The 52,744-nt window shown below is 49.7% G+C and overlaps 1 protein-coding gene and 1 non-coding gene across 2 annotated transcripts; one reads left to right on the top strand and one right to left on the bottom strand.

Annotated features, from left to right (window-relative positions):
- Positions 1–1,823: 1,823 nt before the first annotated feature.
- OPRD1 (opioid receptor delta 1) lies at positions 1,824–37,959 on the top strand. Its single transcript, XM_060003250.1, has 3 exons — positions 1,824–2,038; positions 34,422–34,771; positions 37,418–37,959. The coding sequence occupies exons 1-3, from the start codon at positions 1,824–1,826 to the stop codon at positions 37,957–37,959; spliced, it is 1,107 nt and encodes a 368-aa protein (XP_059859233.1).
- On the bottom strand, positions 23,784–23,855 carry TRNAE-UUC (transfer RNA glutamic acid (anticodon UUC)). The gene has a single exon. It is a non-coding gene; the product is annotated as a tRNA-Glu (tRNA).
- Positions 37,960–52,744: the final 14,785 nt, after the last annotated feature.

Below are 52,744 nucleotides of genomic sequence, written 5' to 3' on the forward strand. Positions count from 1 at the left end.
ATAGCAGCCCCTTTGGGACAAGGGAGAGAGTTCTGGCAGCATATGTGACCACAGAGCAAAAATCCCCAGTCTGACGAGTCCTTAGATGATTGGGTGGGACAGCCTTGGGGTGGGGAGTCTGCTGTAGCTTGTAGAGGGGCTTGGACAGCAGCTGGGAGGGGCAAAGAGAATGGACAGAGGGTGAACTTGGGAATTCTGTCTTTGTTCTCTCTGGGAAAGGGTAAGCGCCTTGCACATAGACACATGACTCAAGCCAGAGAGTGATGTGAATGAGGGGTCCTTGCCCAGCCACTCACAGGGCCAAGAGTGTCACCCTAAATCCCAGGAGCCCCAATATTGTCCCATTCCATTCCCCTTGGGACTTTTATTCAACCAACAAGTATTTCCTGAGCACCCACTACGACCCCAGCCTTCCACTGGGTCCAGGGATCAATCAGGTCTGGTCTTCCGAAGGAGAAAACAAACTTGGATAGAAATAATTACCATATGGGATAATTTAGTCTAGTCTTCTCGTCTGTAAACTGGGGACACTAATAATAGAATCTACGCCAAAGTGTTGCTGCATGGATAAAGGGCTCAGCACAGTGCTGGAACAGTAGGGAGAATGTTCTGGGAAGGACAGGAGTCCCAAGAAGGAGGATGGCTCTGGGTCTGGGCTGGTCAGGTTAGGGAGAAGGTGTCAGAAATAGTCCCCTTCCGTCTGCACCTACAGCAGCCAGAGTGATCTGTAAGGTGGTCTTTGAGACCCTGCCCACCACCTCATCCCCTTCTCCCCACACTCCCTTTCTGCCTTCTCCTCTTCCTGGCCTTTAAATCCCTCTGACCACAGGGTCTTTGCACATGTGGCTTCTTTGTCTGACATGCTCTTCCCTAGTTTTTCCCTAAGTCAGTCCCTCCTCACACTTCACATCTTACCTTAGGTGTCATTTCCTCAGGGAAGCTGTCCTGACCCCTGGGTTTTGTAGGTCCTGCCACAGGAATGCCTTGCTTTCTTTCACTTTTCCTCCGTGTGTAACTGTATCTTCATCAGTCTGGTCCTGGGATTGATGTCTGTCTCCTCCACTGGGCTGTAAGGAGGCAGGGGCCGCATCTGGTTTTATGCACTAGTGGCTGCCCAGTAGTAGTACCTGGTTCTTATATTCGGCACCCAAAAAAGATCTGTTGAGCAAATGAATGGAGTAAAAGAAAGCCATGGATAGTAATGGTTATTTACGAAGCATTTACTGTGTACCCGGCACTGAGCTAAGTTCTTTACCCGCATCATCTTACTAATCTCCCCAACAACCCTCTGAAGGAGGTGGTGCGATTATCCTCATTTTTCAGAAGAGAAAAATGAAGGTGAGAGAGGTTAAGTGACTTGCTCAAGGTCACTCTGTTAGTGCAGGAGTGGGAGGTGGGATTCATATAGAGGTCCTTCCAATCCGCAAGCGGCAGAGGATGCAGAAGTGAGTCCCGACTGGGGTGGGGGCGCAACCGAGCCGGCAGAACATCCCTAGGGAGAGAGTGGGTAGCTTCCCTGGCTCCACTCCAAGTTGGTGGTGCAATGCCCGGCCCCCGGTAGCGGGCGCAGACTGGCTGCCGCCTACGGGCCACGTGGTGCGCGCGGCGGGCGCGTCCGAGGAGCCCGCAGCGGCTCCTGTCTCAGAGCGGTCTGGGCTCGGAGAGCGGGCGGGAGCTGGGGGCCGGGCCGGTGCGGGGCGGCGAGGCGGGCGGAGGGGGCGCGGAGATAGCCGGGCTGTCGGGGCGCAGCAGCCGGCGGCGTCGGGGCCGCGGCCTCGTCCCTTGGCGCGCCGCTCGCACCAGGTCTCTGCGCCCAGGGCGCCATGGAACCGGCCCCCTCCCCCGACGCCGAGCTGCGGTCCTTGCTCCTCGCCAACGCGTCGGACGCCTTCCCCAGCGCGGGCGCCAATGCGTCGGGGCCGCCGGCAGCACGGAGCGCCTCGTCCCTCGCCCTGGCTATCGCCATCACCGCGCTCTACTCGGCAGTGTGCGCCGTGGGGCTGCTGGGCAACGTGCTCGTCATGTTCGGCATCGTCCGGTGAGTGCGCTGCGGGCTGGTGCGTCGGGCTATGCCCCGGGGTGGGGTGGGGACTATGGACCTGGGACCCTGACCTCAGACCCCGCACTCCCGGGGCCTCTGCACTTCCTGAAGGAGGCGCCCGGGGCTCAGCGGAAAGACCACTTCCATCTCGAGGGGGACGCTGGCGCGCGCGCGCGTGCGCGTGCGTGTGTGTGTGTGCGCTCCCGCGTTTAACTAATAACATTTGATCATCTGTTGGCATCCCCTATTTCTCTATCAATCTATGTGGGACAGTTTGGCGACAGTTGTGTGTCTGTCACAGTTTGTCAGTGCGTGATTTTGTTTGTGACAGTACAGATGTGTGTTTGGACCTCCAAAAACCTGGTAGGGGTGGGCGGAGATGCCGGAAGTGCCGTGGGCCTCTGGGGAGATGGCAGTGTGTGGGCTGACTGCACAGGTGAGGGCACAGGAGCGCTTGTGTGACCGCATCATGCGGAGGTGGCACTTACCAAGTCACACTCGGGGATCTTCTGCTGGGGTCCCAGTGTTGGTGTGTGTGCTTGTCTCACACTGTCAGTTTGTGATTCTCTCTGTAGGAGCACGTGACAGTGTGACTTGTTTCTTGTCAGACCCCTGAAACCCTCGGAGGAGGAGAGCATCCAGAGTGGCTTTGGACACTTGTGTTTGTGCACCTGTGTGTGCGTTTGTTAAGGGGTAGCCATGGTTCCTGGGTACAGTGGGCCAGCTAGTCGCTCTCTGCTTCCTTCCCCAGTGGCCCTCTAGTCCATGGCTCTGGACTGGCTCTGGACGTGATTCAGAGAGACCTCAGATCCTCCTCACAAATGCTCCCTCTCACCTTCTCCTCCTCTCCTCTAACAGTCTTTTGTTTTATGGAAAAGACAAAAGTGATTTCTTTGGGCTGGAGTGGAGTTTGTACTTTCATCTGAGGAAGTGAAGTTCGCTTCTTGGTATCTATGTTCAGTGCGGGGACCTTCTCAGAGAGTCTAAAACATCATTGGCTTGTCCAAAAGGAGCCTTCCTGACCCAGCTCTGTCAGTGCAGACACTGGCAAAAAGAATTGAAAGGAAACGCCTATCCTTATAACAACAAAGATGCCCGGGTATTTACTGTTAGTTGGAAATGGGTCATCCACGGTGGTTGACCAAGAGTACAACCCTGAACATCTCTGGGCTCTGGTGTCACCAAGCCGGGCAGAAGGCACAGGGCAGATTGTGGATTCTGAGGTGGGAGATGTGAACTGTGGTCTTGGTGCAGTCGCTGATGCCTATCACATTGGGGGCCCATTCCCCCTGCCCCACCATCTGCCCCATCTGCCCCTGTCTGAGGGATAGAGACCCAACCTCCTCAGTTGGGAGTATGAATTCCAGAGTATGGGGTCTCTGCCGGGCAGGGTGCAGCATACAGGAGAGTTACGTTGGTGTGTGGGTGTTGAGGGAGCTTTGGCGTCGATGACTCCAGGGGAAACTTTGCTCCCCCAGGAAGAGTGGAGGGCACAAGAACGTCCTGTGCTTTCAGTGACGCATCACGAGCCACAGTGGGAAAATTCCCCCAAGCACAGGCAGGATTGAGCTTTGCTTTGCATTTTTGTCGGGGATGCTCCCCCCTTTACCTTCGGAAGTAGCGTGGCATGTAGACTTGGGTCAACCTGAGTGTTAATCCCAGCCACGAACTGGCTCTGTGACTTGGGTAAAACACTTAGTCTCTTTGAGCCTCAGTTTCTTCATCTATAGAATGGGGGAATAATAGAAGCTTCCTCGACAGGGTTTTTGTGAGGTGTCACTGAGCGAGCACATATAGTGCAGCTGGCGTGGTGCCTGGACCCAATAAGTGGAAGCTGTGTGTACGATGCGGATGAGTAACTTTCCAGATTCTTCAGAATCCAGTGCCTACGACAGAGGAGAGTGAGGGGGCGCTTGTCCTAAGGTGGGCCTGGGAGTAGCTCTGATTCAGGGAGTCCCAGGTTCCTGGCACTTGCGCTCTCTAGGGGGGCTCTAAGTGCTCTGATCTGGGGAAAGCTGAGTGTCAGTGTGTTCGGTTCCATCTCCGGTCTCTTTCCTGGGGCCTCTGGCTGGTGGGCTGATGAGCACGGCTCCCGCACTACCACTGAGCCAGGGGAGGGCCTCTCACTTCTGAGGGTCCACTCAGGGCAGGCCCTGGGCTCTGCCTGCTAGGGTACTCCAACCAAGCTTCCCAAAATCACATTGTCAAATGCATCTTGGAAGCAGCAGAGCTGGCCCCTCAGGTCCCTGTGTTGCTAAGACATTTCCTGGGCCAACCATCTATGTGATCACTGTATCTCTGGGCCCGACTGATTTAATCCTCACCTGCAACCCTGTGGGATAGGCATTGGCATCCCCTTCATTGTCACCTCCATTCTACGGGTGAGGAATCTGCAGTTCAGAGGGAGGCAAGGTGGCCTGTCCCCCTGAGGTCCCACAGCTGGCTCCAGACCCAGAGTAGAACCCTGGTCTTGTCCAGAACTTTTTCCAGAGCTGCCTGGGATAGGGGACAAAGAATTGCATGGAAGGCGGGGGCAGGATCCTGTTCCTCCTCTTGTCCTAGGATTCTCAGAGAATGATGGAGACAAAAGGACGATGAACCTGCACATTATTCAGCACACGTATTTTAGGCTGCCGTCCTTGGGGAGGGGAATGACAGGCCCCTGCACTTAGTCCTTCCCCACTGAAAGGGAGGCTAGGGACGGGGCAGCTGCCTGGGGCTTGGCTTCTGCTGGCAAAGTCCCAAGAGCAGTGCAGGGAGGGGAGCCAGGATGGAGAAAAGCCTCTGGTGTATCTGTGGTTCCCTGACACCCCATGCAGAGCTCAGCCCCACCAATAAGTTACTCAGTTGACTGGTTGAATGAATGAGTGATTGAATGAATGAATTCTGCCTGTCAGTCCTGAGCTGAACCTATCTGGGGAGCAGGGGAAGGTTTGCAAAGGAAGATCCAGAGGACCATTGAGGCAGGAAAGCAGGAGATGTAGTGGCAGAGCTGGCGCTCTGAAGTCAGATGCATCAACGGGCAAATCCTGACTCAAAGCCACTTACTTGCTGTGTATTTGGACGAGTGACTTCACCTTTCGGAAGTTCATTTCTTCACCCGTAAAGTGGAAGTAACAGCGATGCATCTGGGCTTGTGGCGAGGATTAAATAACACGTTGTGTCTGAGCCTTTTAAGCCCTTTGAGAACAGGGAGGGTCTCTATGTGAAGGAATGAAAAGAATTAACTCATTCAAGATATATCCTACGGATGCGCTCTGCTAGATGCTGAGATGATGGTGAGGAAGAAAATCCCCCGTCCCTGCCCTCATGGAGCTCAGGTCTGGGAGAAATAGACATTCATCAGCCAGCCAGCCAATGGATTTAAGTCTGTAGCCGTGGTGAGGGCCGTGGAAGAGTATGAAGGAGCTGTGGGAGCCCCCGAAGCGGGGAGGGTCTCACCTGGTCTGGAAGTTCAGGAAAGGCCTCTGAGGAGCTGAAGGATGAGGAGGGGGTAACTAAGTAAAAAGGTGAGGGAAGAGCCTGTGATGGGAAGCCTGACATGGATGAGGGGCTGAACAAACAGAGCACGGGTATCTCAGAATCCCAGAGAACAAAGCACTCTCCGTTCCCTCCTCCACCCCGCAACTCTGACCCTCTCCTTGATCCACGGACCCGCCTGAGAAGCCCACTCATCCTTCTGGATACATGAGAGGGGCCTCTGGAAATTGCACTCTGAGCGAACAGCCTGTGGTTCCTGAGCGTTCCGTGAAGTGTGAGCAGGAGTTCTGGGGATGTGTGTCCCCAGGCAGACACTCCCTACCCCTGCAGGCCGAGTTCAGCCGGGGTGCTGACTTGTTGGGTCTTTAGAGCAGACACCCAACAACCCCTCCTCCTGGGTGCAGTCGTACCCTGAGCAGCGCTGGCATCTCAGAGTCCCCATTGGCGGCCCTCTAGGCAGGGTGGAGCGTGAAGGGCTTAAGGACCCCCGCATCTCTGATGGGTGACCCCATCTTCCCTCTACGTGCCTCAGGGCTTCCCAGTTTGCCTGTCCTGAATCCAGTAGCAGATTGGAGTCAATGCTTCTCCACCTGGTCTCTTGTCCGCCTGCCCTGTCCCCGGCCTCCACCTCTCCCTGACCCTGATTTCGGCAGGTTTGCACCTTGCTGTGTCTCTCACCACCCCCATCAGCCCCGCCGGGCCTCCCTGCCTCTTACCAGCCCGGCCTGCCTCTTCATGACTGTTTCAGACTATGCGTTTCTCTGCCCCTTGAGCTCTTCCTGGGCCGGCGTCTCTTCTGACTCTTGTATCAAATGTCAGCTCTGCCACCTGCTAAGATCCTTAGCAGGGTGGATGGCCACTCTGCACCGCAGTTTCTCTATTTATAAAATGTGGATCGTAGCACCTGCCTCAGAGGCACCTTCATCTTAAAGATGACAAGATGACGTTGGTAGAGCGTCGTGCGTTCCCTCCCGTCCCAGGTGACTGCGGCACAGAGCAGGGAGGGGAGGTTGGGCCTGGCAGCCTAGTGTGGGGCAGGGCCGTGACAGGTGAGTAAGGCTTCTGGGTGTCCCCTCTGTCTACTACCGAGGTGCCAGGGGTTGCTGGGACAAGTGCTCAGGGTGAGAGCTCTGAGTCCCCGTCCTGCTCTTGGGGACGCAGCGTGAAGCCCTTGCCTTCTTGTCTCCCTCCCCTCTCTTGTCCTGATTGGGGTCTGCGGATGCAGGGCTCCTGGGCCAGGAGAGATCCCAGTGAGGTGACACAGTGCAGTGGTGAAGGTTCATGGCTGGGGGTCAGGTCATGCTGGTCTCCATCCCCGCTCGACCATGTCCCAGTGTTGTGGCTTTGGGCAAACAGCTTAACTCCCCTGAGCCCCATTTCTGCATTTGCAAATTTGGGGTGATCAGGATACATTATTGGGAGCATTAAGTGAGATCATGCATGTGAAGGTCATAGCACAGCACCTGGCACATAGTAGGCCTTCAGTATGTGTCAAATGCCGAGATTAACAGGCACCCCTGCAGCTGCTCCAGGCAGGCAGAGCTGGTGGCTATGAGACCTGACTGTCTACACTTTCCACCTTGGGTCCTTTCCTGTTTCCTGCATCGTCTGCATGTTTACTCATTCAACAAGCCTTTGCTGATGCTGACCCGTGGCAGGCCCGTCCAACCTCAGCTCCCACTGACCAGACTCTCAGCTTAAGCTTCAGCATGGTCTCTGGCCTCTGATGTACCCCCAGGACCCCCTAGTTAGTTACAGCTCCAGGGACAATTGCAGCTTCCTGGAGCTGAGGGAGGCCAGGGGGGCACCTGACCCAGCCAGAGCAGGTGTCTGTGCTGAGTCGTGAAGGAGGAGCAGTAGTTGGCTCCACGGAGAGGGGGGTAGAACATTCCAGGCAGAGGGAACAGCACGAGCAAAGAAAGCTTCAGCAGATGATCGCGTGGCAGAGCTGCAGAGGCCAGGAAGGTTCACCGTGGCAGAATGGAGAGAGCCAGGGGCTGGGCTGGCTGTGAGGCTGCAGAGGCCATAAGGACCAAAGCAGGGAAGGCCTTGCAGACAGGTGTCCTCCTCACCGTGGTTGTCAGCAGTGCCTGCTGTGTGTTGAGCTGCGGCCAGGCCCTGGGGCCAGTGATGCACCCACCGACCTTCCAGAATTCCTGGGGGAGGGTGCAAATATTAGAGGAACTCCATGGACCAGCCCCAGGGGATTGGAGGGAGTCATTCTGGTGAGGGGGGGTGGGGAGGGAGGGTGGAGGAGGGGCCTGGACTCCGGCCGAGCGTGGCTGTGTTAGGGGCCAGAGGCCGTGCTGTGGCTCGAGTTGTGCTAGACAGGTTCTTGGGGCCCATGGTAAGGCAGCCGTGCTGGGAAATGAAGGAGCTTTTGGTCACAGGCCATGGGGAAGAGGACTTTGGAGCAGTCTGTGCAGAATGGAGTTCAAGAAGATTAATTTGCTGTGGGTGGGCTTGGGGTGGATTGGAAGGGGTCAGCTCAGGGTGATGGAAGAGAGCTGGGTGACCTGGGACAGGCCCCAGAGACCCTGGCCTTGGTTGTTCCTTTCTAAGCCGGAGCGCTGTGGGACCTCCAGAAGGCAGGAGGCTGGGCCAGATGAGCTCTGGCGAGGCGAGTGGGAAGGGCAGCAGCCCTGGATGGTGTCCCCGAGCCTCCTGGCCCTGCCCCAGGGCCTAGCTTCCCAGGTCTTGGGTTCATTCCCTGGGGAACATGTGTGACTCACAGACACACCGGGGAGAATCCAGAGGAGTCAGTCCCGCGCTCCTGCCACATGCCAGAGGCTCCTCCAAGCTGCATGACAGGCCTGCGAGGGTATGAGAGGTGAGGGCGGGAAGGCTCCGAGGGAGCCTCTCACAGCCAGAAGGAGGCACACCCAGGTCTTTCTGACTCCCAAACCCCTCCACGTCCACTCTGCCACTGCCGTCCATGGGACACATGGGGAATGGAGGCGAGAGCTGCGGCTGTCTAGTTAGAGGAGGGAGGACCAGGGCTGGGGAGGAGGGCAGATTGCTGTCTGCAAACCTCTGAGGCCTCTGTGTGGGGTGACAGCACTTGGGAGTCTGGACGTCATAGCCAGACTGACCTGGGATCACATTTACCAAGAGAGTGAGCTTGGGAGATACATGCATAACCTCTCTGAGCCTCAGTTTTCTCATCTGTGAAATGGGAGTAGCAATAGACCCTCATAGGGTGGTTATGAGAAGTTCATGAGAAGTTCATGAAGTTCATGTGAAGGACTTCAGCACAGAGTCAGGAACTTGGTAAATATTCTATAAACATTTTCTATTATTGTGTCTGTTTAGAAGAGGAGTGAGACTTGCTTCTCACTCATTTGATCGACATTTATCGAGCCCCAGAGGAGCTAGAATTATTGGGTGGATGCTACAGGGAAACTTTGTCAGCTCAATACTAGACATTTTTTTTTATAATAAACACAGTATCATAAATCACCACAAGTAACACTGTAGTTATTTCAGAAAATACTGAGACGATTAGGCAGCGACAAACATTACCCATAATCCTACCATAAAGAGAAAAGCTTTGTCGTTTTGGTGTATTTCCTTCCCATCTCTTTCTGTGTCTCTCGCTCTGTGTTTGTGTGTGTGTGTGTGTGTGTGTGTGTGTGTGTGTGTGTGTGTTTTAATGACATCTATATCATACTACATTGAAATAATGATCACATCATATATAATATTTTGTAAGCTGCCTTTTCACATACCATTATGAGTGTATTCTCATGTTATCAAACATTCTTTGAAGACATGATTTTTGACGGCTGCGTTGTATGAATGTTTTCTATATGGGGGGACTTACATCGTTTCTCATATCATGCCAGTCTAAATAATGTGTCTGTGAACGTTCTTGAACCCATATGTTTGTGCACATCTCATATTATTTCTAGAAGAAAGTTTCTAACAGTCAGAGCTCTTCAGGAAGGTACGGGCTGCTGTGTAATATAGGGAGTTTCCTGTCCCTGAAGCTATGCAAGAGGGCACTGGCAAACCACTGTGTGGAGGTTTGGGTGGAGAAAAGGTAGACATACGTAATTTCAGGCTCCTTTCCCCACAGCTGAGACTGGAGGAAGAATGCTTCTCAGATTCTGTGATCTCAGATTTCCCTTCTCCCCTTCCTGGCGGATGATGCCTGAACTTTAGAGGACGGGGGCTGTGCAAGGGCAAGGCATGATTTCATTAACCTCGGAGTCCTGGGACCTCGAAATCTAATTGGCTACCCAGACATCATAACATGCACAGGAAGAGGGATAATCGTGGCGTAGAGCAGAAAGCCCGGCTTAAATTAGCGATTTATCATCTTGCAGGCTGCAGAGGCCCCAGTACCATCTGGGCGGCATCGGGTGGGGTGGGGTGTCTGCGTTGTGTTCTATTGATTTAGAGCTCCCAGTTCAGCTGCAGAAATCAGCAGCTTTGTCTCTGGCCGGGGTGGGTGTGTGCAGCAAGAATTTTTTCTTCTGTAGCTTCCCAAGTCTTTCTTGATAAGTGGAAGGAACTCAAACTTCAGAGTCCTGTGAGGTCAAAGAGTCCCATTCAATAAACATGACACAGGGAGAGGTAGAAATGGCCTCACTCCCCTCCCCTGCCGAAGTAGCCTTTTCACTAGGGTGTAGAATTTTGAATCACGGATGATTATTCTCTTTATTGCACATTTATTTTGTGCCAGGCACTCTGCTTAGAGATGTATGTATATTATCCTATTTAATCCTCACAGACCTCTATTAGGTGAGTGCAGTTGCCCCCATTTTCTAGATGAGGAAACTCGAGGCTCAGAGAATGTTTGATATAACATGCTCAAAGTCCTGGAGTCGGATTGAAGTCAGGTTATTCTGATCGCAGAGCCTGCACTTTTTTTTTTTTTAATTGAAGTATAGTCGATTTAAAATGTTGTGTTAATTTCTGCTGTCCAGCAAAGTGATTCAGTTATACATATATATACATTCTTTTTAATATTCTTTTCCATTATGGTTTATCTCAGGATATTGAATGTAGTTCCTGGTACTATACAGTAGGACCTTGTTGTTTATCCATTCTATATATAATAGTTTGCATCTGCTAATCCCAAACTCCCAATCCATCCGTCCCCCACCCCCCCTCCTCCTTGGCAACCACAAGTCTGTTCTTTATGTCTGTGAGTCTGTTCTTTTTTTTCGGCGGGGGGGTGGTATAGTTGTTTTACAATGTTGTGTTAGTTTCTACTGTACAGCAAAGTGGAGTTCCCTGTGCTATACAGCATGTTCTTATTAGTTCTCTATTTTATACACATCAGTGTATACTTGTCAATCCCAATCTCCCAGTTCATCGCACCCCCCCCACCCCCACCCCCACTTTCCTCCCTTGGTATCCATATGTTTGTTCTTTATATCTGTGTCTCTATTTCTGCCTTGTAAACTGGTTCGTCTGTACCATTTTTCTAGATTCCACATATATGCATTAATATACGATATTTGTTTTTCTCTTTCTGACTTACTTCACTCTGTATGGCAGTTTCTAGATGCATCCACATCTCAACAAATGACCCAATTTTGTTCCTTTTTGTGGCTGAGTAATATTCCATTGTATATATGTACCACATCTTTATCCATTCGTCTGTCGATGGGCATTTAGGTTGCTTCCATGACCTGGCGATTGTAAATAGTGCTGCAGTGAACTTTGGGGTGCATGTGTCTTTTTGAATTATGGTTTTCTCTGGGTAAATGCCCAGTAGTGGGATTGCTGGGTCATATGGTAATTCTATTTTTAGTTTTTTAAGGAACCTCCATACTGTTCTCCATAGTGGCTATATCAATTTACATTCCCACCAACAGTGCAAGAGGGTTCCCTTTTCTCCACACTCTCTCCAGCATTTATTGTTTGTAGATCTTCTGATGATGCCCATTCTAACTGATGTGAGGTGATACCTCATTGTAGTTTTGATTTGCATTTCTCTAATAATTAGTGATGTTGAGCAGCTTTTCATGTGCTTCTTGGCCATCTGTATGTCTTCTTTGGAGAAATGTCTATTTAGGTCTTCTGCCCATTTTTTGATTAGGTTGTTTTGTTTTTTTTAATATTGAGCTGCATGAGCTGTTTATATATTTTGGAGATTAATCCTTTGTCCTTTGATTCATTTGCAGATATTTTCTCCCATTCTGAGGGTTGTCTTTTCATCTTGTTTATGGTTTCCTTTGCTGTGCAAAAGCTTTTAAGTTTCCTTAGGTCCCATTTGTTTATTTTTGTTTTTATTTCCATTACTCTAGGAGGTGGATCAAAAAAGATCTTGCTGTGGTTTATGTCAAAGAGTCCTCTTCCTATGTTTTCCTCTAAGTGTTTTATAGTGTTTGGTCTTACATTTAGGTCTTTAATCCATTTTGAGTTTATTTTTGTGTATTGTGTTAGGGACTGTTCTAATTTCATTCTTTTACATGTAGCTGTCCAGTTTTCTCAGCGCCACTTATTGAAGAGACTCTTTTCTCCATTGTATATACTTGCCTCCTTTGTCATAGATTGGTTGACCATAGGTGCATGATCCATTCATCTGTCGATGGATGTTTAGGTTGTTTCTGGGCTTTCTATCCTGTTCCATTGATCTATATTTCTGTTTTTGTGCCAGTACCATACTGTCTTGATTAGTATAGTCTGAAGTTTGTAGTATAGTCTGAAGTTTGTAGTATAGTCTGAAGTCTGTAGTATAGTCTGAAGTTAGGGAGTCTGATTCCTCCAGCTCCGTTTATTTTTCTCAAGATTGCTTTGGCTATTTGGGGTCTTTTGTGTCTCCATACAAATTTTAAGATTTTTTGTTCTAGTTTTGTAAAAAATGCCATGGTAATTTGATAGGGAGTGTATTAAATCTGTAGATTGCTTGGGGTAGTATAGTCATTTTCACAATATTGATTCTTCCAATCCATGAACATGGTATATCTCTCCATCTGTTTGTGTCATCTTTGATTTCTTTTATCAGTGTTTTTTTTTTTTTTTTTTTTTTTGCGGTACGCGGGCCTCTCACTGTTGTGGCCTCTCCCATTGTGGAGCACAGGCTCCGGACGCGCAGGCTCAGTGGCCATGGCTCACGGGCCCAGCCGCTCTGCGGCATGTGGGATCTTCCTGGACTGGGGCACGAACCCATGTCCCCTGCATCGGCAGGCGGACTCTCAACCACTGCACCACCAGGGAAGCCCTTATCAGTGTCTTATAGTTTTCTGAGTACAGGTCTTCTACCTCCTTAGGTAGATTTATTCCTAGATATTTTATTCTTTTTGTTGCAGTGGTGAATGGGATTGTTTCTTTAATTTCTCTTTCTGTTCTTTCATTGTTAGTGTATAGGAATGCAAGAGATTTCTGTGCATTAATTTTATATCCTGCAACTTTACCAAATTCATTGATTAGCTCTAGTAGTTTTCTGGTGGCATCTTCAGGATTTTTTATGTATAGTATCATGTGAGTCTGTTTCATAGATGGGTTCATTTGTGTCATATTTTATTTTTGTTTTTTTTTTGCGGTACGTGGGCCTCTCACTGTTGTGACCTCTCCCCTTGTGGAGCACAGGCTCCGGACACGCAGGCTCAGTGGCCATGGCTCATGGGCCCAGCCACTCCGCAGCATGTGGGATCTTCCCGGACCGGGGCATGAACCCGTGTCCCCTGCATCTGCAGGCGGACTCTCAACCACTGCGCCACCAGGGGAGCCCTGTGTCATATTTTAGATTCTACATATAAGTGATATCATATAGTATTTATCTTTCTCTCTCTGATTTACTTCACTTAGTATGATAATCTCTAGTTGCACCCATGTTTCTGCAAGTGGCATTATTTCATTCTTTTTTATGGCTGAGTAGTATTCCATTGTATTTATGTACCATGTCTTCTTTATCCATTCATCTGTCGATGGACGTTTAGGTTGTTTCTGTGTCTTGGCTGGCTATTGTAAATAGTAGAGCTCGCACTTTTAACCATTGCCCTGACCTCTGCCATCTTGTATATCAAGTTTAGCCCCTCTGATTTACAAATGAGTAAACTGAGGCCTGGAGAAATTCTGTGTCTTTTGAGTCAGTGGCCAAGGCAGGACTGGAACTTGCCTTTCCTAACCCCTTGCCTTCTCTTGCATCTGTTTCCATGCTTGGGATTACCTGGGCTAAGGGAGAGCCAAAGGGTGGCTGGGAATAGGAGTAGCTGGGAGCATGAGACGTTAGTTCCTACACAAGGCAGTCCAGCTTGGGGGCCACTGACAACACCTAAGAGGCCCAACGAACCCGAGTTCCCTGGGGCAAGGCCAGCATCTAGTGAAGCAGCCATATCCTTCAGAGATTGGATTCCAATCCAGGTCTGCTTCTTGCTGGCTTTCCACCCTTAGGCTCACCTCACAGAGCCTGTTTTCTTATCTGTGAAATAGAGATGATAGAAAAACACCTACATTGCAGGTAAACATACATTCAGCAACTCTTCCTAAGTATCAGGCAGAGTTCTAGGTGCTAGGTATGCAACAATGATCAAGACACAGTCCCTGTCCTCATGGAGCTGACATTCTAGTGGGGAAAAGATAGACAATAAAGAAATAGATGTAAGGCCTATAGGCAATGAAGTCAACTGAAACAGGCATGGTGACAGAGTGGCGGGGCTGCAGATGTAGATGGGGAGGTTGGGGAGGAGGAGACAATTGAGCAGAGGTCAGTTGCTAGGAGGAAGTGTTTTAGCAGGGGGAACAGTGAGGGCAAAAGTTAAGGGAGATGATGTATAGCCTTAGCACAGGGCCTGGCCCATAACAGGAAATTGTTGGTGATAATGATGCCTTTTGGCTGGTTGCCTAGGACTTGGGAACAGGGGCAAGGATTAAGCCAAGGGAAAGAAACTGCTTCTGCTGGCCAGGCCAGATGCCCCTGCAGGACAGATGGAGGTAATTTGTTTCCCTTGGTTACAAAAACTCATCTTCCTGAAGTGCTAGGAAATGCCCCACATCTAGTGATTTTCCATTCCTCCCAGTGAAGAGGGAGCAGAGCCCACACGTGGTCAGAGGGCTGTCCTGCTGGGAGGGGCAGGTGGCCACAAGACGCTTCCTCCACAGGCTCAGGCGTGGTCATCCCAGGTACGAGAGAGGTCAACAGCAAAGAATGGCATATTGACTTGTCGGACTTAACACCAAAAATAGCACTGCTGACCTTTCTTGAGGGCTGACAAGGTGGGCAGCTCTGTGCCGAGCGCCTCACATAAATGATCTCATTTAATTCTCCCAATTCTTTGAGCTTGGTACCATGTTTCTCTCCATTTGACAGATGAGGCCACTGAGGCTCAGAGGTGATAATTCACTTGCTGAGGGCAGAATCAGCCTTGGGTAAATGGCAGAATCAGCCTTGAACTGAGGCGCCTTGATTCCCGGAGCCCACTCATGCAGTGTCCAAGAAGGAACGTCCGTGAAGAAGGTCAAACTCATGATACCCTCTGATCCCAAATGTGGAAAAATGACTTTGTCACACACGCAGGGATTGGGAGAGGCCATGGAGCAGGACTGATTTATCGTTATTAAAATACTGAATTATTGGGCTTCCCTGGTGGCGCAGTGGTTGAGAGTCCACCTGCCGAGGCGACGGGTTCGTGCCCCAGTCCGGGAAGATCCCACATGCCGCGGAGCAGCTGGGCCCGTGAGCCATGGCCGCTGAGCCTGTGCTCCGCAGCGGGAGAGGCCACAACAGTGAGAGGCCCGCGTACTGCAAAAAATAAAAAAATAAATAAAATAAAATACTGAATTATTAATTAATAAAACAAAAGTGAAACTCTATTGTGTGTCAGGCAGAAGGAAGTATAAGTGATGCCCAGCATGGCCAAAGGCCTAGAGGTGGGAAGCCTGGGCTTTTCAGAACACATGACTTTAGACCGTGGTTCTGTCCACCCTGCGCTTCTTCTCTTTGGGCTATAGGTTTCTTCTGTGAACGAAATGGGAATGTATTGATACCCACTTTTCCCGGTGGGTGTGAGTCAAAGGAGAGAATGTGTGTGAAGCGGTCTGCATGGAGCCTGCCTTGCCCATTGTCCTCAAGGAGTGGCCCTGGTGGGTGAGGCGTGGGGCGGGGTGGGAGGGTACAGATTAGGCAAACTGTAGCATCCATATGAGGCCACTAAGAATGCAAAACTTGAGGGCAATTTTTTACATGGAATTATGGGATTGGAACATTTACTTGGCAATGGTAAGTACTCAAAGTAATTAAGAATTCACCCATTACAACTGTGGCAAAAATGAGCGTGCGTTTTTTCTTTTTTTAATACATTTATTTATTTATGTATTTATTTTTGGCTGCATTGGGTCTTCGTTGCTGCATGTGGGCTTTCTCTAGTTGAGGAGAGCAGGGGCTACTCTTCGTTGCGGTGTGAGGGCTTCTCATCGCGGTGGCTTCTCTTATTGAGGAGCACGGGCTCTAGGCACATGGGCTTCGGTAGGTTTTATTATTTTTTTTACCTTTTTTAAATATAAAAGTTTTATTGAGATATAATTCACATACCATACAATTCACCCATTTAAAGTATAGCAACAGAGTTGCGTAACCATCATCACAACCAATTTTAGTACATTTTCATCACCTCAAAAAGAAACCCCATAACCACAAATAGTCACTCCCTTACCACGCCCTGCCCCAGACCTGGGTAACCACCAATCTACTTTCTGTCTCTGTAGATTTGCCAAATCTGGACATTTACTATAAATGAAATCATACAATATGTTGGGCTTCAGTAGTTGTGGCACGTGGGCTCAGTAGCTGTGGCTCGCAGGCTCTGGAGCGCAGGCTCAGTAGTTGTGGTGCACGGGCTTAGTTGCTCCGTGGCATGTGGGATCTTCCCGAACCAGGGCTCGAACCTGTGTCCCCTGCACTGGCAGGCGGATTCTTAACCACTGCGCCACCAGGGAAGTCCCAAGCATCCGTTTTGGCCCTATTACCATGCTCCATACAGGAGACCGTCCATGCAAAATCTCACTTAATCTTCACGACACTTCTGTGAGGTAGGAACCATCTGCCTACCTCAGATGAAGAAGCTGAGGCTCAGGGATATAAGACTTTTGCCCAAGGACCCCAAGGTTAGCAAGTGATTGCAGGGCCTGCCCTCTCCATTGGATCACGCTGCCTCTCATCACACTGGACCCCTGAAACAACCCAGCGTGGTGGCAGTTGTCATTGTCCTTTTCCGAGTGAGGAGATGGTGCGGCTTCCTGGCGCCATCCTTAGCCTAGAGCATGGCTTTCGGGTCTGTATCCGTCAAGGTCCTACCAGAAGAGAAAAAAGACCAGTAAGATAGATTTTGAGGAACTGGCTGATGTGATTGTGGGGTCTGGCTAGGCAAGTCTGAAATTTGTAGGGTGGGCTGGCAGGCTGGCAACTCTCAGGCAGGAGGAGTTTCTTCTTCTTCTGGGAAACCCCAGTTTTGCTCTTAAGGCAGACCCTCATTATCATGGATAATCTCCTTCAAGTCAACTGATTGCAGATGTTAATGACATCTACAACATCCCTTCACAGCAACACCTCGATTAGTGTTTGATTAAATAACTGGGTACTATAGCCCAGCCACTTTGACACATAAAATGAATTACCATCCCAGGGTCAGACAGACCTGGGCTTGTGTCCTGGTCCTACAACCTATAGGCTGTGTGACCTTGGGCAAGTTTATCTGCCTCTCTGAGCCTCAGAGTCCCCTTGTCTGCCAAATGCAGTGATAGTGCTTACTACCCTCATTTGTTGTGAGGATTAAGTGCAATGAGGTAAATCAAGTACTTTCATCCAGTGCCTGTCATATAGGAAGAGGGGAGATGCACACAAACATTGATGGTCTTGAAATGGGTGTTTTCTAGTTGTAGTGTAATTGCTTGTTCCTGTGTTTGACTTCCATTTTAGACTGGTGGCTCCTGGAGGGCAGGAACTGTATCCCCTTCATCTTCTTTCCTGTTTCCTAGCCCAATCCCTGACTCTAAGGAGGCATCACTGAGTGTTTCTTAAATATCTAGTTGGCACTTTGTTAATGAAATTCCCTCTGTGGGGTTCTTGGGATCTATAATAAAAATCCCCCAACTACAAGAGGGAAAGCAGACATGTAGGAACCTCAGGCCTCTGTTTCCTCTAGAGAAACCCCTTACTTTTCGGCTTAGTAAGTCTTTCCTCCAGGGAGCCTTCTTTGATGCCTCCTCTGTGTTCCCACAGTGTCCTATGTGTCCCCCATCAGAGACCATACACTTTTCAAACCGCTGATCGCTCATTTCTCTCTCTCTCTCCCCGAATGAGGGGGTGTGGGGTGGAGCGAGCGTCCTTTGTTTGTAGCTGGAACCCCAGCCTAGGGTCTGATACTCATGCAGCATGTCAGTGCATGTTTGTAGGAGGGACATGTCCTATTTCCAGAGACCCATGGGCCGACATGCCATACTTAAGGAAATCTGCTTTTCCAGGGCTTCTGTTGTGTCTGGCTGCCCCACGCCCTGGTCCAGCCATCCTTATGCCGGAAGCAGAGCCAGGGTGATGGAGAAGAACTTCTCTTCCCTGCATCCCATGAGCATGTTGTGGTTCTTGAACTGAACCGAACAAGGCGTCTGCCCTGTTTATTGCTGAGCGCGCCCTGGTCGGCCTCCCCGCTCATGTGCGGCTCAGGAGCTCTGTATAGCCATGTTCCAGTCCTTAATCTTCTCTTGGTGACACACTCGCTGGGCCTCGTTATAATTAAGCACTTTCCTTCCTCAAGGTTTGCCAAAACTGAGATGGCTAATTCGTTTCTGGCCTCTCGCCACGCCCGTGGAATGGTGGGCAGGGTTGTAGCTCCCAGCGCTTGCTGCCCAGCCCTGCTTGTTTTGCCAGCCAGAAGAGCAGCCACCCTTTGTCTACAAATAGAGGGAGCCCCAGCTGGACCCAGTTTTATTTAAACTGCTTATCCCCTAGCGTGGGCAGAGCCTTTGGGATCCCTGCTGTAGCTCTGCCTTGGTTTCCTCATTTGTAAAACAAAGGGGTTGAACTTGACAGACAGGGAGAAGATGGGGTAGAAGTCAGGACTCTGGGTTCTGGAGTCAACCCAGGCCTCACCTAGGCCCTGCCACTCCCAGCTGCGGGACTCTGGGTAAGTTACTTCATCCCTCTGAGCCTCAACATTGCTCACCTGTAAAATGGGGAGAATAATGCTTACCTCCTGTGATGGTTGTGTAGATTCAGTGGGATAGTGAACACCCATGTGGCCCTTAGCAGGGCAGCTGGCGCATAGTAAGTGCTCAGTAAATCAGCCATCTTTCCTTTCAGTGCCAACAATCTGTATTCCTGATGAAAAGAGTTGTTATGTTGGGAGAGCTGTGGAGTGGAGCAATTTTAACAGACATTGCTGGCAAGATGATTAACCCCTCTGTATCAGTTTCCTAGGGCTGTCATAACAAATTACCATAAACTAGGTGGTTTAAAACAACAGAAATGTTTTCTTTATAGTTCAGGAGGCTGAAGAAGTCAGAAATCAACAGGGCCATCTCCCTCTGAAGGCTCTGGGGAAGAATCCTTCCTCGCCCAGCTTCTGGTGGTTGCCGGCAATCCTTGGTATCCCTTGAACTTGCAGCTGTATCATTCCAATTTTTGCCTCTGTTTTCACATGGCCATGTCCCTCTGTGTGTGTCTCTGCATCATATTGGATTTAGGGCCCACCCTAATCTAGTATGACCACATCTTAATGAATTATATCCGCAAAGACCCTAATTCCAAATAAGGTCACATTCTGAGGTTCTAAGTAGACATGAATTTTGAGGGCAACTGTTCAACCCAGTACGCTCTCCAAGGCTCACTTTCCTCCTCTGTATGGAGATGATAATAGTAGCAATTTCATAAGGTTGTTGGAGTGATTGAATGAGATAATCTATGTAAATGTCATGGTAGGAGACAATAGAATACATCAGGCCTGTGTAAGCACTGAGTCAGTGTAGCTGCTGTGATGGAGATGGTGGCAAAGATGATGACAGTAATGGGAACAGTTCCATCCATGGACCCACCCTACATTGGTTAATCACTGGACACAGGGACATAGAACGTAGGCCAGGGCCTTGTCAGGAGCTCTGAAGCCTTGGATAGGAGCCCCTGTTTCTTTTTGGCCTCAGCCACCTTGAATCCTCATCTGAGACTTAGCTCCTGGGAGGGCAGCTTGGAGAAGTAGAAAGACCTTGGGCTCTCAGAAGTCAGGGAAACTGATACCCTGTGTAACATTGCACAATTGTCTTTCCCTCTCCAGGCCTCAGTTTCCCTATCTGTAAAGTGGGAGAGGAGGTTGGAACTCAGTGTTAGATCAGAGCCTCTTCTAGTATTGAAGTTCCAGCACAGGACTCTGTGTCCCACCCCAATGGTAGTAGGTTATCAAGGGCCAGGAAAGGAGTCAGGAGCCTGGGACCGCAGGGCAGCTCATCAGGTGTCATTCTGGGCCCACTTTCCTCATCTGAACAAGAAGAGAAGCCACTGTGATATGAGTGTACCAGGCAGTGTGCTAGGGACATCATAGGCATGAACTCATTCCACACTCACCACACCCTCAAGCAGTAGGATGCTTATACCCACTTCACAGAGGAGCATACTGAGGCTCAGAGAAGTTAGAACTCACCCAAGGTCATACAGTGAGAGGTAGAGCTGGGGCTTAAATCTAGATGTGTCTTGTGCCAAAGTCCACGCTTCTCCTTGGCTGCGCTTTTACTGTATCAGTTTCCTAGAGCTGCTGTAACACATTAGCGGGACTTAATGGCTTAAGACAACAGAAGTTTACCCTCTTACAGTTCTGGAGACCAGAAGTCCAAATAGTGTATTCAGGGCTGCATTCCCTCTGAAGGCCCTTGGGGCAAATCCTTCCTTTCCTCTTCAGCTTCTGGTGGTGCCAGCAGTCCTTGGCTTGTGACTGCATCGCTCTTATTTCTAATCTCTGCTTCCATCTTCACATGGCCTTCTCTTCTCCCTGTGTGCTGTGTGTCTCTTACAAAGACACTTGTCATTAGAGTTAGGGCCCACCCATATAATCCAGGGTGGTCTCAAGATCCTTAACTTAATTACATATGTAAAGATCCTTTTTCCAAATAAGACGAAGTTCACAGGTTCTGGGGGTTGGGACGTGGACTTGTCTTTTAGGGGCCACCATTCAACCCACTACAGTTATTAAAGCCTTGGTGGTGACAGTATCTGCTGGAGGTGCAGGGAGCGGGGAATTTCTGGAACGGCTTAGAAGTAGAAAAGAGAGGGATACTTCCCTGGTGGTCCAGTGGTTAAGACTCTGTGCGTCCACTGCAGGGGGTGCCAGTTTGATCCCTGGTCAGAGAACTAAGATCCTGCTTGCCGCTTGGTGCAAATAAAAAAAAATGTAGGAGAGGAACAAAGTTGTGAGCCAAGGAGGCCAGTCTGGGGACCATGAGTGACAGGGGGTGTGGCTTAAGCTGGTGTTCCACCAGCAGTGATGTCAGTGAGGTAATAACTACACACAAACCACATCGGAAAAAAAGAAAAAGAAAAGAAAAACAAGTAAAAAAAGAAAAAAAAAGAACCCTCCCCGCCCCCCACCCCCCACCCCATGCCACATCTGCGTATGGTGAATACAGCCAGCCATGGGGCGGAAACCTGAAAACTTGTCCACAGAGGCCACCCTTCCTATTGTGACATGTGTCTACATTAATGACTTTGAGGTTATAGATCCCACAGAAAATGGATTTGGCCTTCCTTACTTGCCTGGAGAGATGGGACAAGGCCTGGCCTGAGTGCCTGTGATGTGATTTACCTGCATCATCTTGGGCCCTCCCTTAACCTAGATGGTGGTATCATCTGTTTTTTTTTTTTTTAATAAATTTATTTATTTAATTTTTGGCTGTGTTGGGTTTTTGTTGTTGTGCACAGGCTTTCTCTAGTTGTGGCGAGTGGGGGCTGCTCTTCGTTAAGGTGCACGGCTTCTCACTGCAGTGGCTTCTCTTGTTGCGGAGCACAGGCTCTAGGCGCGTGGGCTTCGGCAGTTGTGGCGCACGGGCTTCAGTAGTTGTGGCACGTGGACTCAGTAGTTGTGGTGCCTGGGCTTAGTTGCTCCACAGCATGTGGGATCTTCCCGGACCAGGGCTCGAACCCGTGTCCCCTGCATTGGCAGGCGGATTCTTAACCACTTCGCCACCAGGGAAGTCCCGTGGTATCATCTTTACTCAGATAATCACACTCTTGAATGCATGAGGCCCAACCGAGATGAGGGCTCCAAGGAATGGCTACACGGCGTGAGAAGGCAGCTCACCAACTGGGCAGAACCCCTAACGCATACTGAGCACTTGTACTAACTCAGGTCTCATCATAGCTGGTTGAAGTGTGTATAGTTTTTTTTTTTTTTAATAAATTTATTTATTTTATTTATTTATTTTTGGCTGCATTGGGTCTTCGTTGCAGTGCACAGCCTTCTCATTGCGGTGGCTTCTCTCGTTGTGGAGCACGGGCTCTAGGAGCGTGGGCTTCAGTAGTTGCGGCATGTGGGCTCAGTAGTTGTGGCTCACAGGCTCTAGAGCGCAGGCTAGGTAGTTGTGGCACACGGGCTTAGCTGCTCCGTGGCATGTGGGATCTTCCCGAACCAGGGATCGAACCCGTGTCCCCTGCAATGGCAGGCGGATTCTCAACCACTGTGCCACCAGGGAAGCCCCTGTGTACTGTTAATATCTTTATTTTCCAAGACGTGGAAGGGAGAAGGGTTAGGTTTAGATTCTGTGATTCTGTGAGCAGAACCAGGAAAAATGGTGCCAGGTGAGAAGGAGGCAGTTTTCAGCTCAAATAAAACAAAGAACTTGTTATCCTGTGAGTGGTCCCAACAATAGGATGGACTGTGCCTACAGGTGGTGAGTTCCCCATCTCTGGATATACTCAAGCAGAAGCTGCGTAGCCATTTGTCTGGAGTGCTACAGAGGGAATGCCCTCACTGTGAAGTTTCCTTCTATCTCTGAGATTCTAGGAATTTTCCCCAAGGAAACCATCAGATATCCGTGTGCACAAAGATGTTTATCACACAATTATTTATAATAACGAAAAGGCAGAGACAACCTACATGTCTTTTAAAGGGGGATTTATTAAGTAACTGTATTCAGGAACTTTAGTGTCTATAAGTGAGACCAGCTCTAGCCTGTAGTCTGTTTCTGTGTGGTCCTTGGGCTAAAGATGGTTTTTACACTTTTAAAGGCTTGTAAAAAAAAAAAAAAAAAGAACAAAAGCAAGAAACAGAAGAATATGCATCCAGGCCTACCAAGTATTTCGGCCTCCCAAGCCTAAAATATTTACTCTCTGGCTCTTTACAGAAAAAGCCTGTTGACCTCTAGACTAGAATAACAATCGGTCACCAAAAATTATATTAATTTGTATCTGTGGATATAGAAAGATGGTCACAGCATATTTTTGAGAAGAAAGAAACAGGTTATTTAATAACGTTAGAACCAGATCCCATTTATATAAAACAGGGCCTGTGTGTTTGCCTGTTGTCTGTTAATGATCGTCTGTACTATTGATGTTGGTTTTTAAATTTTCTTTATGAAGTGATTCTGTATTGTTTGGACCTTTTATAGGGAGCAGATGTTATTTCTGAGATCTCACAAAGCATTGGGGAATAAAATTAACTCTAAATGCTCCAGCAGTCCACGCTGTTTGGGACCAAGTGAGTTTTGATCTAGGCTCAAGCATTTTGTTTGATTTGGTTCCTAAGGTGCCGTAAGGTCGGTCAGACAGAGGGTTGGTGCTCTTAGCTTGTTGCTGTTGCTGTTATTGTTTTTAGGTCTCTTGCCCTGGCTTTGACTCCCATGAGCTCTTGTGCCGAAGGGAAAAAAAAATACCCCTCAGTTTAGTTAAAAACAAATTAGCTGCTTTGGGGAAATGATCTGACAACATTTCCCTTTGCAGTGGCAGAGCTGAGTCACTGCAGATTCAGGGCAGACAGGGTCAGGCCCAGGTGTCCTTCAGGGGACCTGGGTTGGTCCAGGTTAAGGATAGAAGGGAGGAGGGGAGGAAGGGAGAGAGGGGGGAGGCAGGAGGAAGCGCTGTCCTAATTTGTCCCAAAGCTTTTGGGTCTGTGGCTGGTTACTTCCAAGAATCAGGGCTCCTGACTCTCTGTCCCACAGGGAGTCCTCCAGTAACCACTATGTCTCCTTTGCACAGCATGAAAGGGACACGGTTCCTGCCTGCAGGACTTCCCAGTCTAGTGTGGAGGACAGACACGTCGATGTTCATTCACTCAACAGATGTGTTTTTTTTGTTTTCCATTTTTTTGGTTTTTTGGCTGCGCCTGTAGGATCTTAGTTCCCCAACCAGGGATTGAACCTGGGCCCCAGCAGTGAAAGTGCCGAGTCCTAACCACTGGACCACCAGGGAACTCCCTAACAGATGTATTTTGAGCGCCTGCTCTGAGCTGGGTGCTGCTGGAAGTCCCAGGCACATAGTGGTGACCAAGACAATGCCACGCCTTCGGTACCTTATGTTTTCCTTGTCAAAGAGAATACGTGGGCTTCCCTGGTGGCGCAGTGGTTGAGAGTCCGCCTGCCAAGGCAGGGGACACGGGTTCGTGCCCCGGTTCCCACATGCCGCGGAGCGGCTGGGTCCGTGAGCCATGGCCGCTGAGCCTGCACGTCCGGAGCCTGTGCTCCGCAACGGGAGAGGCTACAACAGTGAGAGGCCTGCGTACTGCAAAACAAAACAAAACAAAACAAAAACAAAAACAAAAAGCAAATACGTGAGGGGCGCACAGTTTGGGTCCTCAGGGGAGAAGCTGAAACTGAAGTCCAGAGGAAGGCACCGGGGTCTCGGGGAAGAGCACAGGGTTTGAATCTCTGCTCAGCCTCTGACTGCAACCGTGGACAAGTTCCTTTACTGCTCTCTATAAATCGGGAATGATAAATACTGTCTACCCTGTAGGGGTGCTAGGAAGATTAAATGATGTAAAATGCTTTCCCAATGCCTGGCAAAGAGTCAATGTCCAACAACTGTTTATTATCCATTAAAAAAACAAAACACAGGTGTAAGAAGTACATAAAATCATGCCTGAGAAAGACCTGGCACGTAGTTGTTGTACCACAATACTGGTTGCCACCCCCTTGTGACCAGAGGTGTACGTTTTGTTCTGAATTGACCTCTCCTCCTTGCCCCACTGAGCCCTGTCACGGTGCCTGTGACATTGTTCTGTTGTTTATAAGTCTGTCTCTCCCCGACCCTGCCTGGGCTGTGAGCAGATTTTCTCCAAACCCTTGCGGAGTTGAGGAATGTGTGAAAACAGGCAAAGGCTCTGGAGGCAGCCCACCTCTGGACCAGTTCCCTCCCTTTGGTCCCGGCCTCCAGACTGGCCCCCTCCCCATGGCCAACATGTGATAAGCTAGCGCAGGGTGGCGGAGGGACAGTGAACAGTGACGTACAGACTTGAGTGGTTATAAGTGTGGGCTCTGGAAACCAAGTCTGAGTTTGAATGCTGCCATCCTAGCCGCGTGTCTTTGTATGAGCCGTCTAACTTAGCTCCTCTGTAGAATGGGGACGTTCTATGCATGGTCTTAACACTCAGGGTTGCAGTGACGATGAAATGAAATCTTGCATTCACTGCTTTTGGCATAGTGCCTGGTACATGAAAGAAAAGACAGAGAATATTGCTTAAAGAAAACAAACGACCCGCCCAAAGCTGTTAGACCAGTCCCTGGTCTAACAGGGACTGTTAGAAAGGAGAGACTGTTTCAGCCTTCTTCTGGGTACCGGGCATTAAGATGTCAGCACGCTGCCCTGGCTTTGCCTGGGGGAGGAAGTTCTTACTAGGAGCTTCCTTGTCGGTTGAGAAGCCCAGCTCTCCAGAGACCCAGGAGCGTGTGTGGATTTAATGTGGCCCGGGTTGTACGTCAGTCAGAGAACATGCCCAGTCTCCATCAAATTGAAGGAAAATGGATGGAGGTGGCTGTGTTCTTCCCTGACAGGGGGGCCTGTTGGACAGATGACGGACTGGATCTAGGGCTCTGAAACCAACATGGTGCTTCATATAAGGGTAGCCTGCGTGGGGTCTGAGAAGAATGGTTGGGAGCAAATTCCCCAGCAGCTATGGAATTCAAGATGAGCTTAAAGGGGATTTTGATCTAGAAGAAAACCAAAGAGCTTCCCAAGGCATTGCAGAGGCAGTAGAGTTCACCCCCAGGGTTAGGTCCAATCCATGGAGGATTGAATTCTATGAGAAAAAAAAGCAAAAATTGTCAGGGGAAATAAACGCAAAAGGGCTGCTAATTCTTGTTTGTGTGCTGGCTAGTAAGCTAGACACTTTCACATGTGTTGGCCCTTAAAAAGCATGAGTACACTGAAATTACCAAGGAGGGAAACAGCTTCAGAGAGGTGCAGTAATATATTCAAGATCACACAGCTAAGTATGTTGAGCTAAGATCCAAATGGCTCTAGAGGACTCCCTCACCAAACTCTCTAGCTTAGACAGCAGACACAGTGCGAGCACTTGATTATAGCCACAGCTTCTTTTTTGATAGCGGTACAATACACATAACATAAACTTTACCATTTTAACCGTTCTGAAGTGTATGGTTCACTGACGTTAAGTGCATTCACCTTGCTGTGCAGCCATCCCCACCATCCATCTCCAGAACTTTTTTTCCATCTTCTCAAACTGAGGCTCTGTACCCATCAAATAATGACTCCCCATTTCTCTTTTCCCCCAGCCCCTGGCAACCACCATTCTACTTTCTGCTGCTATGACTGACTAAGTACCTCACATGAGTGGAATCATAGAGGTTTTTGTCTTTTTGTGGGTGGCTTATTTCACTTGGCCCAATGTCCTTAAGGCTCATCTATGTTGTAGCGTGTGTCAGAATTTCCTTCCTTTTTAAGGCTGAATAATGTTCCATTGCATGTATAGACCACATTTTGTTTATCCATTCATTCGTCAATGGGTACCTTTTGGTTATTGTGAATGATGCTACTTTGAACCTGGGTGTACAGATATCTCTTCAAGACCCTACTTTTAATTCTTTTGGATATATACCTGGAAGTGGAATTTCTGGACCATATAGCAATTCTATTTTCAATTTTTTGAGGAATTGCTATGCTATTTTTCACAGTGGCTGCACCATTTTACATTCCCCCAACAGTGCACAAGGTTCTAATTTCTTCACATCCTCATCAACAATTGTTATTTTCTGTTTTTTTTTTAATAGTAGCCATCCTAAGTGGTATCTCATTGTGGTTTTGATTTGCATTTCTCTAATGATTAATGATGTTGAGTATCTTTTTTTATAGCTTTTTAATATGATTTTTAAAAATTAATTTTATTTATTTATTTATTTTTGGCTGTGGTGGGTCTTCGTTGCTGCTCGCAGGCTTTCTCTAGTTGTGGCGAGTGGGGGCTACTCTTCGTTGCAGGGCGCAGGCTTCTCATTGTGGTGGCTTCTCTTGTTGCGGAGCATGGCCTCTAGGCACGCGGGCTTCCGTAGTTGTGGCTCGCGGGCTCTAGAGTGCAGGCTCAGTAGTTGTGCCGCACGGGCTTCGTTGCTCCGCGGCACGTGAGAACTTCCCAGACCAGGGCTTGAACCCGTGTCCCTTGCATTGGCAGGTGGATTCTTAACCACTGCGCCACCAGGGAAGCCCGATGTTGAGTATCTTTTCATGTGCTTATTGGTCATTTGAATATCTTTAGAGAAATGTCTGTTCAAGTCCTTTACCCATATTTCAAATCTAGTTGTTTGCTTTTTTATTGTTGAGTTGTAGGAGTTCTTTATATATTCTGGATATTAACTCCTTATCAGATAGGTGATTTGCAAATATTTTCTCCCATTCTGTGGATGGCCTTTTCACTCTGTTGATAGTGTCCTTTGATGCGTAAGAGCTTTGACTTTTTTATTTTAATAAATTTATTTATTTTATTATTTTATTTTATTTTATTTTTTGGCTGCGTTGGGTCTTTGTTGCTGTGCGTGGCTTTTCTCTGGTTGCAGCGAGTGGGGGCTACTCTTCGTTGAGGTGCGCAGGCTTCTCATTGCGGTGGCTTTTCTTGTTGCGGAGCATGGGCTCTAGGTGCATGGACTTCAGTAGTTGTGGCATGCGGGCTCAGTAGTTGTGGCTCGCGGGCTGTAGAGCGCAGGCTCAGTAGTTGTGGTGCACGGGCTTAGTTGCTCTGTGGCATGTGGGATCTTCCTGGACCAGGGCTCGAACCCATGTCCCCTGCCTTGGCAGGTGGATTCTTAACCACTGCACCACCAGGGAAGCCCCAAGAGCTTTGACTTTTGATGTAGTCCAGTTTATCTATTTTTTCTTTTGTTGCCTGTGCTTTTGGTATCATATCCCAGAAGTCACTGCCAAATCCAGTGTCACGAAACTTTCCCTCTATGTTTTCTTCTAAGAGTTTTATTGTTTTAGCTCTTACATTTAGGTCTTATATCCATTGTGAGTTAATTTTTAAGTATGGTATAATATAAGGGTCCAATGTCATATCTACAACTTTTTGAAATAGGAAAAAGAAAAAAGGAATTAGAGACCAACAGTAGGATTTTGAGATGTGGGGAAATAAATAATTTATCTTCCTAGGAAATTCATTCTCTCACCCATTCTTGCTCTGCCCTACAACTAGCCTCCACACAGTAGAGTCAGAATGATCTTTTGAGAAACACACATAAATCAAATCACATCACTCCCCTGCCTAAACAGTGCAGCAATTTGTTCAGTGTCTGCCCCCTCCCTGAGACCATAAATTTCAAGACGTCAGACTGCCATCTTTACTCCTATATCCGTTACTCAGTGCCTGGCACATACCAGCTGCTCGATTAATACCTGTTGGATGAGTGAACAAACCTCAGCTTATAATAAGCTCACATTCCTTGACTTTTTGAAATATGGAGGACAAAGGAAGTGGAGGAGGAAGGAAGGTAAAAATCATGGAGGGGCAGAACAGCAAAGTCATTACCAGGTGTTGGCACTAGACTTCCTGAGTTAAATACCAGCTCTGCCACTTAATGGCCATGTGACCTTGGGCAAAATCACTTCATCTCTTGTGTCTCAGTTTATGTTCTTTAAGGTATGGCAACACATATTTGGATGATGAAAAGCAATTCAAAGAGGAGGAACAGGCTAAGAAGGGGTGAGAGGTGGGGCTGAAAACAGGGGCAGGGAATTGATTACCTATAGAGAGAGCAGTGAGACCCTTAGTCCCCCATCCCTTGTACCCTGCATAGCCAGGTGGCCACCCCTCCACTCTGCAGGAGGCCAGGGTTTTTTCCTTGGAGAAGTTAACCTGGAGGAACTGAACTTGGGACCAGTAGACACAGAAAGGGTCAGAGTGAGATACCAAAGGAAAAAATGGAGGTTTCTCAGACCCCTTCTCCAGCTCTGCTACCAGAATCCCGACAGCCAGAAGTGTGGTCCCCAGGCAGGAAATGGGAGGATTCTCTTCTGAAGACCCCAAAGAAGAGACCTACAGACACTGATATTTAAATACTCCTAGTGTAAAAGCCAGATCTTCATTCAATCCCCGTAGAATGGAGCACACCAGTTGACAGCCCCCCACCCCAAGAGCTATCAATTAGTTAATGAGTGCTTCACTCAAAGACCAACCTTTAGTCACATATCACCGGATATTTGAAGGAAGTCTCCAGGATAAAAGAGGGAAGCCAAAGCAGACAAATAAAGAAAAATGTTCGAAGCAGATAGACAATGCAGAGAGCAGAAGAAAATCCAAAACAAAAATTATTAGTATCCTCAGAGAGAGTAGAGAAGATATTAGAAATAAGATGCTATATAAAAAGGAACAATAAGAGAAGAAAGTGCACTGGGAAAATAAAACATGAGAGACAAAACAAAGTTTTAAAAAGTCAGTAGAAAGGTTGAGAGGTAATGAAAAGGAAATTTCCCAGAAGATGTACCAAAAAGATGGAAAATAAAAAAGATAAGAAAATTAGATGATCAATCCAGGGGACCTGATATCTGACTACCAGATTGTCCAGGGATTCCAGAGAAAGCAGAGGGGAGGAAGTGATCAAAGATATGATGAGAGGACATTGTATACTGAAGGGCATAAACCTGAGACTGAGAAGACCTAATAAAAATGAAAAAGAGCCATCCTAAGGCACATCATCACAAATGTCAGAATACTGGGAATAGAAAGAAGGTCCTAAAAATTTCAGGGGTGGGGAGGACAGATTGCATACCAAACATCAGGAATCAGAATCATTTCAGATACTTCAGTGACAACACTATAAACTAGAAGATGAGGGAGCCATGCCTTCAATTTTCTGAGGGAAAATGATTTCCAATCTACTCTTTTATGTAGAATGAATGAAATCAGAAGTGAGGATAGAAGAAAGACATTTTCAGACATGCAAGGGTGTAAAATTTTTACTTCCTACGTGCCCTTTCTTAGTAAGTGACTAGAGGATATGCTCCACTAAAATAAGGGCATAAACCCAGATAAGAAGACTTGTAACCCAGGAAACAGGTGTGCAGCTTGTCTAGAAAGCAACCAGTCCCAGATTGAAAGGGGAGGAGGGAAGCTCCAGGAAGTGGATTCACTAGAAAAACAAAAGGAACTGATCGATTATGTGACTGCATGGAAAAGGCATTTTATGGATCTGCTGGAGTGTTTGAAGAGATTTATCAGTATGTACCCAGAACTAAGCAAATGAAAAAAAGAAGCAATTATTAACTCCAGGAAAAACAAAAATCAGTACTAGAAAATAAGTGTAACTATAGTATACCATCTGGCTCAGTGGACAGTATCTACAAAGTCATAAGAATGTAAACCCTGTGGGGCTTCCCTGGCAGCTCAGTGGTTAAGAATCCGCCTGTCAATGCAGGGGACATGGGTTCAAGCCCTGGTCGGAGAAGATCCCACGTGCTGCAAAGCAACTAAGCCTGTGCGCCACAACTACTGAGCCTGCACTCTAGAGCCCGCGAACCACAACTACTGAGCCCGTGAGCCACAACTACTGAAGCCCGCACGCCTAGAGCCCGTGCTCCACAACAAGAGAAGCCACCACAATGAGAAGCCTGTGCACCGCAATGAAGAGCAGCCTCCCCCCACCGCAACTAGAGAAAGCCTGCACACAGCAACGAAGACCCAACACAGCCTAAAATAAAAATTAAAAAAAAAAAGCTTAAAAGAAAAAAAAAGAATATAAACCCTGAAAAGAAGTAAACCTTGAATATCAATTTAGCTAAAAATTTAAAAATGGTGGTAGAACTATATTGGGAGGATGGAGAGAGGAAGTTGTGTAGTGTAAGAGAGTTAATCCTCATCTACCAGATTTACAGAGTTGTGGAGGATCTTAGTAGTGTTCACTAATATTTCGTTCTCCCTCCTTCTGGGCACATGAAAGACAACTTACTTCTCAGCCTCTTGCAATTGGGTGGGGCCATATGACTAGTTCTGGTCAGTCAGCTTCAGGTGAAAGTACTGTCTTGCAGCTAGAATGAAGCTTAGATGACCCTGTGGCTGTCACTTCTCCCTCTGTGGTGACCAAGGAGGCCTTGGGTTAAGATAGCAGAGCCACAAGGTTGAAGCAGGCTGGAAATGCCTCATGGAATATGGTTGTGCTGGAGACACTGAATGGATTCTGCAAGGGTAAGAACTGAAGCTTTTTTGTGTGTTAAGCCACTGAGATTTTGGGATTGTCTGTTACTGCTGCATAGCCTGGCTTAACCAAATACAAACTTCAACAGATACTGTCTGAAATAGATACATCAAGAAATAGACATTTAAGCATATTATTTAGAATTCTGGAGATAATCACTAGAAAAATAATTTAAAACATTAAAAGCGGTTGCCTCTGGTGAGCAGGACAGAGAAGTGAGGATGGGGTAGGGCAGAGGGGCAAGTGTTTCCATTATAGTACTGTAACACTAGGTAATTGTATTACATTGGCAGAAACCACACCTATGCGGTTTGGAAGGATTCCTGCCAAACCATCACAGTGGCTGTCTCTTAGGAGGGAGGGCTTGCTAGAGTGAACGAGCATCTCAGGGAACCACAGATGTGGCTGGATGTGGTGGGCAGGCACAGTGGGAAAGGAGGCTACCCAGATGGAATGCCAGTGTGAGGAGTCTGGTTTTTATCCAGATGGCGGTGGGGAGCCATGGAAGGATTGTAAGCGGTAGAGTCGAATCTGCCTGCGAAAATCTACCTTTTCATGTGGAGGATGAAGTGTGGGGCAGGGAGCCTGCTGTGATGGTTCCCGTGAGAACTGAGGAGGCTTGGACTAAGACATCTGTACCACAAATGTCTACTGAGAGCCTGCTATTGGCCAGGTACCATTAGTAGGCCTGACGATACAGCAGCGAACGAGATGGGCAAAGCGCCCTGCCTTCAGGGTGGTGGTTCGTGCTTTAAAGAATGAAGCAGCGTAAAGAGAGGGAAGAGAGGGCTTAAGATAGAGAGGGCAGGGCAGCTTCTCTGAGGAGGAGATATTTGAATAGATCCTGAATTACGTGAAGGAACAAGCCAGGCAAAATTTGGAGGATGAGGGTTCCAGGCTGAGCGAGCAGCAGTCTGGAGGCCCTGAGGTGGGATGGGAACAGCAGAGAGGCCGGGATGGGGGTGGGGGGCACGTCCATCAGGGGGAAGGTTCTGGGAGCTGAGACCTAAGAGGTGGTCAGGGCCAGTTTGTGGAATGTGGAGGAACTTTGGGGGGTCCCTATGGGGCTGAGAGCCAGAGAGTGGCAGGATTTGTCTGAGGAGGTGAAGAGGACGGGGCTTGACAGCTGGTGAGCCGTGGGAGTGGTGGGGGGCCGGTGACGAGAGGCCTCCCTCTCCCTCTGCTGGGGCCCCGCCTGCCAGAGTCAGCTGTGCCTCAGCCCTGCCCGGACCAGCGACAGCAGCTTCATCACCCACTTCCCAGCGTCCCAGCCCCCTCTGGAAATTGAAGGATCCTTTCCAAATCAAAATAGCAGGCAAAGAACAGCCTCTGATTGTTCTGCGCAAAAGAAGTGAAATTAGACAAGTCAGCTGCGGATTGAGGCGGCCTCCCACACAGCTGTTCCTGCACCCGCTGAAGGCGGACTTCCCGAGACTTGCAGTTCTGCTGTCTCCGAGCAAAACTTTTTGCTTCTCCAGCCCAGGGCAGATAGTTATTTTGGGAGGGAGTGGGACAGATGCTGGCCCTGAAGGACCATGAAGGAGTCAGTTTTTTTTTTTTAACCAAAAAAATCAGTTACTTCATGAAGGAACAGCCTTAGCTGATATGAGTTTGTTCAGTCATGCAGAACACACTGGGTGCGCTCATCCTGGGTGCCCCGGGCTCGGCATGGTGTCAGGGGGATTCCGGCCCGGAGGAGCAGAGGCACACAGCGTGCTTCCACCCTTGGTGGAGGGTCTGGGAGCCGGGAGGTCCAAGTTCTCACCTTGGTTCCGCCGCTGTCGCTCTGTGACCTTGGGTCAGTTTCCCATCTCTCCCCCGTGTGGACTTTAGGCTACATATTGTTTCTCAAACTAAACTCCGTGAGAATCGTTTGTGTATATGTGTGTGTGTGTGTGTGTGTGTGTGTGTGTGTGTGTGGTGTCTTGTTAAAGATGAAGATTCCCAGGCCTTAATTCCCGAGATTAAGATTGAGAAGGGGACTTCCCTGGTGGTCCAGTGGTTAACACTCTGCGCTTCCAATGCAGGGGGCATGGGTTCGATCCCTGGTCGGGGAGCAAAGATCCCACATGCCGCGCATGGCCCCCCCTCCAAAAAAAAATATTGAGAAGGTCTGGGGTGGGGTCCAAGAATTTGCACTTCTCACAGGCTCTTCCGGTAATTCCTTTGGGAGTCCTTGGACCACATGGTAGCAAAATCACTTCCCGTCAATCTCTCAGGGCTCTTCCTGCTCTGAAATTTGAGGAGTTCCTCATGCAACCCTTCCCTGGGTTTCTCAGATCATTCCAGGGGCATGAAAGGCATCCTTACCCCTGCCTCAGTGTGCATGTGTTTCCGTGATGATCACACTGCATGGGAATGGTCTATTGCAGTGTATTTAGCCTCCTGCAGGCTATCCGGTGCCCAGCCCAGGCCCTGGTACAGAGGCGTTTTGACTATAAATGTTGGCCCGACAAGGGGTCAGCTGTAGTGCAGGCAGCTGGGCAGCAGCGTAGAGCATGGAGGGACGTTGCAGAACTCTGGGTGCCCAGCTTGTTGCAGACATCGGGCTTGGACCCTTGGGCTCACACCCTGGGTCAGATGTGTGACTCTGTCACCTGCTCCCCTTCCCCACAGCTGGGTGAGTCCAGCTACCTGGGGATAAGATGGTCTGGATGGGACCATAGACTGGGAGCCCTGGTCTACCATGGAGAATATCCAGGCAGTGTAAGGCCCCAGCCAGTTTGCCCCGGCTTCCTTGGAGCTGGCTAGTCATATTCCCAAAAGGCCAGATCAGTGGCAGAGGCCAGAGGCCAGAGGGTCAGGTCACTCTGGTCTAGCCCCCAGCTTCACTCTTATATATGAAGAATAATAACAGCTATCACATACCGAGCACTTACCATGCTTTGAGCTCAGTGCTAAATGCTGTATCATCTCATTAAATTTTATAACAACCCTATGAGGTTGGTAAAAGTATCACCCCTTTTTGACAGTTATGGACACTGAGGCTTAGAGAATTCAAGTTACTAGTCTAGAGTCACTCAGCTAATAAGCAGTAGAGGCAGAATTAGGACCTAGACGTGTTTTCCTCTGGAGCCCAGCTTTATCTTTAACCATATTGCTTAGAACCCCTGGGAAGATAAGGGTTTTTCCTCCAATACCTCCTGCCAAAGTTACCCCCTGCCAGAGAACTCCTTTTGCATCTGTTATAGTGGAAAGGAGCGATGCTGAATCAGATAGTTCAGGGTTCTAGTCCCACTTCTGCCCCTGACCTTTTGTGTGATCTTTGGCAAGTCATTTCCCCTCCCTGAGTTTCATGTGAAACTGAAATCTGTGAAATGGAAAAATTACAAATGGACTTCCTTTTAAGGTACACTAAGATGAAGACGGCCACCAACATCTACATCTTCAACCTGGCCTTGGCAGACGCACTGGCCACCAGCACACTGCCCTTCCAGAGTGCCAAGTACCTGATGGAGACGTGGCCCTTTGGGGAACTGCTCTGCAAGGCTGTGCTCTCCATTGACTACTACAACATGTTCACCAGCATCTTCACGCTCACCATGATGAGTGTCGACCGCTATATTGCCGTCTGCCACCCTGTCAAGGCCCTGGACTTACGTACACCTGCCAAGGCCAAGCTGATCAACATCTGCATCTGGGTCCTGGCCTCGGTTGTTGGTGTACCCATCATGGTCATGGCCGTGACCCGCCCCCGGGGTGAGTGAGGGAGGGAGCCTTGGTACAGGTCACTGACCACAGGAGGCAGCTCACGGGCCTCCGTGGGTTTGCAGGCCACTTACCAGGGTGGGTGTAAGTGGCTCACCAATGGAAATATGGATTGCTGATCAATGAAAGTGTGGATGGCTGGCCAGTGGGACTGTGAATAGGCAACCAATGGGGACGTGAATGGTGGACTGTTGTGAGGTGGTCATACGGGTAGCTGGCCAAAGGAAGTTTATAAATGGGATTACAGATGGCTAGATGTGTGGATGACTGACCTTTAGGGAGATGGATGGATAGCCGGTGGGGTGAGGGTGTCACTGACCAGTGAGCAGTGCAGGCCACAAGATCTGCAATCCCATCCCAAATTCCCTTCCACCCCGTTGACCCAGATGACCAAAGCAAGGCCTAGAGAATGGCCTGCACAGAATGACAGGTGCATTTTCTCAGAGTAAAATGGTAATTCGTAGAGTAACCACCTGTATCAGTCAGGATGGCTGCTGTAACAATCTCCAAAGCTCCAAGGCTTAACACAGTAGAAGTTTCTCACTCACATCGCAATCCAGTGTGAGTAAGCGGAGGAGGGGCTCTATTCCACACAGTCATTCAGGGATCCAGGCTCCAAGTGATGGTTTTGGATGCAGTGTGCTGGCATCTGGCCAGCAGATGAATATGGGAGTGGTGAGAAAGCACAACCACTTTTAAATGTCAGGGCGCATCACTTCCTAGTGATGGCTGGTCACATGACCCCTACTTGATGTAAGTGGGAAAAGTAGTTTAGCAGGGGGCCAAAGACACTGGTCACTAACCTAGCTGAGCCACACTCTATCGTGGAGTGTTGAAAAGATTAAATGAGGTTATACGTGTAAAAGACTTAGGACAAGGCCTGGCTCATTGTCAAGGCCCAATAAGTAGCAGCTATCAGGATGATTAAGCCTGTGAGATAGACAAGGCAGGGACTCCTACTTCCATAGGACCGAAAGAAAACAATCAGAGAGGTCAGGTGGTTTACTTAGGGTCACATAGCCAGACATTTGGTAGAATCGGCCTAGAACCCAAGGCTCCTGCCCCCATATCTGTTGCTCCTTTTGGCTGCTGGGGTGAAGGTTTGTGTTGTGGTAGGAGAGGGAACAGGCTTGGTGGGAGGTTTCTTGGCCACCTTCCACTCTCACAAGGGTAGAGCTCCTGGTGCCTTATATAGTCTCTGTGTGATTAGACTTGACTCACCAGCTGGGCCCCATTCCTCACTGTCAGCCTTCAGTTTACAGGCCATTAACTGCAGCCCTTCTGGGGCCAGGCCAGATGGGCCCCCTCATCCCCAACCCCCCCCCACACACACTCTTTTACACACACACATACACTCCCCCAGTGTGTGTCACTGGCACTCAGTTCTGTAAGCCACTTGCTGTGTGACCTTGGACAAGTTCTGTTCCTCTCTGGGCCTGCTTCTGCCATCTGTACAATGAAGCCCTTGGGTTCAGTCATTGGTGGGGGTCCTGCCAGCCTGATGTCCTGTGGACCCACTCTGTCTGTGGATCCCAGCCCTTTTCTTACATCTCTCAGGCTCCAAGTCCACTGGGTGGGTCCTCAGATTCCAGAATCCCAAGAGGTCCTGGAAGTCCCCTGGGCCAGCCTCAGCCCTGTATCTGAACCCCATAATATCCCCTGAGGTGCTCATCCAGCCCAAGGCCACACTCCTGGAACAGGGAGCTCCTTCCATCCTAGGTGCCCTTCTTATCTTGGGACAAGTGGTGGCAGTCAGAAAGTTCTTGACATTAAGCTGACATCTGCCTCCTTGGCCCTAGTTCTGACCCCCGGACTCCCATACATTTCTGCTCCTCGGCCCTGTGAGTGCACCAAGTGCTTGAACCCCGCTGCGCTAAATGCTTTCCATGCCATGGCCCATTTAATCCTCACAACAACCCTATGAGTTTAGGTACCGTTGTTAGTCCCACTTTATGGGAGCTCTGATAGAGGTTCAATAATTTGCCCAAGGCCACATCACACAGCAGGGCTTGAGTCCTGCTCTTTTTTTTTTTTTGTGGTACGCGGGCCTCTCACTGCTGCGGCCTCTCCTGTCGCGGAGCACAGGTTCCGGACGCGCGGGCCCAGCCGCTCTGCGGCATGCAGGATCCTTCCGGACCGGGGCACGAACCCGTGTCCCCTGCATCGGCAGGCGGACTCCCAACCACTGCGCCACCAGGGCGCCCTGAGTCCGGCTCTTAACTCATGCTCTCTAAGTCAATCCTAGCAATATTTTCCCCATTGGAGCTACTTTGGAAATGTGTGGGGTATTTTCAGTTATCATAATGACCGTCATTTAGTGGGCTTGGGCTAAATTATATCATTATCATTATATCACTGCTGCCCATGTACATAGAGGCTGATAAAGGGACTGGGAGAGAATATAGAAAGCAGACCTCCTAGGTTAGGGCCAATCCTGCTGAGGTCTTGAAGGATGAGTAGGAGTTCACCAAGTGCAGAAGTGATGGAGGACATTCCGGGTAGAAGAATCACCTTGAGAAAAGGCCAGGAGGAGGCAGTGGGGCTTGACTAAGCTGAGAAGGGTGGGTGAGCAGGGAGACAAGGTCCTTAGGCCCACGAGCCCCTCACCCACTGTCTTTCCTTGTTTCCCCGGCCCAGATGGGGCAGTGGTGTGCATGCTCCAGTTCCCCAGCCCCAGCTGGTACTGGGACACGGTGACCAAGATCTGCGTGTTCCTCTTCGCCTTCGTTGTGCCCATCCTCGTCATCACCGTCTGCTACGGCCTCATGCTGCTGCGCCTGCGCAGCGTGCGCCTGCTCTCTGGCTCCAAGGAGAAGGACCGCAGTCTGCGGCGCATCACACGCATGGTGCTGGTGGTGGTGGGCGCCTTCGTGGTGTGCTGGGCCCCCATCCACATCTTTGTCATCGTCTGGACGCTGGTGGACATCGACCGCCGCGACCCGCTCGTGGTGGCCGCGCTGCACCTGTGCATCGCGCTCGGTTACGCCAACAGCAGCCTCAACCCCGTGCTCTACGCCTTCCTTGACGAGAACTTCAAGCGCTGCTTCCGCCAGCTCTGCCGCACGCCCTGCGGCCGCCCGGAACCCGGCAGCTTCGGCCGCGCCCGCGAAGCTACGGCCCGCGATCGGGTCACCGCCTGCACCCTGTCCGACGGTCCCGGCGGTGGTGCCGCCGCCTGACCCCGCCGGGCCGGCCCGCCGCGCACCCCTCCGGAGTGACCCCGGCGGTCATGCCGAGTTCTAATGGGGCGGGGGCCACGACGCGGAGTGGGGCGGAAGGGGGCCGCTGGTCTGGAGATGGGGCCCCTGCAGTGGGGTGGACCTCTGGTCTGGGGAAGGCGGGGTGGGGGCGGCGGGGGGAAGGATGGTGGGGCGGTGCCTCTAGGCTGAGCTCAAGGTCAAAGGCTTTGGGCTGGGCTGGGGAAGCTAGCGAGCCTAGGGGAGTGGGACCTGTTGCTCTAGGATTGGGCGGCTAAACGGGGCCCCCGCGCGGGGGGCGGGGCCTCAACCTCGAGACAGCCACGGGTTCTAATTGCAGCTGGGCTTGCAGGAATTGGGGTCTGGCCTGAGACCGGGCCCAGGACCAAGGAGGGGAAGTGGTGAGGACGGTGGAATTGAGCTTCAAGATTGGGCCTCTCTGGTGGGGAGGGGCCCCTTCTGGGGGTGAGTCGAAGGACAGGACAGCGAGGCTGCGTCTACAGCTCCAGATCGGGCCACGAGATAGGGCCTGTGTGCAGGGCATGGGGCCTCAATTTGCGGTAGAGTACCAACCCCGAGTTCCAGAAAGAGGCGGGGCTTGCCGAGCTCCAGGTCCAACTTGGCATCTTTATAAACAAAGAGAAAATAAAATAGAGAGAAACACTCTACCTTTTCTCTCCTTGACAGTCGTTTCCCTGGAGTGGGCAGAGATGCCCCGCATCGAAGTAGTGTCTCCAGCACTGTGTCCCTGTGGGGCTTGGGCTGAGACAGTGGAGCAGGGACAGAGGCTGCAGGATAGGGTAGCCTCAGATGGGGTAGGGTCCCAACAGGAAGGAGTAGGGAGGGCCTGCGGATCCGAAACCAGAGTTGCCAGTCGGCCTCTGTGCCAAGGGCTGGTGGTGGTGGCAGAGAGAGGGGGCTTCTGCTTTGAGGTTAGGTCCTCAAGCTGGAGGGCAGATGCTTTGGGGATCCCCACGGCCCTGGCTTCTGTGGCCCAGGTGCTGGAGGACAGAGCTCCACACTAGTTAGAGCTCCGTGCATGTAGGTGGCACCTGGGACTGGGTGGGGGCATCTGAAGCACCAGGGTGGAATTTTCCTTCTCTCAGTCTCTGGCGCCTTGATAAGAACCTCCGGGAAATCCTCTCTCCCTCCTCCCAACATCTGGCTGCACCCGACATGTCCAGTGAACTGGAACCACATCCCCTCCCCGGGACCTGACTTTGAAGGAACTGGGGGGAAGAAGATTTTTATAACTGCAGTGCCAGCATCAGTGTGCGTCCCCAGGCCCCCCCACCTGCTCGAGCTGCCCCCTTCAAGCTGCGAAGGGCGAGGTCCACCAGAGCTAGGCATAGAAGTTTTTCTCTTTGTTTGTTTGGCATTTTATTCAGCCACTGCCAGGTCTTTGCTTCCCCCCAGCATCAGGGTCTGGCCTGTTCCCTGTGCCTCCCCCCTGCTTCATCTCCCCACCTCCCCACCTCTCCCCCCTCTCTCCCCAGCACTGTCTCTATCACACACCGCTGAATCCCCACTGAAGCAGTGTGCTGACATCTTTGTAAAAACAAATTTAATTTTCTTCCCTTTTTGGGACAGATGGAAAGAAATTGACGTCTTTGTCTCAAACAGAAAAAAAAAAAAAAAGAAACGATATACCTCTTCTCCCTTTGACAGTCATTTCCTTGGAACAAAAGCCTTTCTGCTGTCTGGGAGGCTGTCACTCTAGCAGGGGCTGAGCTAGCATTCAGGGGCTTTGGCACTTAGGCACCAAGGTGGGCTTTGGACACATTAGGGGTAAGGCTGCCCTTAGTGGGCAAAGCATAGTCCCCTTCTCGGGAAGCCCCAGACCTGGGAATTTTCTTCCCTCAGGAAATGGCTCTACTAGGACCCTGGAAGATGTGGGACCATGCCCAGTACTTAGATCCAGGCTGATAAGCTACCAAGGCCTGGGGTCCCAGCCCACCTAGACCACCTTCACCATCCAAATGAATCCTTGGACTATAGAGATCTCTGTGTCTGAATGGCGGGGTGTCAGCAAGGCAGGGGACACACTCCTGGACACTTGTTATCACTTGGGACCCCTCCTGCTAGTGCCTTGTGGAGATGTCATAGAAAGGGGACAATTTAGGAACAGGGGAAGACTCCTGAAGGAGGTGATATTGGAGCCAGGGCTGTTTCTTCTCCGTGTAAAGACTGTCCCCTTCAACCCCTCCTAGGACAGGCCTGTCTCGAGGCTGCTCTGGATCCACTCACTGCCATTTCCTGTGGCTGTGACAGATCTGCCTGGTTTTTGTTGTTGTTGTTTGTTTTTTACCACTTCTTATATATAAATTTGTCTTGGAGTCATCAGGGGCTGACTGCTTCCTGTGCACACTGGGCACTGGGACCCGGAAATGAGTCAGATACGGCCCTGCCCTCAGAAAGTTCAAGCCCATGCTCAGACGAGCATAAACAGATCTTTGCATCTCAGTGTGATGCGTTCCGTGACAGGGAGGGCGGGGGGTCACAGGGAAGTGCCTTTCCCAGCTTTTTACTGAAACCTATATTTGTAGGAATTCTGGAAGAGGTGGAAAGGGTCAGAGGGCCTTCAAGGATGACTAGGAGTTGACCACCGAGAAGAGAGAACAGCGTGTGCAAAAGCTGGAAATGTTCAAGTGCTTGGCAAACCCAAGAAGCTGTGTGTAGCCAGCGTGTGGGGCTTAGCCGAACGCTTCTGTGTGCCAGGCCCCATGCCACGTACTCGATGCACATTATCCCTCTGATCTTCATGACAGCCCAGTGGGGCAAGTGTATTGCCCTTATTTTATTTTATTTCATTTTTATTTATTATTTTTGGCTGCGTTGGGTCTTCGTTGTTGCGCGCAGGCTTTCTCTAGTTGCGGCGAGCGGGGGCTACTCTTCGTTTCGGTGTGCGGGCTTCTCATTGTGGTGGTTTCTCTTGTTGTGGAGCACGGGCTCTGGAGCGTGCGGGCTTCAGTAGAGGTGGTGCGTGGGCTCAGTAGTTGTGGCTCGTGGGCTCTACAGCGCAGGCTCGGTAGTTGTGGCACACGGGCTTAGTTGCTCCGCGGCATGTGGGATCTTCCCGGACCAGGGCTTGAACCCATGTCCCCTGCATTGGCAGGCGGATTCTTAACCACTGTGCCACCAGGGAAGCCCCAGCATTGCCCTTATTTTAGACAAGAAGTCAGGCTCAGAGAGGTCAAGCCACTTACCCCTAAGTCACAGAGCCCGTTCGTTGGTGCTGCTACTTACCCCTAAGTCACGGAGCCCGTTCGTTGGTGGTGGCAGAACTCAAGTCAGTGGAACTCCGGGGTCCAAGAGCCTTAGTAGCTGGCATCCTGGGATGAGGTTTTTGAAGACTTAAGACTTAAATGGAAAAATCTGAGGGAAAGGGGCGATTTTCCATGCACTTTTGTTCCTCCTGAAGCCCTCCGAATCTTCATGTTTCGAAGTGTATCGTGCATGCTGCATGTTAAAGCTCCAAGTTGACAGTGTAGTTCCGGATCATCACGAACTCTCAAAGCGGTGGCGTAGGTCTGGTTTCCTCCAAAATTTCCGCTCCTCTCTTTTCAAGAGGTGGGAGGAAAGTTTTTGCCTCTGGTTTCAAAATGTCCTACAATTTCATATCTCTCCTTGTAATAGAAGTAGTGGTTAATTAAGGCTGGAGTCAGACCTTGGCTTTCCCTCTCTGTGCCTCAGTTTCCTCATCCGTAGAATGGACTTCCTTCATGGGATTGTTGTGAGGATTTAATGAATTAATGTATGTATAGGGCCCAGCACATAAGTGCTTAGCACGTGGTAAGTAGCCGTCATTACTTAAAAGTGGAGCTGCAGTGTAAGGTCAGAGCTAGAGACCTAGATGGAAAAGGAGATGAGCTTTCAGAGGTAGTGATGAAGAGAAGAGATGGGGGACCCAGACTTGGGATCCCCCTGCATCTTAGGCTCAGGAGCCACCATGGAGAGTGAGAAGCTGCCAGAGAAGCAGGAGGAGGATGGGGGAGAATGTGCTGCCATGGAAACCGGAGGAGGGCGTTCCCAGGGGGAGAGAGTGATGGATAATGTCAAGTGTAATGTAAGAGAGGTTGGGTGGGGAGGGCAGGAGGGTGATGGGAGTAAACCAGAGCCCTCAAGTTCAGTCTTCTGCATGGCCTGGGAAGCCCCAACAATGGATTCAAATCTCGGCTGTGATGCTAACCGGCTGGCTGTGTGACCTCAGCAAGGGATTTGCCCTCTCTGAGCTTCTGTTTCCTCCTAGATTTAAGACGAGGGAATGAGTCAGTCTCTAATATGATGCTCAGTTTCTAGTAAGTGTCCTGATTTTGCCGGATTATTGGCCACTTGCTAGCAGTGTGATCTTAGGCAAGTCCCTTCACTTCCAAGCGCTCTCTCTGAAGGATAGAGATGTTGCCTGGCACATAGTAGGCCCCCAATACAGGGTTATCCTGTAATAATAATGGGGGTGCCAGAAGCTTCTGTCTAAGGAGGTTTGTTTGGCTTGGAACTTGAAACGTTCCCCAAGATGGAGAGGGGTCACTATGTCCTGAGAGGACTTCAAGGAACAACAGTCCAGGCTGGGCCCCTGCTGGGCCTCCGCCCAAAGACCAGCCCCTCTGTCATCAGCAGCAGATCCTTAGCCTGGCCTTGGCGTGCCTTCCCGCCTGGCAGCTACTGCAGATCCAGGCTGGGAGCCAGCTTGGAGGCTCCAAAACACCTAGGAAGTGATCCCCCCGGATCCTGGCACCAGCATTCACACTCACTCGCACACACACACACACTCCTTTCTCTTATCGTTTATATTCTCATCATCATGTCTTCCTTTATGTCATTTCTGGGCACTGAGCACACAGTGCTGGGTGTTGGGGGGAGTGACAGGAGAGGGTCAGGACTCTCTAGCAGGGGCTAGAATAGCAGGCTGTGTGGCTCTGGTGGTGGGCAGCTTGGAAATTCAAAATGGGGGCCAGAGAGGGGCTGGTGAGGTGCCTTCCTGACGGAGTGGAGCGCTAGGCTTGGGGGTCGCTCCGGTTCTGGCTCCATGAGCACCACCTTCATGAGCCCCACCTGTGCGCAGCTCTTCCCAGGCACAGATCTCAGTGCGAGGCCAGTGTAAGCATAACAGGTAATACAGCATGCAGGGCCCTTCATTGTTCTAGGCACTTTACATGGGGTCACATTTCATCTTCACAGCATGACTGTGAAGTAGGCATTATTACCCCTATTTTACAGATGAGGAAACTGAGGCTCAGAGAAGGGAATGACTTGCCCAAGGCTACACGGCTTGTCCATGGCTGGGCCAGCTAGGATGCTGTTTTGGGTCTGTCGAGTGCACTTCCTCGGCTTTCCTCCTCCTGGCTCCCAAGAGGACACTCTGTGATTACACTGGTGGTACTAGGGAGACCCTTGTGTCCGGCTGACAGGTGTGAACTGAGCATCCTCCTGCCAGGCTCCGTGCCTCATCACCTTGGCAGCAGGGGCACAGGCCAGCCATCCAAGAAACTGCTGTGACTTTGGCAGGTCGCTCTCCCTTCCAGTTTCTCCCTGCCTTGGAAGACCTGCTTGTTCTGTGATTTTTTTTGACTGCCTGCCATGTCTTTGCTGTGTGACTTTGGGAAAGTCGCTTCACTCTTTGAGCCCATTTCCTCCATCGTGGATGACAGACAACGCTTATCTGGTAAGAAGTTGTGAAGATTTACAAAGAGGCTATGAGCGAAGGACCTGCCTGTTTGGGTCACACAAGTGTTCTCGGCAACTGACACTGCAACTGGCACAGGGCAATTATTCTACGGAGTGGGTGAAGGAGTGTCAGGCAGAGGAACCTGGTTTGGTAACACTATGCCTGGTGCATAGTAAGTGCTCAACAAATGGAGCTTTTTAATGTCATCTAACGTGACACCTTATACCTGCTCCGACCCCCGTCTCTTAAGTGCTGTAGGTGGGTCAGGAGCAAAGAACTTTACTTTTTAACCATCTCCTTGAGTTTCAGAAGCAGGGACAGCGTGCATCGGAGAAGCACATTTCAAGAGGATGTTTTCTCTCCAAGTACCTTCTACATAGCTGTCCCCTTTTGTCCTCACCGGGGCTGCCCGCCCAGGGACCTGAGATTGGGGCACAACCTGGGAGGGAAGAAAGGTCCCCGGGTGGCACTGGCCTGGGCCTTTTGGCTTGCATGTTTGAGTCATGGGGATGGTCCCTTGGCGGGTGTTGGTGCAGGTGACATCCATCTAGTGGGGCTCATCTTCTAGAATCTCCTCTTGGAATGAGTCCCAAGCCAGGAGACAGGGCATGTGGGTTTGACTCTCCATCCTTCACTTGCTGACTGTGTGCCCCTGGGCAGGGCTCTGTCCCTCTCTGGGCCTCTGCACAATGGAGGGGCAGAGGCAGGAATTGATGGGTTCTGAGTGTGCTGCCATCCTGGGAGAGAAAGAGACATTTGCCTCATGTTCCTTTATCCCAGAAGCAGACATCTATTGGTAAAATCCCCTGGGCATTTGCCCAGAGACTGGGAAAAACCAGAGATCCCCGGGGGGCCTGGTGTTTGTAATTGGAGCTGCCCCCCTTTGGGGGTGACGGAGGCAGGCATGTCAAAATGAACTTGACTTAAACACCTGGCTTTTGCCTCTCCCAGGTCCCATTTTGGGACCAAGGACCCAACCTTCTGTTTTCCCAATAAAGTGAGGCCTATTCTCAGTGTCCACATCTCTGGCTGTTTCTTTCTTTTTTTTTTTTGTGGTACGCGGGCCTCTCACTGTTGTGGCCTCTCCCGTTGCGGAGCACAGGCTCCGGACGCGCAGGCTCAGTGGCCATGGCTCACGGGCCCAGCCGCTGCGTGGCATGCGGGATCCTCCCAGACCGGGGCACGAACCCGTGTCCCCTGCATCGGCAGGTGGACTCTCAACCACTGCGCCACCAGAGCAGCCCTCTGGCTGCTGCTTTTGCTCACCCTCTGTGGTCCGCTCATGAGGGGGCCCCAGTCTGGGGGGTGACATAGACCTGCCTGCTTACACTGAGTGGAGAGGGTAGCCCTACCCTCAGGACCTGTCTCAGAGGGAGATGCTACACTGTCCTTAAGAACCCCACCTGACGGGAGAGATAGACACACCAGGCAGCTGTAGCCACTTCCTAGAGCGTCTCCCACCCCCACCCCTCCAGACTGGCTCCTCCTTCTTCGCTGTGGCCCACCCCCTAATCTAAGGCCCTTGTCCTTCAGAGCCCTGCCCACAAGCCTCTTGAGGCTCCCACTAACCTTCCTCCCCGCTTCCACCCTCCTCCCACCTGCCCTACCGTGACCCTGCCTTTGGTCATAGAAGCCCCAAGTCTCCTCGCCCTGATGGTTGGTTACTCAATAACTCTGTAACGGGAACTTCCTGCCCAGGATGTGCCTCCCCACCATGTGTGACTGGGTCCTTAAGAGAGCACCAGGGCACAGAGCCCCTCTTCCCCTCTGGGGCAACCTCCCTTTCGAGCCCCAGCCCTGGGCTGCCCACCTGGGCCCTGCTGTGTCAAGGTGAAAAGCTCCAACTCAGGTGGGTGCCCTGACCCAGACTGGGATCTCACCCCACCCCCAGCTGCAGACTGTGTGGGCAGTGGTGGAGGCAGGGCTACCGGGCTGCAGGGGGGTAGGGAGGGCCTTGACTGCTTGGCCTCAGTCTACTCAGGGAGCGGCTCAAGTCCAGACCTCCCAGAGGCTCCGCAGCTCTGCCCAGAGCCAACTCCCACTGAGACTGGGAAGAACAGCTCTGAAGGTGAGGCGGGGAGGGGAGGGAGAGGAGGGGAGTGGGGAGAGGGAAGCACGTGCCAGAGCATTAGGCGTTTATGTGAGTATGTGCACCGTCGAGATTTTTTAATTCACCTCTGGAGTTGCCCTGAGGAAAAGCGCATCTGCAGGACCACTCTGGGCATCACTTTCCTCTTTTGTAAAATAGGATAACAATTACTGTAACTAACTTGCCAGGATTCTCTTGAGGACCCAGCAAGACAACAGCTGTGCATGTAACGAGGGCACCTTATTATTAATGGGGAAACACACTCTGCTTTTAACCTTCAGTAGCTTCCAGTTGCCTGAAAAATCCAGATGACCTCTCGTACTCCTTCCCAATAGAGGATGCTAGGAGTCTAAGTTCAATCTTTCCTGCTTGCCACCTCAAAATCCCTTGGAGAGAGAGGGGGACCCTCTACCGGAAGGGGACTGCTGAGGTCCAGCCCAAGGGCAGGCGGTTCTCAGAGAAATGGGGCGGGATGGGCAGACTTCTGTCAGGTGCCAGCTTCTTCACACTTCCAAGTCAGTGCCGCTTCCACTGCCTCCAGGAAGCCTTCTCTGACTGCACTGTGCTGACCCTTGGCCCTGCCTGCGTATCCCGCAGCTGCTATCAGAGCACCCCCATGCTGAGCAAGACCTGCCCTCTCTCAGCAAGCTGCTGGGCCCTACAGCTCGTCCAGACATAGGGGAACCCAGCTGCTTCCTAAGGGGTTGGGAGGAGAGGGAAGGAAAGACTGGTGGAAGGGAACACAGGGGTTTTTTTCTTCAGTGATGTTTATGGTCACTATAAAATGCTCATTATAGAAACTGAGAATAAGCTTGAAAAGAAGGGGCAAAACATTGTTAATGTTAACATTAACATTTGGGTGTAATCCCTTACCCAGGGGAACCCCCAGGGGGTTCACAGTGATTCCAGAACCCTCTGAAATGGGGTATGCACTGTGTCAAGTATGTGCTTTGCCACGGGATTCATTGGGTGCCCAGGGCTCCAGGACACAAAAGGTTAAAAGGCTGCTCTGGGGGTTCGTGGGGAGTCCATACACACCACACAGCCACATGCAAATAGACCTACACTGACCTGGAGGCAACACGTACACATACCTGACTGGGTGCACGAACCTCCTCCCACCACACTCCTCCACACGGCTGGGTACGTTCTGTTCTCTCACCCAGACTCACTCCTGGCACCTGTACACGTATTGTTGACATACATATGCACACGCACTTCTTTGTACACACACCTCCCACCAGGACACACACTTGTTCACACTAATGTGTTCACTGTATGAATGCAGCCTGGTCTGGGAGAAATTTAGGAGAGGCTGCAGGAGGACAAGCTCATTTTACGGACGCTGCTGCCATCTACTGGCCATGCCTGACATTAGCACCCTTATTTGGTTCCTCTTCCTTTCTCCTGTTCTGCTGTCCACAGCTCATCCACTGGCCCAGACTTCTCCTCATCCCTGGAAATTGTGGACTGGAACTGGTTTCTGAAAGAGGGTCCTAAATGAGGGAGGCATTCTGTTGGGAGATACTGGGTGAGCATGGAGAACTATAACTGACACCACTCTTTATATGTCAGGCACTGCTGTCCTTTAAAGCTATTACCGCCTTTAGTCTTTAAATCTATGGGCCTTATGCAATGCCTGGCACATGAAAAGTCATAATAAATATTTCAATTGAATAATTTAAAACCTTGAAAGTGAGTTAAAAAAAATTTTTTAATTAATTTATTTATTATTTTTGGCTGCATTGGGTCATCGTTGCTGCACACAGGCTTTCTCTAGTTGCAGTGAGTGGGGGCTACTCTTCACTGCAGTATGTGGGCTTCTCATTGCGGTGGCTTCTCTTGTTACAGAGCACGGGCTCTAGACGCACGAGCTTCAGTAGTTGTGACACGTGGGCTCAGTAGTTGTGGCTCACGGGCTCTAGAGCACAGGCTCAGTAGTTGTGGCACATGGGCTTAGTTGCTCTGCTGCATGTGGGATCTTCCCGGACCAGGGCTCGAACCTGTGTCCCCTGCATTGGCAGGCAGATTCTTAACCACCGCGCCACCAGGGAAGTCTGAAAGTGAGTATTTTTAACAAATGAGGAGCTGGAGGCTCAGAGAGGGGAAGTGACTTGCCAAACTCACACAGCAGCTTCCTCTGATAGTCAGGATGTTGCTCCAGAGAGAAAGAGAAGGAAGACACAGCAAAGTTGAAAATATTTACTAAGAACTGTACGGGGCTTCCCTGGTGGCGCAGTGGTTAAGAATCCGCCTGCCAATGCAGCGGAGCAACTAAGCCTGTGCGCCACAACTACTGAGCCTGCACTCTAGTGCCCGCGAGCCACAACTACTGAAGCCCGCGCGCCTAAAGCCTGTGCTCCACAACGAGAAGCCACCGCAGTGAGAAGCTGCGCACCACAAGGAAGAGTAGCCCCTGCTCGCCGCAACTAGAGAAGGCCTGTGCGCAGCAACGAAGACCAAATGCAGCCAAAAATAAATATATAAATAAATTTATATGAAAAAAAAGAACTGTAGGAAACCCAGCCCAGATCCCCACCCCCAGAGGACCAGGAGAAGCACCCAGAGGTGGATGAGGTCAACCTGGAGGGATGATTTCCCCACCCAAGAAGGTTCCCCTACCCTGAGCTGCTGCCTCAAATTCATTCATTCAACTAATATTTATTGTGCACAGTGTGGCAGGATCTGTGCTCAGACTGAGGATAAGCAGTGAATAAACAGATGAAAGTCCAGCCTTTCCCCTTGTACAGTGTGGGGCTCCAAAAGGACCCCTTCCTTGCTATTCCAGTCCCATGGGCCCCTGGGACCCCTCTGAGCTTCTCTTCACCATCCTGGTTGTACTGAGTGGATGGAGAATCCAGAATGAGAGCGGAAGGAGATGTGGGTCAGGGGTGGGAAGGGGTGGTTCCACCTGGACGGTCCAGTACTGAGGTTGAGCAAAGACAGCCTGACACCTTGAGTCAGGCAGACCTAGTGTTACCGATCCAGGTTCGTCTGCCTGACACATGGCAAGCCAGACACTGAGATGCCGAAGTTTGCAGCAGAGAAAGGGTTTATTCACGAGGCAGCCAAGTGAGGAGACAAGAGAACAAATCTCAGATCTGCCTCCCCAAAGGCAAGGGGTGGGGGATAAAGAAGCAGGGTCTTACGTGTGTGGAAAGGTGGTCGGCGGTAGGGAAAGGGTGAGGTAATCAGGGTTCTGCACAGGTGTATCTGAGTGACGTGGCTTCTTTATAGGATGCATGTTCAACAACGGAGGTGCTTAGCATGATCTGAGGTGGAGTTTTTGGCCCTCTGATGTCAGAAGGTCATTCATCAGACACTTGTGCAGGCCCAGTTTTAGGGTCAGCGGCCCCAACCAGTCTTAGCCAGCTTGCACTGGACAGGAGCTGATTCCAAATTCCTGCAAAACAATGTAAGCCCCCTGTTACGGTAGTGACCCATATGTTAGAGGTGTTGTCTCTGGGTCTGAGTCCTCTCTCTCTCTATCTCCCACCCTCCATGCCCCAGCCTGGCTGTAAGAGGAGGGGCTTAGGATGTGTCCATCTAGACTGACCACACGTGGGTGATATCCGACTGACAGCACTGCAGGGACTCAGACAACAACTCTGTACTGACCAAAGGCCTTGGTGCCAAGCACAGTGCTGGCACTGTCTGGGGAGGCAAGGGCAGGCAGAGAAGGCTTCCTGGGGCTTATGGGCTTGGACCTCCAAGCCTGGAAAGCAAAGGAGGATTCAACTGATGGAACAGAGGATCCCTGAGCAGTCCTGGCTGGAGCAACCTAACTGTTAGTAGGTGGCCACACAGAAAGTACATTGAGTATGGGCTTAGTTACAGGTAGGAAGCTCTGGAAGATCTGGGTGAAAGCCTGCCTGTGAGGCACGGGAGTGGGGTTGGGAGTGGAGGGGATTGGCTGGGAGACATGAACCCAGATACTGCTCTGGCTCCAGAATTCCCAAATCTCCCATGGGCACTTCATACTTGACCTTACCAGGCCTAGGGGTGGACTCACCATGGGGTTTATTTGTCAGTCAAGGCCTCACACTTGCATAGGCCCTAGGAAGGACCATGGCCTTGTGTTCACAAGGTCATATGTGTCCGTAAAATTGGCAAAAGTAAAATCCATGAACTTCCGATAGCCTCATCCACAAGAGGGCAGACAGCAGAAGCAAGAAGAACTACAGTCCTGCAAGCTGTGGAACAAAAACCACATTCACAGAAAGATAGACAAGATGAAAAGGCAGAGGGCTATGTACCAGATGAAGGAACAAGATAAAACCCCAGAAAAACAACTCAATGAAGTGAAGATAGGCAACCTTTCAGAAAAAGAATTCAGAATAATGATAGTGAAGATGATCCAGGACCTCGGAAAAAGAATGGAGGCAAAGATTGAGAAGATGCAAGAAATGTTTAACAAAGACCTAGAAGAATTAAAGAACAAACAAACAGAGAGGAACAATACAGTAATTGAAATGAAAACTATTCTAGAAGGAATCAATAGCAGAATAATGGAGGCAGAAGAACAGATAAGTGACCTGGAAGACAGAATGGTGGAATTCACTGCTGCGGAACAGAATAAAGAAAAAAGAATGAAAAGAAATGAAGACAGCCTAAGAGACCTCTGGGACAACATTGAACTCAACAACATTGGCATTATAGGGGTCCCAGAAGGAGAAGAGAGAGAGAAAGGACCCGAGAAAATATTTGAAGAGATCATAGATGAAAACTTCCCTAACATGGGACAGGAAATAGCCACCCAAGTCCAGGAAACGCAGAGTCCCATACAGGATAAACCCAAGGAGAAACACGCTGAGACACATAGTAATCAAATTGGCAAAAATTAAAGGCCAAGAAAAATTATTGAAAGCAGCAAGGGAAAATGACAAATAACATACAAGGGAATTCCCATAAGGTTAACAGCTGATTTCTCAGCAGAAACTCTACAAGCCAGAAGGGAGTGGCATGATATACTTAAAGTGATGAAAGGGAAGAACCTACAACCAAGATTACTCTACCCGGCAAGGATCTCATTCAGATTCTATCAAGAAATCAAAAGCTTTACGCACAAGCAAAAGCTAAGATAATTCAGCACCACCAAACCAGCTCTACAACAAATGCTAAAGGAACTTCTCTAAGTGGGAAACACAAGAGAAGAAAAGGACCTGCAAAAACAAACCCCAAACTATTAAGAAAATGGTAATAGGAACATACATATCAATGATTACCTTAAATGTGAATGGATTAAATGCTCCAACCAAAAGACACAGGCTTACTGAATGGATAGAAAAACAAGACCCATATATATACTGACTACAAGAGACCCACTTCCAATCTAGGGACACATTCAGACTGGAAGTGAGGGGAGGGAAAAAGATATTCCATGCAAATGGAAATCAAAAGAAAGCTGGAGGGCTTCCCTGGTGGCGCAGTGGTTGAGAATCTGCCTGCCAATGCAGGGGACACGGGTTTGAGCCCTGGTCTGGGAAGATCCCACATGCCATGGAGCTACTGGGCCCGTGAGCCACAACTACTGAGCCTGTGTGTCTGGAGCCTGTGCTCCGCAACAAGAGAGGCCACGACAGTGAGAGGCCTGTGCACGGTGATGAAGAGTGGTGCCCGCTCGCCACAACTAGAGAAAGCCCTCGCACAGAAACGAAGACCCAACACAGCCAAAAATATAAATAAATAAATGAATTAATTAAAAAAAAAAAGAAAAGAAAGCTGGAGTAGCAATACTCATATCACATAAAATAGACTTTAAAATAAAGAATGTTACAAGAGACAAGGAAGGACATGACATAATGATCAAGGGGTCAATCCAAGAAGAAGATATAACAATTATAAATATATATGCACCCAACATAGGAGCACCTCAATACAAACGGCAACTGCTAACAGCTATAAAAGAGGAAATCGACAGTAACACAATAATAGTGGGGGACTTCAACACCTCACTTACACCAATGGACAGACCATCCAAACAGAAAATTAATAAGGAAACAGAAGCTTTAAATGACACAATAGACCAGATAGATTTAATTGATATTTATAGGACATTCCATCCAAAAACAGCAGATTACACTTTCTTCTCAAGTGCGCATGGAACATTCTCCAGGATAGATCACATCTTGGGTCACAAATCAAGCCTCAGTAAATTTAAGAAAATTGAAATCATGTCAAGCATCTTTTCTGACCACAAAAATTTCCCTGTAATTGATTTCTATGAGATTAGAAATCAATTACAGGGAAAAAAACATAAAAAACACAAGCACATGGAGGCTAAACAATACATTACTAAATAACCAAGAGATCAATGAAGAACTCAAGGAGGAAATAAGAAAATACCTAGAGACAAATGAAAATGAAAACACAACAATCCAAAACCTATGGGATGCAGCAAAAGCAGTTCTAAGAGGGAAGTTTATAGCAATACAAGCCTACCTCAAGAAACAAGAAAAATCTCAAATGAACAATCTAACCTTACACCTAAAGGAACTAGAGAAAGAAGAACAAACAAAACCCAAAGTTAGTAGAAGGAAAGAAATCATAAAGATCAGAGCAGAAAGAAATGAAATAGAAACAAAGAAAACAATAGCAAAGATCAATAAAACTAAAAGCTGGTTCTTTGAGAAGGTAAACAAAATTGATAAGCCATTAGCCAGACTCATCAAGAAAAAGAGGGAGAGGACTCAAATCAATAAAATTAGAAATGAAAAAGGAGAAGTTACAACAGACACTGCAGAAATACAAAGCATCCTAAGAAACTACTACAAGCAATTCTATGCCAATAAAATGGACAACCTGGAAGAAATGGACAAATTCTTAGAAAGGTATAGCCTTCCCAGACTGAACCAGGAAGAAATAGAAAATATGAACAGACCAATCACAAGTAATGAAACTGAAACTGTGATTAAAAATCTTCCAACAAACAAAAGTCCAGGACCAGATGGCTTCACAGGTGAATTCTATCAAACATTTAGAGAAGCGCTAACACCCATTCTTCTCAAACTCTT

This window comes from Delphinus delphis, chromosome 1 (assembly GCF_949987515.2).
Source record: "Delphinus delphis chromosome 1, mDelDel1.2, whole genome shotgun sequence".
NCBI lineage: Eukaryota > Metazoa > Chordata > Mammalia > Artiodactyla > Delphinidae > Delphinus > Delphinus delphis.

Bases quoted from the DNA above. Each gene is read 5' to 3' on its own strand.
- OPRD1 (XM_060003250.1), top strand. From the start codon at position 1,824: ATGGAACCGGCCCCCTCCCCCGACGCCGAGCTGCGGTCCTTGCTCCTC. The intron at 2,039-34,421 runs GTGAGTGCGCTG...CTTCCTTTTAAG, and splicing joins GTCATGTTCGGCATCGTCCG to GTACACTAAGATGAAGACGG. The intron at 34,772-37,417 runs GTGAGTGAGGGA...TCCCCGGCCCAG, and splicing joins GGCCGTGACCCGCCCCCGGG to ATGGGGCAGTGGTGTGCATG.